The sequence below is a fragment of the Diplotaxodon limnothrissa genome, linkage group LG18 (genome assembly GCF_057381915.1).
Source record: "Diplotaxodon limnothrissa isolate DT_005_m linkage group LG18, D_limnothrissa_male_GT1.1, whole genome shotgun sequence".
Lineage (NCBI taxonomy): Eukaryota > Metazoa > Chordata > Actinopteri > Cichliformes > Cichlidae > Diplotaxodon > Diplotaxodon limnothrissa.
Window position 1 is genome coordinate 36824239 of NC_140613.1, and position 69441 is coordinate 36893679.

General features: G+C 44.3%; 5 protein-coding genes, 1 long non-coding RNA gene and 1 other non-coding gene across 9 annotated transcripts in view; 5 read left to right on the top strand and 2 right to left on the bottom strand.

Annotated features, from left to right (window-relative positions):
- Positions 1-4729: 4729 nt before the first annotated feature.
- sacm1la (SAC1 like phosphatidylinositide phosphatase a) lies at positions 4730-18897 on the bottom strand. The gene is made up of 20 exons (XM_085377963.1): positions 18829-18897; positions 16636-16733; positions 15370-15444; positions 15161-15288; positions 14373-14522; positions 13574-13633; positions 13460-13493; positions 13270-13371; positions 12740-12825; positions 12447-12533; positions 12291-12359; positions 12119-12198; positions 11100-11198; positions 10889-11027; positions 10609-10678; positions 10445-10517; positions 10261-10354; positions 8244-8336; positions 8110-8167; positions 4730-6779 (listed from the first exon to the last, which is right to left on the bottom strand). Exons 1-20 carry the CDS (start codon positions 18855-18857, stop codon positions 6643-6645), a joined length of 1761 nt encoding a protein of 586 aa, XP_085234089.1. The 5' UTR covers positions 18858-18897; the 3' UTR covers positions 4730-6642.
- A 713-nt stretch (positions 18898-19610) lies between these two features.
- On the top strand, positions 19611-21870 carry LOC146614116 (uncharacterized). Its single transcript, XR_014907057.1, has 6 exons — positions 19611-19879; positions 20398-20452; positions 20637-20678; positions 21179-21210; positions 21489-21537; positions 21685-21870. It is a non-coding gene; the product is annotated as an uncharacterized LOC146614116 (long non-coding RNA).
- Positions 20717-20783, top strand: LOC146614117 (small nucleolar RNA SNORD52). The gene has a single exon (XR_014907083.1). It is a non-coding gene; the product is annotated as a small nucleolar RNA SNORD52 (small nucleolar RNA).
- Positions 21871-22463: 593 nt separating the features above from the next.
- On the top strand, positions 22464-31072 carry lg18h6orf47 (linkage group 18 C6orf47 homolog). Of its 2 annotated transcripts, XR_014907059.1 has the most exons (3): positions 22464-24244; positions 28809-29701; positions 29796-31072. XR_014907059.1 is itself a non-coding variant. In XM_085378003.1 (2 exons), exon 1 carries the CDS (start codon positions 23340-23342, stop codon positions 24240-24242), a length of 903 nt encoding a protein of 300 aa, XP_085234129.1. In that variant the 5' UTR covers positions 22464-23339; the 3' UTR covers positions 24243-24244; positions 28809-31072. The 2 variants fall into 2 exon arrangements, 1 of the variants encoding a protein (XP_085234129.1); XM_085378003.1 differs by having other exon boundaries at positions 28809-31072.
- A 3676-nt stretch (positions 31073-34748) lies between these two features.
- ppp1r11 (protein phosphatase 1, regulatory (inhibitor) subunit 11) lies at positions 34749-39653 on the bottom strand. Its single transcript, XM_085377796.1, has 3 exons — positions 39370-39653; positions 38049-38157; positions 34749-36908 (listed from the first exon to the last, which is right to left on the bottom strand). The coding sequence occupies exons 1-3, from the start codon at positions 39445-39447 to the stop codon at positions 36724-36726; spliced, it is 372 nt and encodes a 123-aa protein (XP_085233922.1). The 5' UTR covers positions 39448-39653; the 3' UTR covers positions 34749-36723.
- Positions 39654-39933: 280 nt separating this feature from the next.
- Positions 39934-59582, top strand: vars2 (valyl-tRNA synthetase 2, mitochondrial). Of its 2 annotated transcripts, XM_085376977.1 has the most exons (30): positions 39934-40289; positions 41452-41533; positions 41615-41715; positions 42799-42920; positions 42994-43060; positions 43193-43290; positions 43373-43454; positions 43910-44029; positions 44476-44584; positions 44658-44746; positions 45138-45228; positions 45328-45455; positions 45534-45637; positions 47481-47562; positions 47668-47744; positions 47863-47950; positions 48142-48235; positions 49740-49810; positions 49882-50007; positions 50100-50204; positions 50578-50646; positions 50725-50803; positions 51182-51312; positions 51725-51805; positions 52502-52654; positions 52935-53186; positions 55026-55137; positions 56321-56523; positions 57402-57551; positions 59292-59582. In XM_085376977.1, the coding sequence occupies exons 1-30, from the start codon at positions 40131-40133 to the stop codon at positions 59367-59369; spliced, it is 3303 nt and encodes a 1100-aa protein (XP_085233103.1). In that variant the 5' UTR covers positions 39934-40130; the 3' UTR covers positions 59370-59582. The 2 variants fall into 2 exon arrangements, with proteins under 2 accessions (XP_085233103.1, XP_085233102.1); XM_085376976.1 differs by lacking the exon at positions 51725-51805.
- Positions 59583-62081: 2499 nt separating this feature from the next.
- Positions 62082-69441, top strand: part of mgat1b (alpha-1,3-mannosyl-glycoprotein 2-beta-N-acetylglucosaminyltransferase b) — a 15768-nt gene continuing 8408 nt past the window's right edge. The window contains exons 1-2 of the mRNA XM_085378437.1: positions 62082-63116; positions 68999-69441. The exon at positions 68999-69441 is cut by the window's right edge and continues 775 nt beyond it. Coding sequence (XP_085234563.1) covers positions 69350-69441 — 92 coding nt within the window. The 5' untranslated portion in view covers positions 62082-63116; positions 68999-69349. The remainder of the gene's footprint in view (positions 63117-68998) is intronic.

Below are 69441 nucleotides of genomic sequence, written 5' to 3' on the forward strand. Positions count from 1 at the left end.
TCCTTTAAAAATTCAGCTCTTGAATAATTTCAGTTTCACTTCTCACCATTCAGTTTCAGTTCCAAAATTCAGTTTTTTGGAACTTACATCCGGTTCCGGTTCAAGCGCAGATTAATAGAACTACGTTTTACTAGCGGACCGAAAGTGTTACTGACGGGAATCTACAGCGTCTTGAGCTGAATTAAGACTTCAGAAGTCATTCGTCATGTCGAATGACCAGCGGATAAACTCTCAGGTTGGTAAATGTATTACATGTATAAGAACAAGCGTCATGTTAACAAATGATAGCCATACGGTAACTTTTATGCTTATTGTAGCTGTTAGCTAAAAACGCTAATTTAGCGTAGTTTGCCCTGAATTCAGCTTTGACAACAAATATGATCGACTGTTTCTAGTAGAATTCCAAAGTTGTCATCTTGGACCCTCTCAGAGTACCCCCTCTGTATGCTTGCAGAGACCCCTACAGTAGGGAAACATGCAAAACGGTGTCCAAACCTTTGTGTTTTAGCTTTATTTATGTCTTACACAGCATCCCAACTCTTTAGCTAACTTAATAACTTTAGCTAAAGTGAATAGTTAGTCTGATTCATTAGTGCAGCATTACTGGATCACCTGTTTGAAGTGATATAGTATTGAGTATTGCACACCTTGTGCTTTTGGGCACTCCAGTGATGTTGCAGCTCTGAAATATGGCCAAACTGGTGGCAAGTGGCATCTTGGCAGCTGCACGCTTGACTTTTCTCAGTTCATGGGCAGTTATTTTGCGCCTTGGTTTTTCCACACGCTTCTTGCGACCCTGTTGACTATTTTGAATGAAACGCTTGATTGTTCGATGATCACGCTTCAGAAGCTTTGCAATTTTGAGACTGCTGCATCCCTCTGCAAGATATCTCACTATTTTTGACTTTTCTGAGCCTGTCAAGTCCTTCTTTTGACCCATTTTGCCAAAGGAAGGGACGTTGCCGAATAATTATGCACACCTGATATAGGGTGTTGATGTCATTAGACCACACCCCTTCTCATTACAGAGATGCACATCACCTAATATGCTTCATTGGTAGTAGGCTTTCGAGCCTATACAGCTTGGAGTAAGACAACATGCATGAAGAGGATGATGTGGACAAAATACTCATTTGCCTAATAATTCTGCACTCCCTGTAGTATAAATCCGCCTGTTCTCTGTCAGAAACCTGCCTGCAGAAAATGAACCTAAAGTATGTCATGGAAGGATGTCATCACTTTAGAGATGGAGAAAGCATAAAGTGACAATTATGAATCACTTAATATGATAATGAGATTCTGCAGGTCATTAATCGATGTATAAAACTAAAATAAAATGTATTTTTAGTGACACAGGACACAAACATGGAAGCAAGGTGTATAATTAGGATTATTTATAATAAACATTAATAAATTATTGCAATTTCTTTAACCATAGAGAATAACTAAATTGTCACAATTTAGTCACATCAATGCACTGAACTCACTATGTTATCCCTCTGACAGCCTCCACATGTTCTCACTGTAATTTCCCCTCATGAATGAATTTATGCTGCACTAATCTGAATGTTCGGGAGGAAGTCGAACGCATTTCACTCGCAGTACTCGAGCTGACTTACCTTTGTTGGAATGACGGCGTACTCACGACGTGGAGGCTTAAAAATAGCCAAATCTTGTACCCAACCATTGGTGAACTGGATGTGCGCCTCCAGAGATTTATAATTGCGAAATTGGTTCGCCGTGTACGCGCTGACTCCACAGGTACGAGAATAGATCACGCTACGTCAACGGCGGTTGGTCCTCAGGGTTTCTACTCCACTGCTGTTATTTCATACGGGTCCACATTTTCAATGCACGCTATTTTTTTGCAAGTACCGTCTCGTTGCATCCGGTCGCAGTCTGTCTCTGTACCGTCCTTTTTCTTTTGAGCTGCTTTTAAGTGCGGTTCGTAGCACTCTTCCTTCCAACACAGTGGCCGTGTCCCTGTCACCTGGACTCCTCTGTAACATTTATTTGACACTTGATTGAATTTTATTTTTCTGTAACTCAGAGTATTGACCACATTCTAACATTACACGTTCAAGTGTTTCACACTTCCCCGTCTCATGCTTATTCATCTTTTTTACAGTGTTATTTAAACCTGTATGACCAAATCTTACTTTTGAGATTATATCGTCTTCTCTCTTACTGTTATGACTTCTTCTACAGTGTCCAGCTGCTCTCTGTATACCATAATAATATCTACCTTTTCCTTCTCTGTCCCATTGTGCCTGACACGCGACCTTTAACCTAATTTTTACTATATTTTATATCCATATCTACATGACTTCTTCTCGTTGCACCTTTTGCAAACTTACCGGCCTCTTCCTTTCCATCTACACCGATATGTTCAGGAATCCATAAAAATGTATTTCTATTCCTGTTTGATTCTACAGATTAAACGAATTATATTAAAAAACAATATCGTGTCTAGAATCCAAACACGTAAGACATATCCTCAATAGTGCGCTACCAGAGTCCGAGCACATCAAACACTTCCTACTGGTGCCTCCTCCACCCAGTTTGCAGTGATTAACACTGCTACAGTTCTCCAGTATAAACATCAGTAATTCTTTTATTCATCACAAAGCTTGTTTCTGGAATAACAAACACAACACTTTATTATCTAACAATTATGCTGCATCAGTTTACATGTTCTGTCCACATGTTCTGAATACTCTCCCCTTATGTGATCATATACCTGGCTCTTCCTTTGTGTGATGAATGAAATCAGTTGTCTGGTCATATATCCATGGCAGTAAATTTGAAAATGGTTCTGCTGGACTAATATGTTCGTTACTAATTCCTGTCTCATTTATTTTTCCCCTATAATCCAACCAAAACGTCTTATTCGTTCACTTTTTTACTTTTTCTTAAACAAGGTTTAATTATATTCTGAGCTTTATGATTTTCACTGTGTCCCTTTAACTTTGCCCAGTAAGTTACAGCTATTTCATGTCTTCTGATTTCTAATGGTTGTTCACCCACTCCAACGTGCAGTGTGGACACTGGTGTAGTTTTAATGGCCCCACAACAAAACCTCAGCGCTTGACACTGAATTTTATCCAAGTTATTTAACAATGTTTTAGCCGCTGAACCATAAAGCAGAACTGAGCTAATGAAGTCTTTATAAAGCTTTTGATGCTGTCCTATCTGCACCCCACGCGCTGCCTTTTAAACATCTTCAAATATCCAAAACCTTTTTACATTTCTCAGTTATTCCCCAATATGTGTTTTCCATGTAAGCCTTTTATCAAACCACATACCTAAATGTTTAAAGCAATCAACCTGCTCCGTCTCATTCCCATACAATTTGAGATTAAACAGCTAATCTACTCTCTGTAAAAATAATCCAAATGCCTCCATCATCAGCAAATAATGATTGATCTATATTATTAAATACCTCGTTAGGGTTCAGGGTTAGCCTAACCCCTGAGCAGCATTGCCCCCCCCCCCCCTGCTGAAGGACCCGTCCCATCCTGGCAACAATCTGTTCCAACTTCTGCGATCCGGCAGAAAGTTCCACATCATCCGGGCAAGGACAGAGACTCAAGAGGAGCTTCTATCCCCAAGCCACCCGAGCCCTAAACCATAACATGAATACACGTGTGCATATAATGTTCTTCTCTCGCCCTTTGCACAGTCGAGGAGCGTGTCAGGATACATTTCACTGCGTGTTGTACTTGTAGAACTGTGCATGTGACAAATAAGGAATCTTGAATGCTAACGCCTACCTTCCTGCCATTTCCAACTTTCCAGCCCCTGAATTTGGACACAGCCATGATAAAAATGCCTCCCCATCATTGACTGGTTCATCTAGAGGCCCTATATTGAGAAACATTCCTTAAACCGGTGTAAACAGATTCCTGGTCAGTGACTGCACCCAGGAGCTTTAGCTCGCCGAGCCTCAGGTGATCTCAGGACGTCACATGAGAGGGTGAGGCCTTGTCTCGCTGTGACTTCATCCCCTTTCCCCAGTGACATAATGACCCACGCCCTTTTTTCCACACCATGGCTCATGTGATGACTCACATGATCAATAGTGTGTCAGTGATCCCTCAGAACCAAAGATATCAGTCATCATATCAGTGGAATAATCTAACGCAGTCAGCCATGACCTTATTCCTGTTTAATAATGTTTTCATTTTGATCTTTGCTCCATAACAGAAATAAAAACAGCTGTGAGGACAAACATGGTGCACTTTATTCACCCTTTATTTTTAATAAGTATTATAGAGATGACGTTCCTCCATCACTGGCACATCTGTATTCTAACCTATTTTTTGACTTTTATTTTTATCAGATTGTGTGAAACTGGCCTGATATCGTTTATAAAGAGATCCAAGAAAAGTCACAGTACCTCCACACTAGATGTAATTCTGCTCCAACACAGCGTTCCCACAGAGGCATCGGCCTTCAAGCCCCGTGAACTACATTTCTGTTGCTGCTGCTTACAAACGTAGAACCTTTTTACAGGCTGCTGCTTTCATCTTCAATCATTTGTGTGCTCCATTTTTAAACGATGAAGCCCCAACAAACGTAAACGGAGCCTGTAAATGAACCATAAAGGTTGTTTTTTTAAACGGACACTGAGCGAGTCTGTTCCTAAAACCCTTAGTAAGAAGTACTTTCACCTGATCTGACGTTAATGTCCCGTACAAAGCCTCCCATGTGTCCGTCCCTGCTTTCCTTTCTATTTCACAAAGAAAAGAAACGATAAATGAAACTCCAGAAGCTCAAAGGTGCTGTAACATCTGCGTGTTCAGTTTATTAACAAAGTCTGGTCCTGGAAGGAGAGTGCTGAAGAAGCACGAGATCATTTTCCACCACAAAACAGAGACAGGACGTGTTGTTTAGTCGTACACTCCCAGTGTTCCTAATATGTGACGATTATCAGCAACAGTCAGACATAAAAACACCAAAGTCAGCTGTACTTCACAGAGATCATCGTCTGTGTGGAGAGACGATGTGCGTACTACTCAGAGAGCTTACAGAGTATTAAAGATCAGAAAAGAGAGAATCTTGTTATTATGTCCTAACATGACAAATGTTTCTGAAATGTGTTTGTCGCATTTCTCTAAAACCACAACATGAAATAAAGAAAACGAGCGTGACTCGCTGCCGAGCCGTGAAAACACACGAACCACATATTGAGCCCCTGTCACTGAGTCCACTGTTGGACAGAAGACAGTACGGACCCGTCAGATCGCTGCAGGTGCAGGAAAGACCGAGAGCTGCAGCGTCCAGATCAAACCATCGCTCAGTCTACTCTAATACAAATGTCCTGTTCAAAATACACAAGGATGTGTCCAGAGTTCACAGCTGATTGCATACTGTATAAGCTGGTGAAGAAGTAGCTAGACCGAACATTTGAGCTCACTGGCAGCTCCACGGGAACGAGTGATCTCGGGTCGTGGACACGTGATGAGGTGTGACCCTGTGCCTCATCTCGAACGAACGAGGACCATAACCAAGGTAACGACTGGTTTAAGATGGTGTCCTGGGTTAATGACCAAGAAAGCTGCACCTTAAGAATAAATCCACAGAATGTTTTAGCAACTAAATCATTTGGTATTCTCAAACTACAGTAAGAACCTTACTCTGTCACACCTGACAGTATTTGGGAAAAGGTTATCATTTTTCCGCTACATCCAGCACCAGCTCTGAAAACCTGCAACAGCGATGCAGACATGCTGCTGCAGGTCAACCTGAAACCACTGCAGGTGAAGAGGACAACATGACCGCCTGGATACTGTCGAACTTTTGCCAGAAACTTTGGTTCCTGGCATTCATTTAAGCTAGCGAAACATGCACAAAGACCGAGGGCACGTTTGATCACCAAGGCAAGCCTCAGCCATGGAGGCCCAAACCCAATGATGATATCGTGCCATCACACATAAAGCAGTACGCTGTAGTGCGCTGTGGTCACCTGCAGGTGGCTCAGATGGTCTCATTCTTGACCCTGTATAAAGCTGAAATGGAGCAAATCAAGCCTGTAACCCTGAAGCCAAACGTTTACCACTGACGGCTCTGTCACAGGTGTGTGCGGCCACAGTTTGTGCTTCTACAAAGAACAAGGTCACCGGCGCTTTTCTAAGGTCGCTTCATAGGAAGACAGATTGGCCACATAGTTATATAATTAATACACAAGTAAGGCTCATTACATTCAAAACTTCCAGAGTGCATACTTTTCATTGCAATACAACATAGGTTTTAATATCTGCATGTTTCATCGCCACGACTGCTGAAGCTAACGTACGGGGAAAGAAAGCACAAACAAGCCCAAACAAAGGGAAACACAGTGGTAGTGTAGTCATGGAAACAACCAACACCAACGAAACCCAGCTAGCTAAACCAACGGCAAACTAAAGCCTGGGGACCAAGGGAAACGAAATTAGATGAAAAGCACGTGTGTGCAGTACAACTGAAGGTGGTCACATGTGCTGCAGACAGAAGACAGACACTGTTTTGTATGAGAAAGTCCAGAGGGCAACACGGAGGCGGCAGGTCAGCCTGGACTCCAGACCTGCCGAAGGTGAAGATGATGAGGTATACGAGCCCGCCGGACCCAGCTCATCCTCACACACACACACAAGCGCACACTTAGTCCATCTTCTCCTTGTGAACCAACTTGGGGGCGTCCACAAAGTCTTGGCCATTAAACAGGATGATAGTGGCTGTAATTGCACTTGCAGCACCCCAGAACATCACATAAGCCAGGGTCTCTGTCCATGTATCACCTGGAAGGCAGACAGCAGACATCTCATCATCATCAGGAACACTTTTAGGCTGTTACTCTGTAAACCAAGCAGCTTCTAACGAGCTGCTTTCACGACACAGCTTTGATCCCTTCGGCCAAGTGTGCGGTTGGATTCTCACCCTGAAATGTTTTGCAGAACAAATTCAAAGCAAAGAATAAGATTATATTAATTATTAACAAATATCAGGAATATTCTTTAAGCTCGCCTTTAAAAGTACGATGCAATTAGTGCAATCTAGAAAAAGAAAGGAGGCAGCGAGAGACTTTATCCAGACAGAAATGGAACCTGAAGCTGCAGAAGTCTGGACCATATTTTACATGAAGACTGTAACTGTTGCTTCAACGTGTAGTTTGGTGACTACTTTTACTAAACAACAGCAACAAAGCTTGTGAAGCTGTTCTGGTTGAACTTAAAAAGATCTGAGATAAAGTTACCAAAATCCTGAAGATGTTCACACGAGGCCTGTTTGATACTCATATTACACAGTGGAGGGCTGACAAACACTTTCCTAAACAAGCACGACGGCTGTCTCTGATGCATAAAACTATTTGATAAGAACTGGATGTTGCACCATCAACATGCATGTTTCAGTGCTGACTGGTTGTGCTTCTTTCCAGTTGTATCGAGACACGTTGGTCCTTTAATACTGACCTATTTAAGCTCAGTATCTCTGATAAATCCACAGGCAGTAAAAAGATGGATGTAGCTAGTGTGACGTCAGCGGAGTATCATTTTGATGGTGAGTGTTTACATTGTTGCAAGCAGCTGTGACTGAGGCTGACACCAGCATGATGATGGTGTCCTTAGATCATTGGACTTTCTGTTTGTCAGGGTGCTGTTTTCCAAAAGAAGTCTTTTTGCAACCACGGGCCAGCTGTGGCTCAGGATGTGGACGACCAATCAGAGCATGAGCAGCTCAATCTCCAGCAGCTTTTGCCTGCATGTCAAAGTATGCTTGGGCATCCATGGGGGTGCCTCAGTGTCAGGTTAGAAGTGAAGGGCTTGTTGTTAAAGTGCTGCGAGTGCTTCAAAACGCCCATGCATTTACCAGAGCACACACACATCACCCCTTGATAGCCATTAAAATAATGCAAGTTTGGGTCAAGCTGCATGATGAGCTGAAAACTACGTCCATCATTTATACCATCTATAGTTAAACCCTGGATTCATCTCTATAGCCTGGGAATTACACCAAGTGCTCAATGAGCTCAGTCACTCACTTCATACTGAATAAAACAAGTGCTTTAGAACTGGACAGTGCTCGTCTGTACCAAACTAAACAGGATTAAGGATCAGCAGTTGTACATACCAGCCATGAGAAGACAGACAATGCACATGGAAAATGCCACCAGCATAATGATGGGCAGCTGCAAAAATAAAAACACGAGTTAGTCACAACGTCCTGCTGCTGGTGACGACAGGACACGGTGCTGATATACTGACTGTGAGGAACTTCCAGTCCTTTTGCACACGAAGCGGAGTGGGTCCGTCCGACTCATCGACGGCAAAGTTACCCAGGAACAGGTCGATGGAGTCCTGAAACCAGCAACAACGCACATGCATAAATCTGAACGTGGCTGCATCACAGCTCATTTCTGCAACAAATAAGCCAAAGCAGAGCCGGTGAATGTGGACCCGGTTGTATTTAAGAAGGCAAGTCTGTCGTTAACCAGTGCCACCCTCCATCCACAGGGGGTGGGGCTATCTCAGCAGTCTCATGGGCGCCGTTACCAGTCTGTCACAGGGCTAACAGATAACCATTCAGACCTATGGGCAACTTAGAGTTACCAGTTAACCTGTCCCCACTAACTGCATGTCTGTGGACTGTGGGAGGAAGCTGGAGAGAACATGCTCCACACAGAAAGACCTGCTGGAGGAACTGAACTCAGGACCATCCTGCTGTGAGGCAACAGTCATTTATGTGTTTCCATAGAGAACGTTCTGCTCGTCTCCTCTGAACTTCGGCTTCAGAGTAGAGATGGACCGATCCGATATTACGTATCGGTATCGGTCTGATACTGACGTAAATGACTGGATCGGATATCGGAGAGAAATAAAAAATGTAATCCGATCCATTAAATATCAAAAAAGCACCTCACAAAACTACACGGCGTAACTCTGCTCATAACCGTATGAGCGTCGTCGCAGCAGTGTGGTCACGTGATAGAGCGGCTGTGTGTTTGTAGCCTCACTACCAAACCGGCATTTCATCTCTGAGGAAGTGATCCCAGAGAGAAGTAAAGCAAGTGTGTAAGTTCATCTCTGAATGTTTGTAAAGCATTCCAGCGTTAAGCTTAACAACCTATATATGGAGCGACTGCCTCTCGCTCTCTCCTGCTGCTACTTCAATCATGAAACTGATCAATGATCAGCTGATCGTCTCTCTTCTTTGTTTTTGCGCCAGAAAGAGGAAACCAGCGGCTGAACAACAGCAGCACGTTTAAGCTTGACTGTTGTTAGAATTTATTTAATATTACTTTCTACACCAGGATCTTTTTCTACACAGCTGACGTAACTGTGCAGGGGCGGATCTAGCAAAGTTTAGCCAGGGGGGCCGATAGGGCATTAACAGGGAAAGGGGGGCACAAAGACATACTTTTCTTTCTTATTCTCATTTACAATGTCGAGCTTTTAATAAATAATTATCTGAATCTGACACCCAAAGTTTTAATCTGATGTAAAATATATAGAAGTCCATTACTGTATATAGTAACTGTTAAGTCTAATATACCCTAGTAAGCTGTAGTACTTTTTCCTTTGGGAACCATCTGTGCAGTCTGCAGTTCTGTTGAAGAAAGATGTTGAATCTGTTTAATTATTCTTGAAAAATAACTGATTTCTGTGCATTTTTTTTTTACATGTGCATTAAATTAAAGTTGATTACATCGATTAAGCATCATGAGGTGGAGGGCGGGGGGTGGTTCCCTATTTTTTTCTTTTTGCTGGGAGTTTGCAGCCCTGTTAGTTAGGTTGTTTAATATTTCTGGTAAGTACTCTTTAAAATACCAGAGTAGGGAGGATGGAGCAGGTTTAAGTTTATTAGATTGATCAGTTTTGCTGAACTATGAAATATTTTGGGTGCAGTGTGTGTTTTTACATACAGGTATAACAGAATAGCTTTAGTGTTGTTGTTTATTTAAACTTGAGTATGAACTTCTACAAAATGCAGCAAGATATTAAAAAACAGTTTTATTGATTTAAAAAAAAAACCAAAAAAAAAACCACTATATCGGATTCATATCGGTATCGGCCGATATCCAAATTTATGATATTGTGTCGGACATAAAAAAGTGGTATCGTGCCATCTCTAAGTTCAGAGTTAGCGATGTCTCAGATGATGCCTTAGACCGTTAATATTCTACACAGAGTCCAAACTTTTTCAGAATCAAGACTCCAATGATCTGTTGTTCTGACACTAAACTTGTTTCTTAAGTGACAAAGTGTGTAATAGCTTTCACACCTGTCTGAATCCATCAGAGAAGTTGTTTTTGTAATAACGGATCATCGAGTTCCAGCCGTCCATCAGCAGCCCCCACCTGGTCCGCTTCCCTGTCCTGAAAGAGATGAACTCTGGTTAAACAGCAGTCATCAGAGCAGCAGAACCAAGGCTGAGTACATGCTAGTCAGTGTGGATGCTACGGTACCTTGTGAAGTCTGTTTTTAAGGCTCCAGTTCCTGCGTACTGTACAGCGCATGCATTGGCATTGTCAGCCCATGCTGGTTAGAGAGCACACACACAAAAACAACATGAGGCTACAGTTTCTACCAATCACACTGCACATGCAGCTGTGCTAACAGAGTATCCTACCGTTCTTGTAGATCTTTTCAAACTCGGCCTGCTCTTCAATGCGCTGCCCCACATTCAGAACCCCCATCCTCTGTGGAGACACAGCAACAACACCTGTGCGACTCTTCTGAAACTGCACCTTCCCAAACTGGCCAAGTCCACCAGCTTATTTCATGTACATACAGTCTGCTCTCTACGCTAAAACCATTACAAACCAACGGGGCAGACGTGCGAGCGTAGCACCGTCCTGCACTGCAGCATTACACCACACAGTACGACTGGCAGCTGTGACCTTAAATACCTGGAGCTGAGACTGCAGCGAGCGGCGAGCCAGCAGGCTCTGGATGACGTTGGTCCTGTCCAGGCAGTCCATGCAGTTACTGCGGAATACGCCTTTCTGCTGGGCCACCGTCTTTCCCTCCGAGTTCACCATGAAGTACCTACACACGCACACGCACGTCATCACAGCGAACTGCTCGACATTAGCAAAGAGCAGCTGCTCATTTTGTTACCCGTATTCCTCTTGCTTGTCAGCAACAGCATCCACTAGGATCTGGAGACGGTCCCACCTCATGTGGCTGCACTCTTTGTGGAAGTCGAAGGCTATGTATCTGTGGACAGGAGTGGGTCACACTGTAGATTATAAAGGAGACAACTGGAGGGCAGACTGCTACAAAACAAAACGAAGACTAAATCTTTGAAAGCTTGTCACAGCACACCGACTGAAAAGTAGGGGTGGGGAAAAAAAAATGATACTGTGTAGTATCGTGATATTTTGTTTGCTAATAATGTATCGATACAGGGACAGCAGAAATTGATATTTTGTTACAAAAAAAAGTTTTTGTGCTCTGACTTCAGAGCATGTTGATCCTTTTTCTGAGCAAGAATCCTGACATTCCTTCACTGTCCAAATGTGTTTAACTTGTTTTTGGCAGCAATAAACATGACAGTTTACTTATTTTAATTTATGTTTTATTTTAATTAAGTTTAAAACTTTTTTATTTAATGTAAAATTATATTTTGTTTTAATTTACTTTCAAATTCTTCAGTTGCTGAATGGGCTGCATAGTTTTCATATTGCATAGTTCAGAATAGCTATAATTGTACCAGATGGTTGCATTCAGTTAAGTTGGACTAGACTGTAATACAAACCGTTCAGTTTGTCAACAATAAAACTGAAATGAGAGAAAGACTGAGTGTGAGACTTTGATATTAGATAAAATTAATATTGATAAAGTTTACCTTTATGTACAGAATCTGAATATCGCAAAATATTTAAAAAAAAAAAAATCTCAATAATGTCGTATCGTGCGTTAAGTATTGTGATAATATCGTATCGTGGGATGTATGGTGATTCCCACCTCTACTGAAAAGGTTTGTAGAACAACTAAAACTGATGCAGCACCAGTGTCGTTAATCAATAAAACAATAGTTTATCAAACACTTTTGATGAGGAAGGTCAAACTGCTGAACCTGGTTGATTAAGCTAACGGCGACTCAGTGACCAGTAAAAACACAGGGTGACACTTACTTGAGCATATCATTATTCATGCCAGACACCATCCTATCAAAGGCCTGCTCCAGTGGCTTCTCTGAGCCCTTCTGATTCACCTGAGCAGGAAGAAGACGAACAGACTGGTCAGACTGGTCTCCTGAGTGCTTCTGTTTACCAGTAAGAGACTAAGGAAAGGAGGACGGCTCACCAGGTTCAGAATCGTTTGCTTCCCATAGATGAGGAGCTGAGAGTCGAAATGCCTCTGGAAGCCGTCCATCTGTACAACATTTCCATTACGTTAGCATAAGATTTCCATTTCACGTGATTGAAACGAACACGTGGATGTGCAGAAAGATCAGCTTACATGATTTGTGGTTTTGCTGATTATAGGTTTGGGTTTGTATCTGAGGTTGGGTCTCTGACTCCAGTAAAAGGGCATCGAGCCTCGTGTCTGGTTGTTTCAAAGAAAAAGAAAAAACGCTGTGAAATACCATCCGTTCTCATCAGCTGGTCCTCAGCAGGGTCGCAGGGGGCGGGACTCTGCCCCAGCCGCCATAGGAGGCAGCACAGAGTGTGACGCAGGGCTAACACATCTAATAAATGATCCTCGATGCAAACAGTAAAAACATCGCTGATATGATGAACCCTGAAACTTACCTGCACAAATGAAGCCTTTGCTCCCTCATACAAAACGATCTGCTCACTCTCCACAAAGTTGGCAGCATGGCCTTCAGAGTCGATGCCTGTGGACACACACACCGTCGGTCAGCAGCCACACTCAGGAGCACCGTCTGCTGCTGCACGGTGCAGCATGGTGATACTGCCACACAGCAGGGCACACAGGGTGCCCTTCATTACTGTCCGCCGCTCAGTACAGACTGTTACACTGGTCACATTAGTTTGAAACAATGAGGTCAGGAGGTATGTGCAAGTAATCCCTATGAGCTCAAGCCCAGGGTTTAGGCTGGACAAAGGTTCCATTCTTCATACTGACAGTTTATAAGGAACAGCCAAGCAGCTAACATTAGACAGAGGATGATGCGCCAGTGCTCAGTACGTGACAAAGAAGGATTAGTTTGAACTGGTTATGCAAAGCCCCTCTAGGTCACCCAGCGAATAAAATGATGGGTGTGAAAATTAGCAGAACAGCTGCTCTTTAAGAAAAGTCTCAGCTCCGAGGCTTTTACCTCTCACGTAGTATCTGACGCCAGCCCGGAAGCAGCTTCTCCTCGATATGAGGATCCACTCAAAGATCTTCCCGTTTATACGGCACGGTTTCATGACGATGACTGAACCGGGTCGGTCAAAGAAAAAAGGCTTCGCTTACGATTTTATGAAGAAAGAAAAAAAAACTTTCACATTCAGTGCAAAGGATACATCCATGGATGACGGGAAGGGCAAACTTGTGAAGCTATGGAGAGACAGTGAAGGTCAGTAATTAAGCACAACAAGTACAAACACATGCATCAGTGTAAGTGAGGCTCAGGTCACCTCGGGCTGCCCAGCCAGCTCCCTCAGCAGGTTCCCGTTCCACACAAACCTCTGATCAGCCTGAAAATAACCACAAGCATCAACACATGACACTGAGGAAGACTTTACACTAATGTTGCATTTAAGTTGGACACAAATGTCAAATTAAGGATGTGCGATTTAAAAATAACTAAAATGCTACTGTGAACACTTGACCGATAAATAAAAACCTCGAGCAATAAATACAGCAAAACACAAAAGATTTTATTTTGAGAAGTATTCTTTCAGCTGCTCCCTTTAGCTCCTCCCATCCCAGCACGCTCCTGTCACTCCACCCTTCACTGCATCCACGAACCTCCTCTGAGGTCTTCCTCTGTTCCTCCTGCCTGGCAGCTGCATCTTCATCCTCCTTCGTCCCATATATCCGCCATCACAGCAGGTTGTAAACCTTCCCTTTCACACACCACCCCGACACCAGACTTCAGCCGCTCCACCCTGCCTGCACCCTGTTCTTCACCTCTCTTGTGCACCACCTGTTACAGTGGATAGTGTCACAGGTATTTAAACTCACCTGCCTTCACTACCACTGCTCCTTGCATGTTCACTCACACACTGTCACGCTCATTTTATCTCCACCTCACCTGCTCGCTCAGAGCAAACGCCACGTCTGCAGAGCTGCGTCTCAGCTTGAAGCTGCACTTACCTCTCTTATTAACCATACCAGAGCCTTCATATTGTCCACTAGACCAGTTCAAAGTCACCTGTCTGTGTTACACTGAGTGCATCGGCTGCTAACAGCTATTAAGACCACATGTTTCACCCTCTCAAGCAGACTCATCTCCTGGAAGTCAGGGCTGGTGTTGGCGAGCCGCTGCAGCGTGTGCGTCAGGTCGAAGTCGGTGCAGAAGTAGAAGCCGTCCGTGGTCAGCACATTGTTCAGCATAGAGAGGAAGGTCTTATTCTCCTGAGACTAGGAAAGGAAAGACGTTTAGATGGCAGGAAAGCTCATGACAGGTCACTTTGCTGCATGTCACAAATTCTACATTGTTAGGCGATTCACCAGCCAAACGCGACAGTCTGTCAGGTACGGACATTTCAGCTCTGTTTTAAAAACAGCACGCACATCTGTCTCTTACAGGTCGGGTCATCGAATCAGGCTCTGCTTTAGCCTGACGGCGTTCGGGGCGCCTCCAGTTTAGCTTTTCTGAATCGCTGCATCACAGCTGGGCTGATGTCAGAGCAAAACTACTTACGGAAACAAAGAGTGTTACTGGCTTACCACCGTCTGTCCCTGTTGCTATTCCTACACTGACTAACAAAGTTTATTGGTGTCGTTTCAGAACACGGTGTCCTATTAAAATGAGCAGACTACGGCGACAGCAGCACGGGCTGCGCTACCAGCCGTGTGTGTGGATTAATCTCACACAGAGCGAGTGAGCACGCACCGAAGAAAAACACAACAAAAGAAACACAGAACATGCTAAATGTTTGCTGCACACGAGCGTACAGCGTATGCTTTTTAATGAGCTTTTCTCTTTTTTCCATAAATGTTTTCTTGCCACAGCACGTTTGAATTTCCTTCGGGATCAGTGATCCATTCTTACCGACCTGTATCTCAGACAGATGCAGCACCGTCTTCTTATAAGAGATCACGTCAAAGTCCGCAGCCTTCCACACAGCGTGGCCCAGAAGGCTGCCGACATTTCTCTTCCTGGTGATGACAACGAGGTACATCCCTGCGGTGGAAGCAGAAGCGTTTTACTGCACAGCTTCAAAGAGCAGCTCGGACAGCAGTGATGCGCGTGTGTGCTACATACCTGCTACCAGGCGGATAGTTCCCATGATGCCACAGATAGGCCTGGTAACTGCAGAGGGAGGAACGTCCTTTTTACCTGTGACAGGAACAAAGGTTTGATTTTATTCCTCTGAATCCTCCGTCTCAGTGTCTGACATGGGCCTGCACACAAGGCTTCAGCTCACTGCAACATATTGTTCGTATTTGTGGACGAGTACACAGAAGGGCCAGCTGCTTTTGTCTGAAGAGAAAACCTCTTCATCACAAAGAAGTGACGGCCATTCGTGAAGCATCAGAGGCCTTTAAATTCACACAGAGTACACCTGTGCTGGATGCTGTACTCGAGTCACCACAACATACAAGTCCAGAGGGGTTCTACAAAGTTGACCTCAACCTTTAGAAGCAGTGTGTGTGTGTCTGTGTGCGCGTGCGTGTGTGTCTGTGTGCGCGTGTGTGTGTGTGTCTGTGTGTCTGTGTGCGCGTGTGTGTGTGTCTGTGTGTCTGTGTGCGCGTGTGTGTGTGTCTGTGTGTCTGTGTGCGCGTGTGTGTGTGTCTGTGTGTGTGTGTCTGTGTGCGCGTGTGTGCGCGTGTGTGCGCGTGTCTGTGTGCGCGTGTGTGCGCGTGTGTGTGTCTGTGTGCGCGTGTCTGTGTGTGCGTGTGTGCGTGTGTGTGTGTGCGTGTGTGTGTGTGCCTGTGTGTATGCGTGTGTCTGTGTGCGTCTGTGTGCGTCTGTGTGCCTGTGTGTCTGTGTGCGCGCGCGCGTGTGTGTCTGTGTGCGCGCGCGCGTGTGTGTCTGTGTGCGCGCGCGTGTGTGTGTCTGTGTGCGCGCGTGTGTGTGTGTCTGTGTGCGCGCGTGTGTGTCTGTCTGTGTGCGCGCGTGTGTGTCTGTGTGCGCGCGTGTGTGTCTGTGTGCGCGCGTGTGTCACAGTAGACGTCTACTTCCTCTGAGGACGGGCTCAGGAGTGTGACTGAGCTTAGCTTGGACAGCAGTCCTGATGTACACATGCATGCACACACAGGGCAGTAAGGCTCACCGTCTAAGCCTCTTATATCCCTGTAACAGTGACATGTAGTTACTGCATGCAGGCTAACACTCTTGAATCGTGTAAATCAGGTTGTAAACATGTATATCATGTGTCAGGACACCCAGTTTGTTATTCTCATACAGTCTGAGAATGTCAGAAAGTTCTTTAGATGTGATTAGCAAACAACGTCCAAACTGAGGCACGTCTCAACGACAGCGTCTTTGGATCATAAGCGATGCTCAGCACTTTCGAACACAGCCTACCTGTGAGGGTCATCTCGTTCGAGACCCTGTCGATTGCCAGCACAGCATCGGCACCCTCATCGCAGGCCTCGATGAAGAACTTCTCAGGGGTCGTGTGCCTGGGAGAGGGAAACGGGAGGAAAGAGGAAATTTTCAGTCGCGCATGAAAATATAGCCAGGAGGTGTTTAGTCAACAATGTCAATTATTCAACAGCATGAACGGTTAATGCTGATTATACTTCAAACAATCACTCAACTACAACCAAAGATCATTGAAATGTCAAAAACGGCCCCTTTGGTCCTTTAGTGCTAGTTTTCTTAGTCACATGTCCCTGGAAACACAATATTTCTGCCGTTGTCAGCTGAGAACAAACAACTTGTCTGACGTCATCTTTCACTCTACAAAGCTCCGCTGCTCGTTTTCTGTGACGGACACTTTCCTTGTCTTTAATTAAATAATGACAAACACGTTGGCAGAGGAACTCCAGCCATCTTCCTCTTAAACAAAAGCTCAACTGATACCAAAACCTACGATGCCAGGAGCACGATGTTGTGATAAACCAGTATTAAATACAAATATCAAAACTAAAGATTGATTTCATGCTGTGTATTAGGAAATGTTTCAGTGAACTTTCTAAATTGAGGCTTTTATTTAAAGCGCAGACTGTCAGAACCCACACTCTGTACGATGGAAATCTGAGAGAAGAGCACATCTGCAGTCATGTTTGCTTTGTGACCCCAGGTAGCCTCCAGAGCAGCACACAGGTTCAGACTGGACGCTGCTCCGGTTTGTTCTGAGGACAGAACAGGCCACGGTTTAAACACAGCATCTACACCTACGCACATTTAACAAAGTTTCAGGGTCACTTAATGCTGCCATAAGCAGAGATATGCTTTGTGACTGACAGTCAGTGTAAAACCAAGAACAAAGAGAAGAGACCGAATAAGGTCCCACAGCCAGGAGCCGCAGCGTGGACAACAGGCAAGTGTGAATCAGGACATGTTTGATCTGTAGTCCTTGAAAACTATGCCATCAGAAGCACAATAAGACACACACACAATAATCAGGTGGTGAACGTGACCCCCATGGTGGAAAACACAGAAAATAGACAGAGTTTAACTGTGGGGGGGTGAACTCTGACCCCCCACCACAGTGTGGACCAAACAGGAAACGAGTTTTCAAACAGACGGTTTTGTTCTGAGGCAACTTTTTCATTTGTCAGTGTTAGAATGAGCAGTCGTGCGATGAGTAACACATGACTGCAGACTGGTCTAAATCACACTTCCAGGCCCGCAGTGCTGGGATGCATCAGGTTAAGGTGCACCCAGCAACTCTTTGTACACAGAGGCACTCCAGGGTTAAATGAAAAACTGGCATTATTGTCAATAACTGGACAATTATGTACAAATTACCGAGAAATGTTAGGTCTTTACTTTATTTGAAAAGATGCTTTGTCAAAGTTTTTGTTTGTTTTGCATTTCCCCAGTTAGATTATGCCAGTGCTCACTGTACTGGCCCAAACTCAGAGGGTCCATTTGTCTAACATGTGTGACGTACTACAGAGCTGTGCCTCATTACCTGCTCCGTGTTGGGAAAGGCTGAGGAACACCCAACACCTTCACTCGTGTAAGTAAAACACGCTGCAGGCAGAGGCAGGACCGGTAGGGCTGGGTACTTGAAATAAAGGGCTTGATCGAGGGTGTGCCGGGGCTGAGCTGTCAGCTGCCGCACGGCTAACGTCACATGTCCGCGGTTATCAGTGTTAGGCTCACTTACAGCTGAGTGACATTCACAAGTAAATATAAACCCTGCACGTCTAAAAACGCGTCGAGGAGCTGCCAGCCGTGGAGTGCCACTAAAGCCGGAGGGAGCAGCTGTGCAGCAGCTCGTTGGGTGAATGAAGCCTCCCTGAATACCAAAGGCGCCCGTCGGCGCTCTCACCCACACTCGCTGCTGCCGGCTCCACACAGCGACACTGGCTAAGTGTTCATTATGAATGAGAGTGGAGAGAAACCTGGCTGGTTCCTGCTCCGCCGGCCGAGCCTGTCAGCAAACTTCAGCCGCTGTGTCATCTACCCCACCAGCACCGCTGAGCCCCCGCAGCTGCTTCACCTCTCACGGACAGCCACTCGTCTTATGTGTCTTTAACCGGAGCTGTGAGCAGAAAAGCCGCAGACAGAAACACTACGCTGTTCCGTATGAACACTACTTACAAATTGTATCTCTCGTAGCAAGTCGCCATCTTCGCTCCTTCTACCCGACCTCAGTGACGACAGCAATGCGAGGACCTGCAGGCGTTGCCAGATACGAGGTGTAAAACACAGAGCAGGCGCGGGGCCTGAAGTGCACGTTTTTCCCGCCAAACCCAGCGAACCTGGCACCCTGAGACAGACGTGGTGATGGGTGGTACTTGTAGTTTAATCCGGTTCGGTCGCTGCAACTGTCACTGGCTGTGTGAACAATAGCCGCACGTCACATGGTTAAGGGTTAGTGGGACTTTTACACCTGAGTCTTTTTCTTCTTCGGTAAAAGTCTGCATTATGGACTACATGAATAACTTGTTTCTACTTCACGGTTTAGATTTAAGTGCACCCAGCGTGGACTAACCCACCCAGCGTGGACTAACCCACCCATCGTGATTATTTATTTGTTCGTTTTTAAGTTTATTTATTGTGTGTGTGTGTGTGTGTGTGTGTGTGTGTGTGTGTGTGTGTGTGAGAGAGAGAGAGAGAGAGAGAGAGATTTGGTGTATTGTTTTAATCTCGTTGCTCTCTTGTGTATGGTATTTTAAATATATCGTATCTGTGTATCATAGCTTGTTTGCACAAACTGACAGCGTTATGAAGTGTTCACATTTTCTTTGGAGCCTGACTTCCAAACAGGCATTATTCAGGCCGAAACGGGCATTTTTCGGGCCACCAAAAGTCCGGTAGCGGTGAAGGACCCGGATATATAAGCCCTGGGCGCGCTCGTGCTCAGCCTTTGGGTTCTGGCTGTGGAAGGAGGAGGAGCTGATCTTCAAGGCTTTAGCATTTAGACAGATTAACCTCTGAATTGATAATGGAGGGTTTATTCGGAGAGCTCTGTGGTCAGTCATGCTGCAGAGCGCGAGGGACGAGCGGCACGCGATCCGCGGGTCAGGTGCCCAGCACGTGGCCAGGAGCCTGGCCTCGTTGCGGTCCTGTTCGTTTCTGTGCAGAAAAAGTGGGGTTAGGGTAGTGAATCTGCAGAGTCTACCTCCGGAGAAGCTGTTAGGGGAAGAGTGTGAGTATTACATCAAAGGTTCTGTTTTCAGTGTCGATTTTAATTTAAATTATTAGTAGGAACGAGTAATCTTCTATTATTAATCAGATACTTTACCGTAGTTTTAGGCTATGCTGGAGTAAAGCCTTATAATCGGGCAGTATTAAAATGCTAAATTGTCCAGCTAACAGCTCATGTCCGCATCGACACAACGTGGTGCGCAGCAGGTGAAATACGCGTTTTTTCCATCTAAATTGTAATCAGTGCAAATATGTAGCAGTTAACTGGGGTAAGGTAATACCATTTTACAAAGCAAGCAAATTAGAGCAGTACATAGCAATTCTGCTGGTGAGATGCGGTTACCTGCCCTAGCACAGTGAAGCTGGTATATTTAAAAATGTATTAAAGCCTTGGAAATAAATATCGTAGGGCTCTAAGGCCTCGCTGTGAAGTAGATCTTTCTGAAGATGGACTATGGCTCTAGAACGTTTACCATATAAAAACTAAACTGACTGGAAATTGCATCCTCTGCTTTCCAGAAAGCTGCAAAGAGCAGATGCAGAACAGTGTGGAGTCTGCAGCTGCGAGCTGATGGTGAGTGTTAGAAAGATCCTCTAATGTGATGGAGGAAGTAGTATGCTGATATGATGATTCATAAGACTAGAGTCTCTGAATACACAATGAAGCTCTTTCACAGTGCACTGAACAGCATTTTACTTCTTAACATGTGAATGCTACAATCAGAGTTAGTTCTAAAACTCTCCTTTGTACTCTGCAGGCACCTCAGCATGGTTTTATCTGCTGGACATGGCTCTTCTGGGTAAGCCTGGACTCTAAACATTGTTCTGTGCCTTAATGTGGGATGATGATTGCATAGACTAGAGTCTCTGAGAAGCATGAAGTTGTTTTCACAGTGCACTGACCACAAAACCCACAGCAGCCCATTTACTGCACATTACAGACATTAAATCATGGCTGGGCTTTCTTCAGGTCTGTCCAACAAAGAACACTTAAAGCTTGTGTTTCATTGCTTTGAGTAAAGGTAGTCATACTCAAGTATGCACTTGGTTAACCGTCTCTGAACTTTAGCACATGTAAAACATAAAAACATATTTACCATTTTAATACTTCAGATGTTTGAAACAAGTGTCCCAGTCATCTGGGACCTTACTGATAGTTTCTCACAGGGAGAAGTTGTACAGTCATGTAACAAGTCTGAAGTGTTTGCAGTAAATGGGTAAAGCATCCATACACATGGTTTCCCTGAATGTGTTCACTGGTATAAGTCAGGTGCTAATAGTGCTTTCTTTTGTCTTGTAGCTCGTCTGCACACAGCTGCTCTCTCCATGTCTGTAAGTAAGCAATGTGTTCATTTTGGGTCACCTGTGACCATACTTCATCATGAGCAGATTATACTAAGATATCGCAGCTAAGCCTGTGTATTCAAATGATCCAAGCTTGTTGAAATGGAGCTGCTGTTTCCTGAGTCTGGTCGATGATGATTCAGTTATTCGGTTCTACTGATGTTAACTGAAGTCTACTCGCAGCGCACTGAGACACTCAGACTGGAGCGCTTCCTGAATATATGGATGAGAAAGAGCTTGTGATTTCATCACTGTTATCTTGTCAGGCATGACTGTAGCAGCCCCAGCTGGATGACCTTCATGAAGAGAAAGCAGGTTGGTGTGAGTAGGTGGATTATTCAAATGATCATTGCTGCAGTATGAGATGCAGTGTGTGTGCTGTAAGTTGGAGATGTACTACACTCTGTGACAATGAGTTCCCCCACCCCCTTACATGTCTCACTCATTTTTGTCCTTTGACAGGTGTAACTGCAGAGGTGGCACTCCCAACACTGAAGAGCCTCGTCTGTCATCTGATGGAAGCATCAAGCTGGAGCAGTGCACGTCTTCCATTGCTTTAAGCAACGTGTCTTCATCTGTGTGAATGTTGAATGTGGTTTTTGTTTTGTTTTTAAACCACTGTATTTAAGGACAATAAAGGTTGACCACACAGGACCAATGGCTATTTTCTTCAGTGGGTTGATCACAGTAAACTCAGAGCAATGTGCTTTGGAAGCTAATATCAGTGGGTGACAGTTTTGCCATAAGTTCTTCTCATGCACTGATCAGATGGTTGTAACTATAATCCCCAAGCAGCTTTTGGGTTTACTGTCTTACACATCAGTGCAACATTTTACTTGTATAAATGTGTGAAACCTTACTGATGGGTGACTGAATGCTGTATTAAAGTGCTGCACATGGCTAAACTGGAATTAAATGTTAGTGATGTGGCAAAATTATCCAACATCATTAAACGATCTCATGCAAAGGAATAAAAGGCTGAGCTGAAAGCGGCTTGGTCACGTATTTCTACGCTGAACTGATATAAAATCGGGTGTGTCCAGAACCTGAGAAATTGTGTAGTTTGATAGGTTTTACAAACATCTGCCTCCGTGAAATTGACTGACGTGCAAAGCTAATTTACACGTTGGCAACATCACTGAAGAGGACGAGTCTCCCGTGATGCTGACCTTCTGACGGTAACCATGGTTTTATTTTGAAGGCTGAAAGCGACCCGGTAGTTCGTCGTCTTTGTTCTCGTAATGAGCGGGGAAACCGTTCAGGCGACCTTTTTGTGCTTGCTAGGAGTGCTCTTAGTGGTACCTGCCTTCCCTTAGCTTTGAGTGGACACGGACCTTTCTCTCCACAGTGGACATTTGAGCCACGACGTGCTGAAGCAGAGCAACTAGTCTGTTTATCGAGTTACCTCATGCTAACGAGTAGCGCTAGCTGGGTTCTGACAAAGCAGCTAACAGCGGCGAAGGTGAGCTTTTAGCTACTGACTTTTATCACTGACAGGTTTATTCACACCGAAAAATCATATGTGAGGTAAACTTTAAACAGCTCGCTCAGTGGTGAGTAACCTGTAGGGCAGCTGACCGCTGTGTTAGCAAAGCTGCACGATGTTGACGTGGAGCTGGATACCAAACTGCACGCGTAAACCAACCTTTCTACTTGTTTGAGGAGTTAACAAATGCGTTTCGAGAGGCTGAAAAAAGTTTGTTTTGTTTTTTTGTTGGGAAGGGCTGGCCAAAGAATAAGCTAACTGTTGGCTAACGCTGAGCTGAAGCTTTCGTCAACTTTCCCAGTTCCTCTGTGCTAAGGTGTCGCTGAAACCAAACATGTAGACTGTTCTTCTGGACTTTAAATGGTGGAGTCTCGTTAAGAGCAGAGCCCTGTAAGTAATGTAGGGTGGGGGCGAGTGTAACCTTTTGTCTGCTGAACTGCTCGAACACACCCACAGGTGTGGCGATGACCCGAGGACGTCACGTTGCCCAGGCCTGAGGCCTCCTGAACAAGTATTTCAACTTCATAACTGCACCGACAGCGAGTGCATGCTTTTCTCTGAAGCTCGGGAAGCCAACAGGACGTGAGAACTGACGATTTTAACCGAGGTCTAACAAGCTCCGCGAGCAGACATGGCAGCTGTGGTGGGCAAAGCGTGGGGGTGGGTCCGCTCATGGGGCAGCAGCGGTGCCAGGTCAAAGGACACTAACGTTTTGACAGCTGAGCGCCAAAAGCTGCGTGGCAGTGGTGGTTGGGGCATCAAGGCTTGGATCTGGGGCTCATGGGGACGTCAGCATGAACTAAGCAGTCCAGTAGAGGAGTACTGGGAGGCACAGGAGAAGCTTCAGCCCATTAAAATTGAAGATCTGGCGGCAGGGAAGCCAGAGGCTGAAACTGTACTGGTGCCTAGGTGGTGGGATAGATATCTTCCAACTTCTTATCTGTGGCCAAGGAAAACTGAGCTAAGTGGACTACGACACAGGAAACGTGACGGTGGGACTGGAGATCCACGGGAACGTGATACTGATGGAGACTTTTCTGATTATGGAACCCCCCCTCCGTCCCCCACCCCTTCTCCCTCTCAGCTGACTTCTCCTTTTCGACTGTTTGCACACAGCTGGAACGTGGAGATTGTACCAGAGCACTACGAGATCTGCTTTAACTTCCTACGCCACTTGTTTGACCTGTTTGTTGTTGGCTTCCTGTGGACTGTGTCACCTCCTGCCAAGCTTATCCTGGAGGTGCTGGGTGTCCAGGGAGCACTGAGACTGTGGTTTCATGGTATGGCTATGTTTTTTGTCGCCACAGTTGGAATGGCAGGATTACTCTGGTTGATCCAGGAGTATCTCCTGCAGTTTGCCCTGATCTATGGCATCATTCAGGCGTTGGTGATCTCTGTCAGTGTTCGACAGAGTGTGATGCTAGGTGTTGAGGAAGAGAATGACCAGACAGGAAAGGACACTGATGACACGAGAGACACTAAGGAACACAAAGACAAGCCTGTGTCTGTCAAAGACAAGGTAAAGACAAATTAAAGGTGAGTCCATTTATTCTTGTTATATTTGTCAAAGTTATCAGATTTAATTTTATTCTGTAACATTGTGTTGTTTTTTTGTCCAGGCTTCAGAATAATACAGCTGTTTACTGAAGGCGTTTTAGTGTAGGGGCTAGCAGTTGTTACACAGTTGAACACTACGAGTCTGTGTAAGTTGATCAACTACTGTAAGAAGAAGAGAAAAATGCTCAGTGCTGTCATTGGGCATCCAACACAAACACAGCAGGGACATCCTGGATCTATTTTAACCCTGTTACCAAGTGAAACACAAAAAAACATTCTCTGAGTGGTGTGAAACCAGCTCGAAGCTCAGACCTGCTCTGGGAGGAACCACTTATTTCCCTGTCAAGATTGAGTTATTGTGTGTTGTGAGTAAGACCCACTATCAGCTGTCTGCTAGGCTTCACACAGCTTTAACAAACTTCACTGAGCGTGAACTCTGCAGCTAAGTTAACACAGCCAGAGCTGTGGTTATTTGTATGGAGTTTATCTTCTGCAAACACCTGGAGGATCAAACTACATTCACTCTGTCAGCTCGAGCAAAATAGAAAAAGGGCGCCAACTTGTTTACTTTCACTGTTAGTTGAAATAACTAAAATATGTTTGAGGCATTCTGTGACCAGTGGTAAGAAAAGCTGCTGTTGGCTGTGCAACAAAGCCTCGACACATTCAGTACAAGTTTCTCTCCCAAATGTGACGGAGTATTAGGGCCCCGTTAAGAGTAAAAATATATGTATTATTCAAAAAGTGGAGATTAAAGTCGTTGCTGTCACAGGCACCAAAATAGCATTTCAAGATTAATCTCAAGCTTCTGACTTTATTCTCAATGTGACCCTAATGTTCCCTCATAGTTAAGTCTAACTGTGAAGCACCGATTAGCTGAGATAGTTAGTGCTGGAAAACTAACTTTAACAAACATTAGATGATGTCAGCTGTGCATTGTGTCACACACTTATTACAAGCTTAAAAAAAAAAGTTCAAATCCAGCATTGAGGCTCTTTATGTTTTTTAGGGGCCGATCGTGGCTCAAGAGTTGGGAGTTCGCCTTGTAATTGGAAGGTTGCCGGTGCGAGCCCCGGCTCCGACAGTCTCGGTCGTTGTGTCCTTGGGCGAGACGCTTCACCCGTTGCCTACTGGTGGTGGTCAGAGGGCCCGGTGGCGCCAGTGTCCGGCAGCCTCGCCTCTGTCAGTGCGCCCCAGGGTGGCTGTGGCTACAATGTAGCTTGCCATCATCAGTGTGTGGATGTGTGGATGACTGGATGTAGTGTAAAGCGCTTTGGGGTCCTTAGGGACTAGTAAAGCGCTATATAAATACAGGCTATTTACCATTTTATGCTGCACTGAGGGGTTTCTGTCTTCTACTCTGAGATCAACATTGGGCCTGAATTGGGCTACTGCACATGCTCACATCCAAGCATTTCAATCCAAGTCGGGAAAGCTGACGGAGTTTACAATGTGTGAAGATAATGAATAACTCGAGACTACGTGAAAAAATGATGGAACTGAAGTTTGCTTTACTTAATAATTTTACATTGGTTATGTCCTCATGTTGGGAGCTGCCTTTAGGATGATTGTTGATTAAATGATTGAATTGGGATTAGTGGATGTTCTACTTCCTGAGTGTATCTGCCAGTCTGTGCTGTGTGTGACCAGCCAAAACAAACCTCCGAGCTGCAGCAGTAATCAGGAGGAGACGTACAACAAGCTGAAGAGGCTTTTCTAAAATAAGCCCGTGCTACCTCCACAGTCTAGCCCTGAAAACATACATGGGCAAATGCTCAGTGGAGCAGTTATTACTGAGAGTTCATTCAGTGAGGAAGAGGTTGCATAACAGCGACTATGGATTGCATCCAAAGGGAAAAAAAAACTACTTTAATAAACTTTTCAGTTTATTAAAAAAATGAATATTAGTTAAAGAACATGAGATGAAATCGAATAAATACTGGGAGTGCATTCTTTGATCAGAACAGACCAAGATGAACTTACTGATGTTAACAATGAATGTGTCGTCTCCACAGTCGAAGTACTCAGGGGGAGATGACAGATATAAATTACACCAGTGGATGTACCAAAATAATCTGACAAAAGCTCTCCCGGGAATACTCCAGCGTGATGATCCAAAGCACACTGACAAAATCATAGCGTTTCTAAAGGAGAAAGTGGCCTCAAATTCATTACTACACATTTGGATCATTTTAAAGAGTTAAAGCAACACAAAGCCCTGCGTTAAAGAGCACGCAGACATTTTTGTTGCATAGATTGATTCATGTAGAAAAGGTTTACATTCCACAAAAGAACAACTACCCGTCTGCATAGAGCTGTTTTTCTGTCTCTTGTATGGAATTCAGTAAGTAATTGACTTGTTCATGGACACTGAATTACCCTCAAAAGGCAGGTGTGCAAGCGCCTGCTGAAAGTGACTCTGAAGGCCTGCGTTAGCAGCTGGGCCTGAGAATCCTCACTGATTTTATAACTGATTCCATTTGATTACATTTTGACACAGTCGGAAATATTAAAATTCTGCTCATCAGTACATATCTACATTTTTATATCTATGTATAAAAACAAAGACTTGATCAGAGGTGTGAGCATCACAGCAGATGCCTTTCTGTCAAAGTAACTGAGGATAAAACACAGTCGGGTGAACGATCCACGCTGCGTGTTTCTTTGTGTGGAGTCCGTTTACCTGCTCTCATTTACTGTTTTAGCTGTTTGCTGGTTGTTTAAATACTTTAATGAGCTTTAAGCTGAGATTCTGTCGTTTGTAATTAAACATTTATATTTAAAAATTGATTCAGGATTTAATGAATCAATATCACTTTATTCAAGCTGAAATCGTTAAACCCTGCCCTACTTGCAGCCTATTGGTGATTTAACTACATGTTTTTATGTGAACCAAAAGTGTGTTACTCTGTATTTAATGTGCCTTATGTATTGTATCTTTATTTCAGACATATACAGAAAAAAAAACAATATATACACACACAAGTACACATACTTACATTTACAAAAATGAATATATATGTAAATACACACACGTATGTGCTCAGATAAAACAAAATAAATAAAATAAGTCTAAATGACATGAAATGACAATTATTAAGTCTGAAATGGAAGAAGTATAACATACCTATTAATCCCTACCCCATGCTCAACCTTCTATTGAATCCCACACACAATAAACAAGGAGAACATGTATAAACATAGCTACAGTGATAGATACAATTTAGCATAGTTATATACACACAATGGGTGATCAACTTGACCAGTTTCATATTCTTCCAAATGTTATGTTGTTTTGTGTGAGACATACGTTTAAACATTTGCTATTGAGACCATGTATCCCCCCCAAGTAGGAAGGCCTCCAAAGGGAGGAATAAACTCCAACAAAGGAAGAACATCATCAGCTTATGTTTACTGTGAGATGGCAAAGTACATGCGCCTGTTTCACAAAGCAGGTTTAGCAAACTTTCATGTTTGACGAGATACGGATCTTTGACATGTTTGGCTCATGCCCGGTCTTGAATAAAGCAAAGTAAAATAAAAGCATGCACTATAAGAAGCATTTTAAATCTTACTTTGGGGAAAAGACATCTAACTTTTTAAGTGTCTTTATCAGATTTGACTGTACTTCTCAACATGTCGTTTTTATGTCCCACTGACAGAAGTAAAAGTACCAGCATTCTTCTCATTCATGTAGATTGGAACTTCAAATTAAATTCCCAAATAACTGCCAACATTATGCAACAGTGATAAGCAGTGGTAGCATTGACAAGGCCTTTGGTTTAACTTTCACCTCTGAGATGGAAACATGTTCAGTTGTAGAAGAGCTGAACAGGACACTGGTGAGACTGTCACTAGCAGTTCCACCAAATGTGCCTCTGCTGGTGAAAACTGCATCGGGTCTTTTGTTTTTCATGGAAGCCACGTCAGGCTGCACAGAGCACATGAGGAGAGTATGAGTTAGACACTGGAACAACAAAGAGAAGCTCTTAACTTTTCAAAATAAAAGACCCATACAGACTAAAGACTATGCTTCCTAAACACTGCTGGCTTGATTTTTGTTTTGGGGGATCTGACTGACAGTATAACAGTGTCTCCAGTGTCCACAGAGCCAGTGTTGGAAAGAAATGTTGCACGCTATGAAGAAATCTTAGTTGTCACTGTCCTGCATTTGTAGGCTGAAAACACTTGTTGTGTATCAGACTGATTGTTTTAGATTTCATTATTTCTAAAGACGTGAACTGAGAGCTCGGAAAAGGAAGTTGTTTTAACCAAACTGACAGCAGGGTGGTTTCAGAGGCAGTTTCCTTAGGTTGGCTCTGTTTTTGGGACAAATCTCACGTGTTTTCTTCACAGTTAACAGGATTTTATTAAACCTGTGCTCTTGAACAGAGTTTAGTTTTTGGTAGTTTTAAAACAGAGGCAACAACCACCGTGTTACAGTTAACTCTAATTGTTGAGCTATACCAGGCAGCATGCACACACGTGCAGTGATCGCTGTAGTCTCCTGATCGTCTGTTTATTTGGTGTGTGTCTTCCACAGGTGGAGAGAATTTGCTGGCACCACCAGTACTCCAGCTGTATCACACCTCCTCCAGCCCTCTGACGTCACAGCGGTGGGACTGAGACTGTGGACTGCAGCGTGTGTTCTGCAGCGTAACTTAAGAATTGTATTGCACATTAATTTCATATTCAGAGAAATGATACTTGTGGCACTTTATGTCCAGCACTACAGATCTGCATCTGTGTTCAGTTGATCTCACTGATAACTGTTGTAATCTACACCAGAAGAGCTCATGAATGTTCAGAGAATGCTTAAGTGAAAGGGGAAATCGCCAGCAGGTACCCGTTTCTGTTTTCTTCTTGTTTGTGGGACTACTCTTCCCATGAGACAGTCACTTGATTTGAGACCAGCCGATTGCCTCCAGTGCGTTGTGTTGGTGAGTAGAACAGCAAATCTTAGAGAGGACAGATGCAGCATTTATGAAGAGAGCCTCACTGAGACACTTTAGGTGAAGCAGAAATATCTTTGGGTCTCTTAAACACAGCGAGGAGCAGGAATAAACTCTGAACAGAAGTCTTACTGAACAGCACCACCGACAGTTTGCGCCTGCATCCACTGGCCAGTTTTAGTGTGCCTCCTAATGTTTAGCTCTTCTGACCGTGTTCATTGTGTGGGGGGCAAATTTAAATCTGCCGTATGGCCCCGCTCAGTTTGAACTCAATTGAAGCTTGGCCATGTACATTTGCTTGACTTTAACCTTTGTTCCAACACAGCTGATTTAAATGACCTCAACATGTCTTGAAGTTCTTCAGAGGCTGGTAATGAACCAATCATCTGACTCAGGTGTGCTGACCCAGGGTGAGATCTAAAACCTGCAGGACACCAGCTCTCAAGGCCTGGAGGTCCCCACCCCTGGTTTAGACTCTGTGATGGTACTGACCTGTGACTTTGAGCTTGTATCCAGGACACCGTACCGGCTCACTCAGTGGAACAGGGAGCTAATGTGAATGTTTGTGTCGCCTGCAGGAGATCCGAGCTAGTAGCAAACACCACTGGTGAGCTATAGCTACTCAAGACACGCACACTACAGCATAGACCACAGGTGTTGAACTCCAGGCCTCGAGGGCCGGTGTCCTGCAGCTTTCAGATGTCTCCTTGATCCAACACAGCCGATTCAAACGGCTAAATGACCTCCTCAACGTGTCCTGAAGTTCTCCAGATGCCTGCTAATGAAGTAATCATGTGATTCAGGTGTGTTGACCCAGGGTGAGATCTAAAACCTGCAGGACCCCGGCCCTCGAGGCCTGGAGTTCGACACCCCTGGCATAGACTGTATTAAAGCCAAGAGTAGTCTGCAGTTTAAATTTCTTTTTTTAGACAAAGAGCAAAAGACTAATGAAATCTAATTCAGATCTTTCCTTTCAAGTCATAAAGGAAGTAGCTTCAGCATGGAGATGGTTGCTGTTCGTTTATAAGTGATCAGATGTTCGGTGAATCAAACAGCAGGTCTACCTGAGCTGTGGAAGCTTCTGCAACCTTGGCATGCATTTGCAGCCGATGCTACATTCAAACTATGAACTGGTTGAAGGAGCAGTACACTCATTGTTGCTTTCTGTGAGAGATATGTGAGATTCTGGGAACCGGCACAATACCAGCAGCTGACTTTAAAGTATTTTGTGTGTACACTTAGATTCTGCCTTTTGTTGTTTTCTGTGCCATGATATATACTCACAACGTAGGGCGCACTTTCCCTCCACAGAAATGTCACGGAGGGCTTTTCCATTTACCACTACTCTCGTATATATTACTGTGTTTAAGTATGTGCCGCTGAACCGTTTATTCCAGTAACACTTATGGACTTCAGCTCCATCAGCCTGTGCGATGATGAAGCCTTTGGGCAAAATTAACTGAAGTATTTGTGTCTTATTTGTGCATGACGTATAACAAAACTACAGAATTCTTATTGATGAAAATATAGCGTAAAATCAAACCCTTACTGACACTGCACTTCACAGCACAACAGGGTTCAGAGTCTGCTGATAGTTTAAGGTAGGAGATGCAAATCTGCTGCTTTTCCTCGTCTTACTGTAACATAGGAGAGTCCTCAGAGGATGCAGCTTTAAAGGGCATCATTGGATCCTTTGGCCATGCTATATTTGTCCATCACAATTCAAATAATGATATGGTATTTTTTCCTTAATCTTACAATCTTAATCTTGCTTTTTTCCAGTTTTTGGCCACATAATGAAATATTTAAGTGTTTGAAAATGTTTGATTTTATAATATTGTTCAAGTAAACAGGTTACACCAAATCTTTACAAGTCTATGTGTATACTTCTTTGTTATTGTATTAATCACTTGCCTGATGCTGATCCCTTGTGTCAACCTGGAAGGAACAAAGCAGGGAAGGATTTCTAGCTGCCATCCTTCTCAGCTGAAATCTTGAAACTCTGGTGGTTGGTTATGTGGATTGTGCTGGAACGACCGTTTGTAGCCAGAGTGCAGGACCACACTGGTCTTTGCATGTAATAGCCAGCTAAACCTGATTGTTTTAAATGATTGATGCATTTGTTTCCATTCATGCTGGGAAATGTACTTGCACAGAGCTGATGACCTTTTTTAACTGCCAGAATTAATTAAGTGGTCAGTGCGTTCTTCAAATCAGATGTGTAACACTGATGCTACTCTGACAAGTGACCTAAAAGCACCCTAGGCTGCGTGAACCTCTGTAGCCTGTAGTTAGTTTCTACAGATGATTGATACCTGCCACATCACGCTGTAAAGTCACCAGGAGCCATCATATGAAATTAAATCTGCATTAAAAAAGACTCTTGGGTAGATTCAAACAATAAATTCTAAGGTATTTTTTTACTGTGGGATGTTGATGATGTAATAGTCTGTAGGCCAAAGTTAGCTGTGTTTAGTAGATCATGAAGAATGAAAAGCATCAGTTTTAAATCTCGGCTTGATTGTGACTCGAGTCTGACAAACTACTTTAAGGCAGGGCTCACATGAAGGAGCAATCTTTATTTGTCCTATTTCCTGCGAAACACGTCTTACTCTTTATCTGGTTAGTATTACACACACGTGAGTTTGGGTTTTTTTACACACTTTTACGAGTCCCATTTCTGTCTCTAGGCTCTAGACCTAGGAAAGGAACTCCCCTGTACTGTGATTGGTCAAAATACATAAATACTGCAGAGAGAGGGCCATTCAGAAACCTTTCATTAACATTTCAAATGTTAGTGCACACATCTCACCCTTCAAATGGAACAAATCATGGAGTCGTGAACAAAGACTTTACAGTGAAAGTTTGGCTTTTCCACCGACCACTAGATGGCACTGGTGTCACTTGAGCGTTCACAATCATTGGGCCTTTAAAGGCTAAAAAACAAAGCAGCCAGGAAGCAGCTGCTTGCTTGGAAAGAAATAATGATAGCAACAGAACAGTGAAGCAATGTAGGAAGTCACAGTACTGAAAGTGCAAAGTTGCAAATAACTTTAAGCTGTAATGTTTTTGTCAGTTGATGTTGGACGTGTCTCCACCATTCACCAACAGGAAACTCGAATCAGCTGTCAGCACACTGGCCAACCTTTAAACCTTAAGCCAGTTCAAGGTGAGGCTGAGGAAGTGACTGAGAAGCATGACAACCATGTGTTTCCACAGTGGAAGCTACAATTGAGGTGTTTTTATCTTTGTCAGGTCTGTTACTGTGGGGTCTTTACTGAAAGTGGATTTTACACACAGATTTGTCCTTTAGTCCACTGGGGAGACCTGATGGGACATGACTAAACATTTATTCCTGTGTCACACATCAGTACGACATTTTTAATCACAGTTCAAAACTTTAATTCACATTAAATCTGATCTCAGTGTATTCATTGTGTATGTACAGAAAGCTGCAATACTGTTACAAGAACAATGTACATATGTAACAATGTGTGTGGGCAGTACAGGAAATGTTGGTGGAGATGATGTGAATATAACCCACGGTCTGAACCCATCCTGGATGAGGACGATGATGATGGAGTGTCACAGCAGAGACGTCAGAAAAATAAGCCTGGGCCAGTAGTCACGCAGCTTCACCCCCGTTCTCTGTGCCACGTTAGGCAGTTACATGTGTACTCTGGTCAGCAACGAACCTCAAATCATGTAAAGCTCTGTCTTTATTTACCTCACAGCGAGGAAACCAGCGAGCACAGCAGGAAAAGCACAAACACCCCTCGCCCTCACCGAGGCTTTGTTTTCTGGCTGACATGCAGCTCAGGAACGTGAACACTGTAGTGAATCAGTGCACACACACAACTTCTTACTTTTCCATGCTGCTGCTCACAACCACTGCTGAGCCTGTGAACGCCACGCCTACCAAAGGAAAAGAAAAATGAAAAAGCAGTTGTACTCAAATCTCAAGTGGGCAGACTGGTTTTATCCAGTGGACACGAAGGATTTAAACAACCAAACAAAACTAAACCCATGAAAGTGTTTAAAGGTAAAACAGACCCCGCCTCCTCCTTCTGAGTTAATGAGCTTTGGTCAGAATACAGAGTGATTGTAAATAAGAGGCGGAGAGCTAAAGTTTTGAAGTAAGGCGACCGTGTATCTCCTCCAGGTCTCCATTCTTCAGATCTAGTCTGACTAATCCAGGCTTACATGATCCTGACCAAATCAGCTTACTTCAGTTCATCCAACATTAACATCCTCATCACACATGAAACTGTCTTCAAGAATTCAACTAGCTAAAACAATACCGATTTTGAAAGTGACTCCCAATGACATTAAAAGTTTTTTAAAAAGAAAACAAGCCTATAATCAGTAAATTCTGAAATATATAAGCTTAGTTAATATTTGTATTTATAACCAGCTCACTGCCAAAGTCTCTGATAAAAATCATGGGACACAAAACAAGATGGACTTGTGTGACTAATCTGCAAACTCTAGTTATACAACAGTAGTTAGAAACTCATTTAAAGCAGTTTTGTATGTAAATTGAAACATTTTAGCATGCGTATGTACTCATGATTAAACTGTGTTTATTTACTATATTTCAATAATCTAAATGTTTGACTTTATTTTTCCCTCACTTTGTTTTTGTAGCGCTACTTCCTAATACAGTAAAAGGTGGTACTGATTATGGGGAACACTTTACAGAAAGGCACTAATCCTGCAAAATACTTTTGAATATGGGTCCATTTGAATGGGATACACTAATTCGTATCTGCTGCCTCTATTAGTTAGTTTGTGTTATTGTGAGCATGCCTTCCATAGCCTAATGATATGGAGAGAGATTTACCTGATAAGGGTTGCCAATGTGTACAATATGATCCACAAGAGAAAACTAACACTTACAAATCTGTGCAGTAATTTGTGTGCAACTTTTCATTAGCACACACTTCAATCCACACACAAATACAAGCAATCTGACCACATGTAAAACTATTCTAAAAATTCATGCATCAGAACCTGAATACATTCTGATCATTTACACACAGTTCATTAAGATCAGCTTCACAAATCCTATAATCCCACCTTTCAAAAACCTTTCTGTGTGTGTCAAAAACTACACGTAACATTTCTCTCACTGATACACACAGATCACATCGCATGCCCATGTGGGGTAAGCCTGCATCGGCTTCCCTTCATTGGCTTCCTGTTAAATCCAGAATTCAAAATCCTGCTCCTCACATACAAGGTCTTAAATAATCAGGCCCCATCTTATCTTAATGACCTTGTAGTACCATATCACCCTATTAGAGCACTTCGCTCTCGCTCTGCAGGCCTACTTGTTGTTCCTAGAGTATTTAAAAGTAGAATGGGAGGCAGAGCCTTCAGTTTTCAGGCCCCTCTTCTGTGGAACCAGCTTCCAGTTTGGATTCAGGAGACAGACACTATCTCTACTTTCAAGATTAGGCTTCAAACTTTAGAGCTGGACCAGGTGACCCTGAATCCTCCCTTAGTTATGCTGCAATAGATGTAGGCTGCCGGGGGATTCCCATGATGCACTGGGTGTTTCTACCTCACTCACTATGTATTAACAGACCTCTCTGCATTGAATCATATCTGTTATTAACCTCTGTCTCTCTTCCACAGCATGTCTTTATCCTGTCTTCCTTCTCTCACATCAACCAATCACAGCGGATGGCCCCGCCCCTCCCTGAGCCTGGTTCTGCCAGAGGTTTCTTCCTGTTAAAAGGGAGTTTTTCCTTCCCACTGTCGCCAAAGTGCTGCTCACAGGGGGTCATATGATTGTTGGGTTTTTCTCTGCATGTAGTATTGTAGGGTCGACCTTACCATATAAAGAACCTTGAGGCGACTGTTGTTGTGATTTGGGGCTGTGTAAATAAAACTGAACAGAACTGAATGAGCTGTTCTGTTTATTTAGAAAAAGACACGCAGGTCTACACTTGAAGCAGTTTTACACTGGGAGCTTGGTGCATCTCATATTTGTGGATCTGTGCCAAGCTGGCACGGCTAAATTCGTCTCAAAACCCCACGTTGGCGTGCGAGGTGATCTGTGCACATCAGGCGATTCCACACATATGTAATGTTTTTAAATGAGTGAGAGAGATGTTACGTGTAGACATTTGTACACACAAAGGTTTTTGAAAAGTAAAATTATTGGATTCGTAAAGCTGAACTTAATAAACTGTGCATAAATAATCGTATTTATTCAGGTCTGGGTATACGCATTTGTAAAATGGTTTTCATGTGGTCAGATCGCTTCATATTTGTCTGTGGTGCCCCTGAAAAGTTGCACACAAATTATTGTACACATTTGTAAATGTTAGTTTACGCTTGTGGATCGTATTGTACACAGAAGCAAATTTCTCTCCATACAGTGAAGATATAGAAAAGCAGCTCACACAAGCCCACCTCAGTGAACCAAACTATATTCAGAGCCTTGGCTCATATGTTCAGCATTCGCTGTAAATCTGGTGAACAGCTCAGAAAAGACAAATATGAAGCTAATCTAAATGTCCAGTATTTAACCCGCTGGGCTCAGGTACATGTCAAATATGGACGAGTTCAGAATTAAGAGCAGCAAATAAATTAGAAAACTACATTTTAAAAAAACAATATGCTGTATTATATACATTTAACTCTGCGAGCAGACAGCATTTAATGGCCCCTTTCTGCTGTCACCTTTTCCAAACTGATGCCTTGCAGTCAGAAAGTCCCACATGCTGCTGGGGAGAGTCAGCACTCCTCTGATGTATTCAGAACCAATCACATTGCTACTAATGACTACTTTTGGAAAGATTTAAAGTTCTACGAAGTAACAGGAAGTAATGCGACTGTTATAGAGCTGTGAAGCTCTTCTGGGTGCACTGTGGAATCTGCAGACATAACTTTTCTGGAAAAAGGAAAATCGATTTTACAAGTTTTATTTTTCTTTTCTAAATAATCCTTTCAAACCTCCACATCATGGGGTTGATGCGCATCACCTAGATGATGACCATAAAGGAGCCCAACCTGCCAGCACAACTCAATAAAACCAAACAAAGGAAAGAATAAAGTTCAAAGCTCAGAGCTTATTTTCCTAGTGTGTTAGGTCGGCAGATAAGGCTGAGCAGTGATGTCATGCACACCGAGTGGAGCTGATTGGAAAAACGCTGAAACTGTCATTTGATTTCAGTTAGAATCACAATTTGAACGTGTTGCCAGTCTATGCTTCATATTTAAGTTGGCACAATAGCAAACACGCTTTGAGGTCGGCAAAGTATTTTCCACGAGCCCGTGACGTGGCCATGACTTTCCCCGAGAGGAGCAGCAGCACAGAGGCTGCCGTCGTGCGGCAGCAGCTGGGACTTTCAGACTCGGGCTGAAGCCCGGTTGTCAGGCCTGAACCTCAGTGATGAAACTAAACTAAAACAAGAGTGCAGTTTGTTTGTTTTTAATGTGTCATTGTCGTGGCGCCAAAGAGCCCTCAGACCACACAATCAGCCCTGCTTTTTGTTAGTGTGAGTGCGACCCCCCAGAGTTTGGGGGTACTGTAGTCCCCCCACCCCCCGTCTGTCCATGGCCTCTCCTGCCGTGGCCCAGGATACAGTGAGCGCTGCCGCAGCCTTCGTCGTCGTCGTCTCCCTCGCTCTCGGAGGAAGATTCTCCAAACTGTCGGGGCTTCTCGTAAATGCAGCAGCCTGAAACACAACAAGCAGTTCATGATGCCACAGGCTCAGATGAAGCTGAAGTTCGTCATTTCAAAATTAAAAATACTTTCACTTCAGAAACAGTAACTGCAGGAGCGTGTGATTAAACACATACTGTGTCTTTGATGTAGTAAGTGTGCAGAAGGCGGATGCTGAGGCAGGAGTCCGTGGTCTACTCAGGGCTTTAGCTGCATTTTAGTGCATGTTACACATGTGCACGGTACTGAGAAAGATTAAGGCTATTAAAATTAATTAGCTGAGCCTCGATTATGTCATGGGGAAAGTAATGAGATGCAATGCACCGTGACACGCTGAAGCACGTTCGGTACAGCTACTACTTGTTGTAATTACTTCATGCGTGTCATATACTGCAGTTAAACAGGAAAACCACGTGTACTGTACAGTCACTCGTGGTGCGCAGGTGTATATGGTCCAGGCTTTATAAATAAGTGTGCATCATTTGACTGAGTACAGTCTCTGCTGTGGACACACAGTTTCAACCATGCTGAGGGGAAATTAATGATACAAAAATAAATAAATAAAAAGAATCATATGGAAAGCAGGGGTGCAGCGCGGCAGTACTAACGGTGCTGGGCAGCATAGCCAGTGTACTTTGTTGTCATTTCAAACTGGTTTTTCTTTTTCTTGCTTTCTTTCCTGATAATAAAACCACACAGTTCAGAGGAAAACGTCCAAATCGAGTTTCTTTCCAGGACAAACTTCATGAAACAGCTTTTTCAGGACTGACTCTGCAGCCCGGTGCCAAATATTCCATTGTTCCACACTCAGCATAAGAGTAAAATATCAGCTGTGTTGTTTTTGTGATTTAGTTTTAATTGTTTTATGATGACTTTCAATTATTTCATATTCTGCAGAATCCCAACAGACGAGCCACTGGACGCCCACAGAAAATCCCACTGATAACAACAACCCCACTGTGAAACATAAAATATACCACAGTGCAAGTTTTGGCACTGAACCTAAACAGTAAAAGAAAAAGTGCATCCAATACGTTTGCATTTGTTCCTCCTAAAATGTGACAGAGCAAAACACTGAAAACTGGTGGCAGACATATTTGAAATGCTTAATTACATTTCTCAGCCTGTGTGCTACGGAGAAAGATAAACTCACACTTTGAAGACCTTCTTCCCAAATGCTCGTTGTCGACAGTGTCACTGGACCACTCTACCTTCTTCTCAGTCTTCCTCTTCCTCAACTTGATTGTCAAGCTTCTTCCCTCCTGTAACATGTAAGAGGTCTACTGTGAGACATCGCAAACAAACCACAGTGTGAACTGTGAATCCTGCAGTCACACTCAATGACATCTATCATTTGTAGGACCTTCTTGTTGTCTCTATGGCGTCATGGGCATGCTATTGTTTCCTGCTCTCTGAAAAGTAAAACATGTCCTTGCTCAGGTGATGGAGCAGGTCACCTACTAATCAGAGGGTTGGTGGTCTGATCCCTGTCTGCTGCAGATACTAACCCCAAGGACTTATTCCTCTGATGTATCAGACTCTAAATGTGTATGGATGTTAGACAGATACAAGTGCTAATTGGCTAAGTTGTGGAAAGTGCTTTGAATGCTCAGAGCAGAAGCGTCTATATAAGAACCAGTCTATGTACCATGACCATCAGTTAGGCAAATTCTGACAATATAAGGAATAAATTGCAACTATTGAAATACTTCTAATTATGACAACATCTGCAGTAAACAGTCTGCATCAGTAGGACTACGAAGATTTGTGTAAAATGATACACAAAGTATGTTGTAGCCAAACACGAGTATGCCTCTTAATATCCTTTAAGACTTCTTCTTATTTAAAAGTCAAACATGACTATGCACATATTTAAAAAGAAATAAAAAATGCGCAACAAATTTTAAAAAAAGTCAAGCCGTGAGGGTTGGGAGGGGTTAATAACAAACTATTAAAGAGCACCTGCCTCAGAAATGACACAAAGCTGGGGTTACCGGGCATGTATGCTAGCAGAGACCATCCCTTTGCCCCGTGGTGCCTGCAGATGGGCCTGTCTGCGCTGCATCTAAACCCATTCTAACCGACTATGGGGATTTCAGTTAATGGAGGTCTGACTGTTTATCTGAGCAGGACAACTTGAAATATGATTTGAACAGAGTGTATTTAACATGTAAACCGGATGCTCCTGCTGCTTTAGACATTATGCAACAATACTACAGATTCGGGTTGTTAATTGAAAGCTGTTTAACTTTCACACAGCAACGCGGAGCTATTCAGCACTTAGCCCGCTATCGGCTTTCCCTAATGCTACCGCGCTACTAGCAGCCCTGTCATTTAAATAAGCCTAACGTAACTAACATATCAGGCCTCACGACGCTTCCCCCGTAATAACATAAACGCTGTATCTTTAATGTACACTGTCACTGGCTGCCAGAGCGGTCCAACTGTCTCAGGAACAGCTGTCCATCGTTTACCTGCTGGGGCGGCGGCGGCGTGCTCGTCTGAACGGTCTCCGTTATGGTCTCACTGGATGTTCCTGGAACCTCCGCCATCCCTGCAGCTGCTTTGCTAACGCTACCGTTAACTAGCTTAAAGATCCAAAAGAAACGAAGCAGAGCGTCAACAATGAGCGACACCGCGTTAGTCGACAGCTAACCGACTAACCTTCCGCTCTTTAACTCCAAAAATCGCACTGAATGGAAAAATGTCAACCCACAGTTACAAGGTGTGGGACAGCGGTGGCTACAGTCAAAGCACAAAACGCGTTAGCCAGGGTCGGAACGGAAACGTACGGCTCCTCGTTACAACTATCAGCTATGGGAACCATCATCACCCACAAAAAATAATCACATGACAGTAGTCGCTGGGCTACATCATTATATTATGTGTGGAATTTAAATGGTTTAGATAGTTAACTGGATAGAAAACTCTGTTTCCACAATTTATTTTATTTTTAAACTCGGGAAGGATGTTCCGGTTCCTCTTAGCTTTAACTTGAAACGCTGTGGGGAAGATATTTCCAGACGGACCAAGTGCGTTTCCTGTTGTCCGTGAAGATATAATATCCCGTCAACAAACAGCACCAAACCATACTGGAACATCGTTTTGTCACGGATTTAATTTTGTGTAAAGCTTCCATACAAACGTCTCTCCTCAGGTTGGCAGGGACAAAGTAGTGACGTTACACGGCTGTGGCTGGCATGCGTGGGCATTCTAGCGTGTAAAGTTACCGAGGATGTGGAGGACAGGTCCTGGTCCGAGTCTGAGGAGGGCAGCCAGACTCTGTTCCAGCACCCCACCTAAAGCTTCTCACACAAACAAACTTCGACCCCACGCCGAGAAGCAGAGGCGCAGACGAGTGCGGGAGGAGGGCATCCTATCGAGTCAGCATGGTGTAAGTTAGAGGGAGGCAAAGCACTAAGGCTAAAGCTCTCTGCCAAATCCCCCAAGGAAAGAGTACTAGTGCGTTTGTGTGTATTTTTACAGATATACTGGCATCGTTGTATCGATGATAATAATAATGTAATAGTTTAATGCTGCACTCATTAGTTACCTCTGCCTCCCATTCTACTTTTAAATACTCTAGGAACAACAAGTAGGCCTGCAGAGCGAGAGCGAAGTGCTCTAATAGGGTGATATGGTACTACAAGGTCATTAAGATAAGATGGGGCCTGATTATTTAAGACCTTGTATGTGAGGAGCAGGATTTTGAATCCTGGATTTAACAGGAAGCCAAAACAGGAGAAATCTGCTCTCTCTTTCTAGTCCCTGTCAGGACTCTTGCTGCAGCATTTTGGATTAGCTGAAGGCTTTTCAGGGAGTTTTTAGGACTTCCTGATAATAATGAATTACAGTCGTCCAGCCTGGAAGTAATAAATGCATGAACTAGTTTTTCAGCGTCACTCTGAGACAGGATATTTCTAACTTTAGAGATGTTGCACAAATGGAAGAAAGCAGTCTTACATATTTGTTTAATATGTGCGTTGAAGGACATGTCCTGGTCAAAAATGACTCCAAGGTTCCTCACAGCGTTACTGGAGGCCAAGGTAATGCCATCCAGAGTAAGAATCTGATTAGATACCATATTTCTAAGCTTTTCAGGGCCGAGTACAATAACCTCAGTTTGATCTGAATTAAGAAGCAGAAAGTTAGCGGCCATCCAGGTCTTTATGTCTTTAAATGATGCTTTCATTTATTAAAGTTATTCAAACCTGCACAGCCATGTGTGAAATCAGTGGCTGCTTGTGCTGGAAAATCTGTCCAATGTGTCTGAATGGAAACAATCATGCAAAGCAGAGTGGGCTAAAATTCCTCCACAGTGATGTGAAAGAGTCCTTGGCTGTTAACTCAAACACTCGATTGGACGTCTTGAGGGTAGCACTACCAGTTATTGGGTTTAGGGGACAATTACTTTACACACTTTTGTGTTTCAACCGTGTTGACTTGTGACTTGTTCAGTGCTGTGCTAATGCACTCCATGATGTCATAAATATAGTTATGAGAGATACGATAGCTGAAGCTGCCAGTCAGACACGCTCTGATGTTTCTGTTTGCAGAGTGCTGAAGGTAAAGCAGTAAAGTGGAGTGAGAAGCAGAAGATTGCTTACACTGCTCCTACACCTCCTGGGGCAAAGAAAGGTGACTCTCCTGTAACCTCTGCTGGCTCGGCTGTCTCTTCTCCTCACAGGCTCTGAAAGTCCTTCTTCTTTTTCCCTGCAGACACTAGCTTACCGTTCCCATCGTGTTACAGTCCAGAGTATGTGGAGTCCAGCTGGTATCAGTGGTGGGAGAAAGAGGGATTCTTCAGTCCTGAGCAACATGTAAACATGTGAACTTGTTAAATCATTACTGTTGCAGTTAAAATGAATTCACTTTAATGCAGTTTTTTTGCAGTTTCTATGAAACAAACTGAGTAAGTGGTTAATCAGCTAAGCTTTAATACTAATGCTAATAATAGCAAATAAATACTTTTTATTTAGTGATGCAGAAAATGGATGAACTGTTTGAGAGCACTGATCAGAAAACATACATTTGTATTTGTCACAGACAGTTACTTCTACTTTGGTCATATTTTCAGGCGTCCAAAGTGACCTTTATGTCCTTTCTGACCTTGTCCTGCCAGCAGTGCGCTCTTTATTTGCTGTAAAGCAGTTTGTTTTTTCTACAATAATTATTTTTATTGTAGAAAAAATATTGCTTTGCTTCTTCTGTTCCTTTGACAGGAGAAGGCAGGTTGCTGTGATGTCCTCCTGTGTTGTTTTTGTTTTTCTCTCGGCAGGTGATGAAGCAGATTTTCAGTGGGTTTTTTTTCTCCCTCCCTCTTCATCTCGAGTTTTTCCTCCTCTTCTCCCCAACTTCTCTGTCCCTCATCTTTCCCGTCCCTCAGTCCTGTCCGTTCTAATTGCAATAACTTAAAATAAATAAATAATAATAATAAAGGTCGAATAAAATATGACAATCATGTGGTAAAAGCCATAACGATCTATTTGGGAAAATAAATCTGTTGTGCATTTTTCTGGGCCTTCAGAGGATCATTGTGATTGTGAAAACAGAAAAGTGCGTCTTCCTGAGATGTGATCACACTGCAAGCCTGACCACCTCAGATTTGGTCAGAGTGATCTGATTGTATTCAAGTTATCCAGGTAAAGGTGGCACGACGAGGAGCAAAAGAGACTTCACTCAGTCTCAAAGGTCCACCTTAATGTTCAGTTTCATTTGAATCTGAACATGTTTTTTTAATCCTTAGAAGTCAAGTCAATATTTTCAATAATTACAAAGTATACGTTACTAAAGCACGAGCAACAGCACTACGAGATATTTGATTACAGCAAAGGAAAAAGTTGTTCTGTAGAGCGAGTGTGCACACATGCACGCCAGTAACGTGTTTCCCTTCCTGCTCTCAGGAACGGCTGCCCCACGCTGGGGATCGGACCTTCTCTCTGTGTATTCCTCCACCAAACGTGACTGGTACTCTGCACCTGGGCCACGCTCTGACAGTAGCTGTAGAGGATGCGCTGGTTCGATGGTAACTATCAACAGCAGAGCAGCATGTTGTCTTTGTTCTCTGAGCTCACGTGTTGATGGTTTGTATCCATCAGGAGACGGATGCAGGGCTGCAGAGTGCTGTGGGTGCCTGGATGTGACCATGCAGGTATCGCAACGCAGGTACGCGTGATGACGGTTTGGCTCACATGTTCTCAGGTGTCCCTCAGAGTAACATCAAAATATGGAAACACATTTGTATCATGATTGTGGCACATGCTCAGTGCTGAGAGTGTCGATGTGCTCGTGTTTTAGACGGTGGTGGAGAGGAGACTGCTGAGGCAAACAGGGAAGCACAGACGAGACTTTACGAGGGACGAGTTTCTGGAGGAGGTGTGGAAGTGGAAGAATGAGTGAGTCTTCACATCTGGACTTCTGAGCACATCTGCTGTGTGGCCTGCACGGTGTTTGCTGAGTTTTGAGCCTCTGTTGCAGGAAAGGAGATGAGATCTACCACCAGCTGAGGAAGCTTGGAGCTTCTCTGGACTGGAGCAGAGCCTGTTTCACCATGGACCCAGTAAGAGTGGAGTCACACATGTTCCTTACTCTGCGATTCAACGTGTTGATGGAGTTTTACGTATGAAACCATCCCAGAAAGATGATCTCAACCATCCTAACGAGCTGATTTATGAAACTGTACAAATAACTGCAGCAGCGGTACAAAGAGAGACGAATATGAAACTGTGGTGCGATGTAAGCACATACACACGATGGGTAGAGATGATAAGTCATTCCCAGCGTCCCTGTTTCCAGTAAGGCAGATTTATTTATTTGTAGCCATCTCTGCCTCCTCACCACGGCACACGCAGGCTCGTCTAAACGAGAAATCGCACCATCCTGTGGCCTCTCCAGGAAAATGAAAGTGCCGTAAGAATTGCAGAGTGAAACACTGAAGCTGAGCTGTAAAGCTGCAGTGGTGAATGGGGCAAAGCACCTTCAACTGTTTATCCTGCTTTTGTGATTTGATTTCAGGGTTTTAGCAGAGCTGTAACTGCAGCGTTTGTCCGACTGTGTGACTCTGGTCTAATTTATCGCTCAGAGGGTTTGGTCAGCTGGAGCTGTGCCCTGGAATCTGCCATCTCTGACATAGAGGTGAGACAGCTTTACATAAATGGATAGCAAATGCAACAAGTGGACAGAATAATAGAGACAGTAATGTGTCTTCTCCCCAACCTAAAGTTACTCGTATCCAGGGGTCCAGACAGCTTTCAGATTGATTAACAACTTGTATATAAGTGGCTTTTTTATATAAGAACGTGTACAAGGTTTGACTTTGCTTGTTCCTTAGCACATGGACGTTAATGTCATATCTAAAACTAAAGGTTATGGGAAGAACTCAGAGACCATGTGTGTGCTGAAAACGGTACCAAACCTGCTCTTTGCCTCCACGTGAACAATAAAACCTTCAGCATGTGTTTGCATGTCTAATGCTACAGTCTGATAATGTGGAGCTCACATGAGCACTCGCTGTACGCTTTTTAGATGAGCTACAGAGCAGAGTGTGCCTCTGATATAATATCACTTGAACTCATCATCAGGTGGACTCGAAGGAGCTCTCCGGCCGGACCATGTTGTCTGTTCCTGGCTATGAACACAAGGTGGAGTTTGGATCGATGCTGAGCTTTGCGTACCCCGTAGAAGGCCACGGTGCGTGTCGGGACCATCCTGGGACATGGTGTGTCCTGTGTTTTGTACATTGATCCTCTTCTCTGTATTTTAGACACCGAGGTGGTGGTGTCCACCACCCGTCCAGAGACTATGCTGGGAGACGTGGCCATAGCTGTTCACCCTGATGATCCTCGATACCAGGCCAGTTGTTTATGTTAGATACTCTGGGAGTGTCTCAGTGGGAGTGTTTGACAATATTTCAGGACAATAAACAGTACAGATCTCCTACACCGCTCAGTGTGTTGTAACATCAGTGAGCTGAAAACACGACGACTGATTTAAATGACCTCCTCAACATGTCCTGAAGGTCTCCAGAGGCCTGCTAATGAACTAATCGTGTGATTCAGGTGTGTTGACCCAGGGTGAGATCTAAACCTGCAGGACGCCGGCCCTCGAGGCCTGGGGTTGGACACCCCTGCACTACAGCATCAGGAAGCCTGGAGGCCAAATGGATGAACTGCAGGCTGGAAGAGTGGATACCACGTGAGCAGCGTGACGCTTGTTTAACGGAGTGTGTCTTTGCTTCTTCCAGACTGTTCATGGGAAGCACTGCAGACATCCTTTCACCGACAGACTGTTACCCATCATCACTGATTCTATGGTGGACGTGGAGCTTGGAACTGGTGACGACCACACCTGACACCTGACGTGACACTGTTCCTGTGGATGTGTTCAGCCCTCTGACCCGTGGTATCCGCCCACTTGCTGTTTGTCTTTTGCAGGTGCAGTGAAGGTGACTCCTGCTCATGACCACACAGACTTTGTCCTCTCACAGAGACACTCACTTCCACGCCTGACTGTGATTGCTGGCGATGGGACGATGACAGGGTCCTGTGGACAGTGGCTGGAGGTGCTGTGTTACCTGTTTGTATACGTGTGTGAGTTTGTTGTGTGTCTTTGGGTTTCACTGTTCTTTTTCTTTGTGAAGGGAGTGAAGCGTTTTGATGCCAGACAGCTGGTTGTGGATGCTCTGGTTGAGAAAAGACTGTTCAGAGGAAGAAAAGCTCATGCCATGAGTTTACCCGTCTGCAGGTACAGCAGCGCATGCACGCTCAACGTCTGAGTGTTTGCTCTAAAGGAACTGGATGGACCGTGTTGTGTGCAGAGTCTTTTCATTAGAGCGTTTTGTGCCAGCTGACACCATAGTACAGAGTTTGAACTGGTTTTTGTGTCGGTGCATCGATTAAAGGGAAAGCCTGAATGCTTGATCCCTCGCAGTGACCAGCTCAGAGGGCTCGGTTTTGCTTTTGGGGAATTTTGCCGTCGTGGGTTAGCTCCACTTGTCCCCTCGGAGCAGAGGTCGGTAATTAATTTCCCACAAAGCCACATGAGAAGCTGGGACTGCTGTGAGGGGCGCACGAATATATCCTGATCTCTTTATATGAAGCTTATTAGCCCTCAGTCTCTCACGTGGTCCCGGACCCCAAATCAGTACAAAGCTGTCTATATGAGAACCTTATGATCACAGTTAATTCATCCATAGGACAGCAGGGGGCACTGCAGGACTTGATGCAGAGTAAACAGTAGAAATTGTAATGGTCTACATCAGGGGTGTCCAACTCCAGGCCTCGTGTCCTGCAGGTTGAGATGTGTCCTTGATCCAACTCGGCTGATTTAAATGACCTCCTCAACATGTCCTGCAGTTCTCCAGAGGCCTGCTAATGAACTAATCGTGTGATTCAGGTGTGTTGACCCAGGGTGAGATCTAAAACCTGCAGGGTGCCGGCCCTCGAGGCCTGAAGGTCCCACCTCTTGTCAATATAGTCTCCAGATCTCGCCTATCAGGGATTTTGGACCAGTATAATAGCCACTACTCTTCATCACCATCATCAAAACACCAAATCAGAGAATTTGTTTAATTTTTTTAAAGGAGCGCTTCCACAGCTTTCCCATGACTTGAAATAATGCCAATGCGCACTGAAGTAGTTCTTTTTATGCCTTTCTTTCCTTTAATTTGTCACCTGTCTATAGCTTTGCTCGATCAGCCAAGAAAAACATTCAGTCCTCTTCAGAATAAATTGTTTAATTGTTTAAACAAGTGAAGAGCACAGCTGTCTGCCTCTTTACTTTATATCCATCACCAGATTTTTGAATGCTTCGCTTGTTTCCATGTACAAAGTCTTCAGTTTTATTTATACAGTCGCCTCAAGGTGTTTTATATGGTAAGGTCGACCCTACAATACTACATGCAGAGAAAAACCCAACAATCATATGACCCCCTATGAGCAGCACTTTGGCGACAGTGGGAAGGAAAAACTCCCTTTTAACAGGAAGAAACCTCCGACAGAACCAGGCTCAGGGAGGGGCGGGGCCATCTGCTGTGATTGGTTGGGGTGAGAGAAGGAAGACAGGATAAAGACATGCTGTGGAAGAGAGACAGAGGTTAATAACAGATATGATTCAATGCAGAGAGGTCTGTTAACACATAGTGAGTGAGAAAGGTGACTGGAAAGGAAAAACTCAATGCATCATGGGAATCCCCGGCAGCCTACGTCTATTGCAGCATAACTAAGGCAGGATTCAGGGTCACCTGGTCCAGCCCTAACTATATGCTTTAGCAAAAAGGAAAGTTTGAAGCCTAATCTTGAAAGTAGAGATAGTGTCTGTCTCCTGAATCCAAACTGGAAGCTGGTTCCACAGAAGAGGGGCCTGAAAACTGAAGGCTCTGCCTCCCATTCTACTTTTAAATACTCTAGGAACAACAAGTAGGCCTGCAGAGCGAGAGCGAAGTGCTCTAGTAGGGTGATATGGTACTACAAGGTCATTGAGATAAGATGGGGCCTGATTATTATTTATTTTTCCTGCTCATTTGCAGATGTTCTTCTTTGTGGTTTCTCTTTCCTGATTCTTTTTTCCACTCTCCTCTCTGTTTTAGCCGCTCAGGAGACATCATTGAACCTCTTCTAAGAAACCAATGGTTTGTCCGGTGTGATGTAATGGCAAAAAAAGCTGTGCAGGTCAGTTTACAGCTGTATCGATTCCATGACTTGCTTTCAAAAGTAAAATTTGTGAAAAAGTTCCCGGGTCACTATCGTCACGGAGGTGTGGTCTTTCCCGGTCAGGCTGTCGAGGAAAGACGGCTGGAAATCATTCCTGAGTACTACACAAAGACGTGGAAGAACTGGCTGTCCAACATCAGGTTGTGTGGCAGCGTGTGTCGTCAGTGACATGTGTGAAATGACACCACTCTCACAATAATGCAGCTCTTGTCACAGAACATGTGGGTTGTGAACAATGTGCCTCTGTTTGCTGTGCAGTGACTGGTGCATATCCAGGCAGCTCTGGTGGGGTCATCAGATCCCTGCCTACAAAGTGATGCTTCCGAGTTATGAGGGACAACAAGAGGTTAGTGTGTGGGAAAACTTCCAAAAACAGCACGCTTGTGTCGCCTGTGATTGACAGTTTCATGCAGAGGAACCAAAAGGACTGCACAGAGTTTGTAGATTATTTTGTGAATTATCTGATAATCCCTACATTGTACACCAGTGTCAGTCTGTTCCAGTCTGCAGTGTGTGTGTGTGTGTGTGTGCGTGCAGGAGCAGTGGGTTTGGGGACGCAGCGAGGACGAGGCCCGTCAGAGAGCTGCTGTCAAATATGGATTGAAGCCAGATGCCGTCACATTGACTCGGGGTGACTCACCTCCCTCCTGACCTTTAACCTGCTGCTGTATCTACACATTGTTACCTTATTGTGTGAATGCCGTGAGGCCGTGTTCCTGTTTCTCTTTAAACTTTATTATTATTCTAAAATTTATCAATTTTTTGCTGCTGAACTAGTCCCTCAGTTTTCAGCCGATTTTCACCAATCAAACTTTAAATTGTTCTGCTCTTTCTGCTGAAGCGTGATATATCTTTTGGTGCTCATAACTCTTATACTTTTTGAGATATTAAGCTTTTTACACATTATCAGTGTGATCACCAGTTTGGTTTGCCGGGCTGAGCCGTGTTTTAGCTCAGTGAGATGAGCAGCTGTTCTCCGAGCGAGAGGCCCGGGTTCGAATCCCGCTTATGACATAAGAAGCTTCAGTTAACACTTCAATTTTTTAAACTCTTTTCAACACAAATTTCAGCTTCTTCACCTCTTTTCAGCAGACAGTTCTCCTTCTGCTGTTTTCAGATTCCACTACATGCCATTTACGCTGCATTTTTGCAGGAAATGCAACTTTTTCTAGTTATTTGTTGCTGTTGTTTTTTCTGTAAACCACTAATATGACTGTGCTACTGCCGGCTAAATGACGAGGACAAGGATTCGCTGATCTAATGAGACGGGTCTGAACATGTTCATGATTATTACACACTGCTGTGTAAAAGTATTAGTTGCCTACTTGATAGTTTGGTAGGTTTTTTGGTGCATGTCTGTCACACGTTTCAGGTTGTGAAGCAGGTTTTATGTCAGGCTAAGATAACCAGCAGGCTTCAGACTCCAAACGCCTGCTGCCACCCTCGCTGTAGGAACTTGAGTGTTGTGTTGCTAATGAGTCGTTCACACTGAGCCAGTCTTCTTTGTAGAATTATTTCAAGTCGGCTACATTGAGGGTGTTTTTGTGAGGCGACCCTTCCTGTTCTTGTCAGCAGTGGTTTCCTCCTCGAACTCTCCCGTGGAGGCCATGTTTGCCTGCTCTCATTCAGGTTGTTGAATCGCGAGCTCTGACCTTAACTGAGACGACCGAGGTCTTCTTTTGATGTTCTAGCTTCTTCTGTGACCTCCCGGATGAGTCGTCGGTGCACTCTGAGTAATTTTGTCAGACTGGTCGCTCCTGTGAAGGTTCGCACTGCTTTCTCCATGTGTGGATGACTGATGGTAAATGCCTCTGTACTCGTGTCGGAGTTACAGATGTCAGTGGTTGGATCTCAGTGTGCTGGTTTTTGACATCTTCTGGCTTACTTCACTTTGTCTGCCTTTCTTAGTTGAACAGCTGGGTTTGGATAGCTTTTTCTCCTGTATAAATTTAAAAACAGTCTTTTTTTAAGTTTACTTATTTTTGTCTAATATAAAACTGTTTGATGATCTGAAACGTGTGACAAAAATGGTAATGGGTCCAGTTAGTGGTTTACTGAGCTGGACTGTTGATGTTGAGATAAACTGAAAGGATGTGAGGTGTGTCAGAATTCAGCTACATTGTTCCCTGTTTCAGACCCAGATGTCTTGGATACATGGTTTTCCTCTGCGCTCTTTCCCTTTGCCATGCTTGGCTGGCCAGATCAGGTACTGGACTTCCTCTGACTGAATGTAAAAAGAAGCAACCCTCATCCCTAACCCACCCACTCTTTCCACAGACCGCTGACCTGCAGCAGTTTTACCCTAACTCTGTCCTGGAGACGGGCAGTGACCTCATCTTTTTCTGGGTTGCCAGGATGGTGATGCTTGGAACAGAGCTGACCGGGCAGCTACCCTTTAAACAGGTTACTTATAATAATGAGAAAATGGACTACAGCCTCAGCATATCCTGTTATTTTATTTTTGTCTCTCATCCCGTTTCCTTCCTGTCTCTTAGGTCCTGTTTCATTCACTAGTGAGAGATAAATATGGCAGAAAAATGAGTAAATCTCTGGGAAATGTCATCGACCCCTTAGACGTTATACACGGAGTCTCTTTGGAGGTAAAAAGGCCGTAATGACTGTCTGACATCCGTCTCACTCAGTGAAGAGCCCCGGCATCTTTAAACTAGTGTCAGAAACATCATGTTAGCGTCTGTTTTGTTGTTACGCTCTATTTTAAGGAAATGGTTACATTTATTCACTTTTTTGCTCATTCTAGACGTCTTAAAGAAAAGCAGTTATTGATTTGTCTTTACTGCTACAGCGCGGTGTAGAGAGCTAACAACAGCTGGCGAAAGATTGCATTTTTATTTTGTCTCACAGCCTCTGAGTTGCTGAGAAGATGCATAGCAGAGTTGTAAGCAGTACAGCTGTCACCGCGGCACAGCCGTCTGCTCTTCACTTTAAACGATGTGGTTTCCTCCGTCCTCTTAGAGACTTCAAGCAAAAGTGAAGGAGGGGAACCTGGATCCGAGGGAGCAGCTGGTTGCAATGGAAGCACAGGTCAGCTCCCCTCCCTCCCGACTCGTTCTTTCTCTTTATTCCCACTCTTATCTGTCTGCTACATCTGCTTCCCCACAGAGGAAGGACTTCCCCGCGGGGATCCCAGAGTGTGGGACTGATGCTCTGCGCTTTGCCCTTTGCTCTCACAAAATGCAGGGTGAGTGAGTCCCTCCTCTGACGGGAAGCAATTTGTCAGAGCGAATGAATGTGGAAGACAGCGTCACGGGAAAGAAGATGTGATGCATATGTTCACTAGAGTTAAAAGTGACTGCATAACATATTATTGATCCCTGTTTCACATAAAAGCCAGCCGTCATTACAACACAGAAGGTTAAAACCATCTCGGGTACCTTCAAGTAGCTTATGAGATGTTATCAGGGTGATAACATCTCATCTTTCATCACAGTCAGAGGTTCCTAACTTGTAACTAACTGCTGGGGAGCAGAACAATCAAACAAGTGATCCATGTTAGACCGGTGGGCTGCTGCTTTGTCTTTTTACTGTGTGTAACGTTTTCACTTTTGCCTGTTGTCAGGAGAAGACATCAGTCTGTCTGTCGCTCAGGTTCTGAGCTGCAGACACTTCTGTAATAAGATGTGGCAGACCTTAAGGTTCACATTGGGAGTGCTGAGTGAGAACGGAGCAACACTGGAAACTATAGCAAAGGTACAGCAAGAACGATGTCAGACGATTTGGAACGCTTCTTCTTACCTTATAGACTTGTTGTTGTTTGAAAAAGGCTGTGTGTGGCGTTTTGTTTTTTGAAGGACTGAGCCTACATATCAGAGTATGAGCACTGAGCTGTGTTGAATGTAACACAAGTGTAAAAAGAGAGGAAAGTGTTTTTGTACAAAGGCTGTCAGAGGTTCTCTATAGCAAGGGAAAGAAGTTTGTCCCTCATAAACACAGTCCTGGGCGTCTCCACGGTCCTGTCAAAACATAGAAGCAGACTAATACAACAACACTGGCTGCCTCGCACAGAGTGATCAGGTCAGCTGACCAGTTACCATGGAGCTCTCTGACTCAATTATCTATCTGCTGATCCTAAAAGATCTTTTTTTGGGTTTTTTTCGTTGAGTCGGATCCAAAGCTGGAGGAAACTCGTTGTTGTTCTTCACAACACAGGGACCAAACATGCACACCAAGAGAAATACACCAGGTTAAAATGAACTACAGTTCTTCTCAAATATCAAAATGCATCATGACAGCTTTGTTTTAACGGCGTGGACACTGAGGCTACGTCCACACTAATGCCTTTGAAAACTCAGTTTTCTCTACGGTTTGGCCTCCCGTCCACACTGAGACGCGGCGCAGTGTGGACACTCGAAAACGATGACGCATGTTGGTCATGTGATGCAGTCATGTGACCAATTCAACAAAGATAGCGGAGGGCATTATACAGCAGTTGTTTTGATTGCTCTCAATTTTGACAGCCCTAAAAAAAGATGAATATCAGATAGCTTTTCTTCAAATTCTTTAGTTCTCACTCGTTTTTGCGCAGGACTGCACGTAAGCGTTTTGGGCCGTTTCAATGTGGACGCACAACTGTGAAAACGGCTGAAAACGAGTGTTTTCAGACAAAAACGCCGTTTTCAAATCTATCCGGGCGAGTGTGGACGTAGTCTGAGCACGACACGCTGACTCCCCACTCCCACTTTACAAACAGCTGTGCCGTCTCTCAGAGGTTTGAGGTGTGGGAAATCTTGTCTGTTTGTGCCTGTTTCACACACTGTTTGACAGCGTGGAGGAAAAGACATCTGAAAAATGTTTACTTTTATCATCTTCTTCTAATCTGGCATCATAAACTTGACTGTGTACACTGGAAGCGCCTCGTTCACAGTGTTTGCCTCTGCAGACAGCTCCTCTGAGCAGCATGGACCGCTGGATCTGCTCCAGACTACACAGCACGGTTGGGCAGTGTGAGCAGGCCTTTGAAGCTTATGAGCTCCACAGCGTCACGTCTGCCCTGTACTCCTTCTGGGTCCACAGCCTGTGTGATATTTACATGGTGAGGAGCACAACTGTCCCAGGACATGCGTAGACTTTGATCATCCCAACAGACCAGATAAGAGGGTTTCCTTTGTATCTCCACTGATCTTCTTACTGCTCTGTCTAAAAAAAAAAAAGAGAGAAGGTGATATATTTATCTGGTTTCTCCATGGAAACGTGGAGGCTCAAAGCTTAATGCAAAGAGATTAACCTAATTAAGACTAAAGTGTTAGCGCTAAGCCAGCAGTTAGCCCAGCACTGAATGAGCTGCTGTCACTTTGCTCTGTGTGTATTTGCAGGAGTATATAAAGCCTCTGCTGACCCAGCAGGACCAGGAAGTCGTCCTCACAACCGACGCAGAGCACAGTGGTGACGCGAGGCAGGCGGCCATCGCTGTTCTCTATCACTGTGTGTCTGTGTCCTTGGCCCTGCTCTCCCCCTTCATGCCGTTCATCACTGAGGAGCTGTGGCAGAGACTTCAGCCGTTTGCACCCGAAGCTGCTGCACAAACCAGCCTGTGTTTACAGCCGTACCCCCGCTCCGCTCAGTTGGTAGGGCTTTCTGAGGTTTTCAAGTGTTTGTAGCCCCCAGGAAAGCACCTTCTTGTCTTAAATAACGCTAAAAACAACCCTGCTAATGTGCATTGATATCTGGATTTAGGAAAATTCCAAATTTCTACCAATCTCAAGTTATTCCAGTCAGAGTAAACCAAGTACCAGCTTGGCAGAAACCTCTCCTGTCAGAGATGACGAGCAGAGACGGATCCAAACATGTTCAGGCAAACTTGAGACACTAAAACTCACAGCAAGCAGAAGGAAACAGAACACGACTGTTGTTGCTTATTAGGTGAGCTTCACCCAGAGACATTTACTGTAATTATAGTGTAATTCAAGATTTTAATAATATTTCAGTGACAGATATCACTGGAGAAGCAGATAATATTGATCACACTGCCCAGTTTGTACGCCCACAGACTGAGGGACAGTAAATAAGGTCCAGCTGACAACAGCCATAATCTTGAGGCTGTAAGATCAACTCTCCACAATAACATAGATTAGATGATCTTATATTGATAGCAGGAAATAAACTCTCTGAACGTTTGGGAAAGAGAGAGTTCACCAGTAATTACTCCTGAAGGTTTAAATGTCTGTCCATCCCTCTACTGTCACTAATCTAATCAGCTACTGAGCCTCCTCCCAGAACACCCAAGCCTGGTGTGGCCAAATACTTCATCTGGCTCTTTTGGATTTGGAAGAGGAGCAGCTCGACTCTGAGCCCCTCACCAAGATCCTCACCCTCTCCTTAAGGCTGAACCCAGGATTGCTCTCATCTCATTATTTTGGTCATTACCCAAAGCTCCTGATCATAGGTGAGGGTATGAATGTAGATGGACCAGCAACACCTTTGCTTTCACAGTTGGCTCTTTCTGAATGTGAGTGTGTCACCACAATACAACAGACCAGTTCAGAGTGCACTGTCACTCCTGCTCTCCTTACTTAAATCGTCACAGTGAGCACTCCGCCCTTCTCTAAGGACCGTGGTCTTGGACTTGTAGCTAATTTTCAGCCAAGCTGCTTCAATTTCAGCTGCAAACTCTGAGAAGAAAAATTCAGCAAATAAAAATGATGAACAGAAAGAATAAATCTGATATTTTACCAACAATGTGGACCAAGCTCTAGCAACACTTGTACAGAGCCTGGATAAGCCCAATACAACGTATTCCCCTGCAATTCCCCACAGGATACCCAGAGGGATGCGGTTGAATGCCTTCTCCAAATCCACAAAGCACATGTAAACTAGTTCGGCAAACTCCCATGAAACCTCGAATATCCATGCGAGGAGGAAGAGTTGGTCCAGCAATCCACAACCACAATGAAAAGACAGACTCACACCTCCAGTACCCTGGCACAGGCCTTCCCAAAGCCTGAGGAGAGTGAATGTTGCAGAGGCGTGTCAACCAAGACAGTCCTACAACATGACCTGAAAAAGAAAAGATGAAAAAACCTATTTGTGGGACGAGCAAACGCAACTCAGTGGAGTCAGACATGCCTGCAGAGAGAAAGAGCCAAAGAGGAGGAAGCACAAACCGGGGAAAGAGAAGGTGCAAACTTGGTAACATCCAGCAGCTGCAAGTGAATGCGTGGTGATAAAAGAGAGAAAATGCTCTACTGTGGCATAACGAAGGTCACATGATCCAGCCAGAATAACAAGCTTCTAAACTTTTACTTTTTACCGAGGGTTTTCTCCACACTAACCTGGACACTGAGATGCTTTCTTAGTCCAGGACTGAAAACTGTCCCAGAGTTATTAAAAGACTCTTTACAACACTGTCCGTGGACTTCAGCTGATGTGTTAGTTCTCTAACCTCCCGGTCCTTTCCATTCTCACAGGCACACTGGCATTTTGCCGAAGAGGAAAGAGATTTCCTGCTGGTACAGGAAGTGATCCGAGTGGCCCGTTCTTTACGAGCACAGTGTGGCATAACCAAAGCAAAACCTGACAGTAAGTCAGCACAAGAAGGCATAACCATTATCACACCGACTCTTCCACTGGCAAATGCTTGAAAGCAAATATAGCAACAAAGTTACGTTTTATTACTATGCAAAAGTCTTGAGTCACCCGCGATTTCTTCACTTTTTGCCAGGAAAATGGGTGCAGCGTTTTTTCTTTTTAATATTGCACAAACTCTGACTTTATGGAGATACAGCACAGAAGTTAAAGGTTTGCAGATATTTAAAAAAAATCGCTGCACCCATTTCCCGTTTTCCCATAGGACCAGCTTTATTCTTCACAGCCTGAGCTCTCTGAGACAGCTCTCCTTAAAAGTATCTTCAGGAATAGTTCTCCAGGCTTCTTGGAGGACATTCAGAATTTTTCCTTGGATATTTCTGCCTCTTGTTCTGTTATCTGTCAGGATGATCCCACACTGCTTTGGGATCTGAGCAGGCTAGACACGCACTGTTCTGATGTGCTCTGAACAATTCAATGATTTGAACCAAAAGTTTCAGATTTGGATTTCTCTCCATCAGACACGTTTTGATCATCAGTGCACGTCTTGCATAATTTTCATGCCTCAGTTTGTTTTTTCTCGGCTTCATTAAGAACGGCTTCTTGACAGCTGCACTTCCACTGGGACCATTTCTGACAGTAGATGGACCAGTAAATAGCTGATTGTTCAGGTTTTGTTTCAGCTCTTTGCTAGTGCAGTATGTTTTGCATGCTAATATATGCCAAATTTTTAACTTGCAGCTTTTTTGGAATCGTCTTGTTTGTGTAAAAATACCATTTAATGCTTGTCAAACTGGTATCTTTGGTATTTTTCTTGGTATTCAAAAATGGGAACAAACTGTGTTTTTGACACTTGTAACAAAGTGCCAAAGGCTTCACTTAAAATTGGTTCTTTGCTAAGTTGCTAAGTTATGTGTAGACACAACACTGGTTCTTCACTTTTCTCTCTTTTTTTTTTTTTTAAATGCGTGAATTATTCAGAGGTTCAACAAACAAACATAAAACATTCCTTTGAAAATGGTCAGGTATGAGCACTGGCCTGAATATGTGTAACAAAGTAGCCAAAACTCTGAAAGCTCCTTGAGAGCCACACTCAGCTGTGGCAGGACCTTTATTCTTTAAGAAAAGAACAAAAATGATTTCATGCTTTAATTTCTTTAAATCTCGATGGTTTCAGTGTGGGCAGTGTGTTCGCCCAGCCAGGCCGAGGTCCTCCTTCGCTTCGGGTCAGCGATTAGCACTTTAAGCCGAATCTCCGACCTTCACATCTGCTGTTCTGACAGAGGCAGTATCCCCCCGTCTGTACACTCCACTTCTCCACCCAAAACAAGCCTCGTTGGTGTGGTGGACCACACATGTCAGCTACATCTTCACGTTCAAGTACGTATCGGGCTTCTTCTGCATGAAGCAATGAACTTCATTGTTAATGAATTAACTTTGTGTGTTGGACTGACTGACAGTTTAGTCTTTCAGCATTGGGATTATCATCTGACATACTGCGAATGAAATTATTTACTCTAGGATATGAACCCAATCTGTAATGCGCAGGGTTTAATAAGTAAGGAGCAGTCAGGTTACGCTAATAACTTGATTGGTTGATCATCGCCAAGTGTGCAGTTTTGGCAGTTTGCTGGCACGAACACCATGAGCCAAGGAGATAAACATCTTGTGTGAATAGGCACATGATCAGTAGTGGGTCAACTACCCTCTTACACAGTACAGATTATAATATTAATATCTGGGAGCCGCCACCTTTGGCCTTAGAGCTGAAGAAGCTTCTCAGACGACAGGTGAAACGTCTTCAAGAAACTTAGAGAAGTCCAGTCGTTTTTCTCTCCAAGCTTCTTAGATCATCAGCAGCGCTTTCAGGTGAAGCCACTGAAGACCACGAGCTCCTCTGTACACAGACGAGTCAGAGGTGAGGGCATCTGTCCCACAGCCAAAACTGGAGTCGTGCATCGGGACAATGTACCCAAACACAGTCAAGGTGCTGCAATATCCCAGTCACAGTGTGGACCTGAACTCCATTGAAATGCTGTGACCTTATGAGAGTAGTGTATAAATAAATGCACGTAATCGACGAATATTAAATGTCATGTGACCTTCGCTTAAGCAAATCTAATAACTCTTCAGAGAAGCACACATTGTTCACGTCATGTTTGCACTGTGATGAGAATCCCATCCTGTTCCTGTTGGATGTTTTTGCAGTGGTGATGAGGATGCTGGTCATGTCTAATGTACTGTGTTGTGTCTCTCAGAGTGGAATGAACATTGAGAAACAGATCGTGCAGCTCTCTCAGCGCAGAGACAGGCTCGTCCCAAAGCTGGATCAAATCCTTGCCAGAGTCCAGTCTCCAAGCTACCTCACCAAGGTTCCTTCTCATGTCCGGGAGCAGATGGACAGTAAGGTGAAGGAGACCTGCAGCAGCTTTGTTTGTAACTGCTTCACTGTATCTGAGTCAGCTTCATGGTTTGGAGAGAGAGAATCAAAGCTCAGGGAATGGCACTGCTGTTATCGCTCTCTAACCAACAGATGGTTGTAGAGTGGTGCACTGAACATTTCAAAGACTGATGCTGAGATTTTGCTGATAAATAAAAATTACAATTTAAAATAGGAGATTATATGAAACCTCGTACATATACGTACATTCTTCCACTCAAAAACCTCGAATCCTGCTGTGGCAGAATGAGGAGCCACACACCAGCTTTGCACATTCTGGTGCTTTTTATTTGTTGCTGTTCAGCTGCCCTGCATACACCTCCACCCTCCTGTCCCAGCACCGTCCTTAAAGGGGAGGCGTGGTTTGGTGTTGGAGATCAGGTGCGTATGACACCACACTATGAACCAACTGCTCCACCTGCCCCCTGCAGCTGAGCCACACCCCCTGACAAAACAGCCCCCAAGCCCCTTTTTGAGCCATCAGTCTGCAGAACAAAAGGTAGAAAAAGGCTAGGCGTGTAGAGCAGGGGTTTCCCACAGAGACCCTTCTTTACCTGCAATAAACACCGCCTGGCACTGCTCCGTCCATTAGACCAATCTGGGGTACCCTTTTGGATGAGGTCAGTCAGTCTGGCGGTTGTACCCAGCCAGCCCCAAGAACCGCCTCAGCTCTGTTTCAGTCTTAGGCCGTGGGCAGGATGCGATGGCTGCCGTTTATCCACCTGCCCCCCAAGTGGTTCCTACTGTACCTCCCGCCGTCCAACTTCACACACATCTAAATTTTTGTGTGGGCTTAGACCAGTTTTCTTGAATCCTGTCCAACGCCTCCCACAGCTTTCTCCCAAACAGTAAATCAAAGGGAGAAAGTGGAAGAAGTTGTTCACGGCCAAACCAACAGCCGCATCCAGACTGGTTGGGTGGTGCAGACCCACTCCGCGGCTTCTGCGGAAAGCCCCGCGATGAACTGTACCACCAGCTCTACGATGCAGGCCTCAACGGGTAACCAAGCAGCTCCCAGGTTCTCCAGTATTTTTGTCCAGGACTAAGACTGGCCCCGTAGCTTCTCCCGCTGGTGGTAAAACACTGCCGCTGGCTCCTTCTGCTCTCTCTAGCCATGATCTTAGCCATCATCTGGGCCAGCATCTCAGTTGGTTGGGCTGGTTGTGGTTCCGTCGTGCTGCGGCTGGGTTTCAGCACCACTGTGACAGAATGAGGACACCAGCTTTGCACATTCTGGTACCTTTGATGTCTTAGATGTTTTTCCTCATTCACAAAGCACCAGCAGGTATTCATCTGCTCTGCACACACCGACATACACACCTCTCCCCTCCGGTCCAGGCACCATCCTTACATGGGAGGCTGGTTCACTGATGGAGATCAGGTGCACGTCAACCTCCCCTGACACCACTCCTCCACCCCTCCCCTGCAACTGAGCCGCACCCCGCCACACGTACACGGTGGATCTCCTCCTAAGCCTAGGCCACACTCAATTTTAAAATGCACAGTCATCTTAAGCTAATATGTGGCTTCCTGCTGTCGTTATGCAATCCTGTGAGATTTTGCACAGTGAAAGCAAGGAAACGCATGTAAATGCTAATGGTGTCATCAGTTGTTGTTGTGTCATTGTGCAGAGAACATTCACTCTGTGAGTTCATACTAGCACTGTATCCATCTCTGTATTTTCATATGTTCTACTCTGTGTGTGCAGGTGTCTGCTTTGGAGCAGGAACTGAAAACTGTTGAGGATCAACTGAAATTGCTGCAAGAGATGCAAACAGCAGAGTAACTGAAGCCTTCGCAGTAGCTGTGTGGACTGCTGTAGGAAAAAAGCTGCTGTTTCATTATTTATAATATTATAGTCAAAAATATGAACTTTATATTATGTAATGGAGTTATACACTGTATAAGTAGCAGTCCTGTCTGGCTCCAGGTGTTTTGAGCATAGTGGAAGCATCTGCATTTGATCTGTTGCTCTTATTCCAAAAATATTGTCTTCTGTTCTGGCCTTTTAAAAACTCTGATTTTAAAATAATTTTTATGATCAACTTTTCATTTTCATTGTTTTACCATGAATGCATTTCAAATCTGAATATTGCTGTGGGAAAGCACTTTTTGAGTATATCATAATTTAGACCCCAGAAGAATCATGGAGCGAATAAAGGAGGCTAAATAACTAACATGCGAACTAAAACAGCAGTTAATCTATTGATAGAAAATAAATACATCATAGAAATTCAATTTTTATTTTTTTTTAAATACATCGATTAGAGACTAAATGTAGAAAGATAACTTAGAGTGTTCATACAGAAATTCATCCTCTTACTTTGCTATAAACAGCAGGAAGTCAGCACTCGTATCTAATGACAGAATGAAGGTTTTCCTGCACAGCTTCACCTTCTCCCAAAGAGCATGGACAAGAAGAGCGGTCTGAGTTCAAAGCTCAAGCAACACTTGGCATAAAGATCAGCTTTATTACTTCACCAACATGTTTCAGCCTGTGAGTTTCATCGGGGTCGTCAAGAACTGCCCAGATTTCACAGCCATGTTTTCCACAGGTTAACAGTCCTAGTTATGGTGGTTTTGTGTGGCTGCAGACGTTCCCTGTTTGTCTGTCATGCAGGCGGTCAGTAGCTGTGACAGTTTGCCAGAAAACAGCTTTTACCCAAATTCTGAAAACTGCCTATCCAGAAGTTATTAACCTCAACTCCTCAGAACTTCTCTGCGCCCCCAGCGGTACATCCTTAATTAGATCACATAAGCAAAGAAAAGTAAAAACACTCCCAGGGATTCTACCTATTCATGAGCAGGTTGCACCGTTCTTAAGAAGTGCTCAGCCAAACACCCTGAGTGAGTGTAGGAAGACCTTTCCAAGCTTCTTCCCCAGTTGCAGCTGGGACAGGCTGCGCACACTCAGATGTACATACTTCCTGGCACATTTGTGATTGTGCCGAGCAGCGAGCGTTAATTTTAGCTGGAAAGTATCAGCTTTCCTAGAAATAAAGAAAGAACCTCGAGATTATGCCACAGTCCTCGTTCCAAACATGTGCTGTTGAGTATTTGGTTATCTTGTTTAACCACTGAAGTGAGGAAACCTTTTTTTGTCACATTTATTCAAACTGTGTTTTAACTTCAAAGCTTTAGGGTTACATCTAGGTTACAGTTTGGTGCAGTTGTGATGATTTAGCTTTGGAGTTGGAGTACTGGAATAATTGCAGTCGGTGGAAGTTAATAACAAAAGGAAACAGCTGTTAGCCAAAGAGAAGTCAAGACGGTAACTGGAGGTCCATGACTTCCTGGATGAACACCACTGCCAGTACATAAAGTGGGTAAGTCTCCTTGTGCCCAAGATCTTGCATAAACCCAGTCTTGTTTTGGATTTGAAGGCTACACTGTAACTACCATGTGATGGCCTACGTTCAGCTCTCCAATCTAGTAAACAGCTTCAAAGTTACTGACATGAGTTAAACTCATCCACCTGATTTGTAACTTTAGTTCATTACCTGCTGACTATCAGTGTAGTAAACAAATGTAATGACTCACACAAGCATGAGGAACACCAAACTACTGAACTAGCCAGTTCCCGGACCGCTGACAGTGTGGGTCCACGTTAGGGCAGTACAACCTTGCAGCTGTGCTATGTCCCATTGGACAGATGTACTATAGTGACAGTCCCGTCACCATGGCCTGGATGTCACTACACCCTTTACAGAATTACAAAAAAACCTTCTGATAGGGCAAGACTTGTGTTTTTGTGTCTGTGGAGGTGAACCATTCTCCTGGAGTGATAAAGCTTTTCTCCTTTCTCTTAATTTGTGTGCCCAGAAAATGCCACTAAACCATTCATATTAAAAACACATATACATAAAAACACAAAAACTGTAAGAAAAACAGTGCAATGATTTACTGTGGCAGTATGTCATGCCTCCACTTCTAAAATACATCTTCAGGAGAGAGGAGGCCTGCCAGACGAGTTAGAGGATGCACGTTTTTAGTTTCTGTGTATAACAGAGGTACAGCACAGCTGGAAAAATACAAACCGTGGTTGGATGACTTACAAACTACTACTATTTTATCTTTAAGGTGATGCCCCTGTGTTTGTGTGTGATCATTTTTTTAAGTTTTAAGTATATCTTGTAACATTTGCTCAAGTTGTGAATTTATTTAACTAACTACTATCCTAACCTTCCCTTGCAAACCACGCAGACGTTAGATGTAACAACTGAATTTCACATTCCCAGTAACACATTGAAGCCTACAAAGCAGTAGGTCCGACCTCTATGGAGTGTCTAAGAAAACCTGCGGCAACAAGTGAAGACTGGAATGATCAGAGAAAAGTGATTTTGTGAGCTGGAAAGATGTGAGTTTGTCAGGGATTAGACTTCGGCTCGGTTCGGGTCAACTCGGTTCTAAGCCAGTCGACAATCCGGAAGTGTAGTTTTGTGCACTCAAAAGAAAAATGCCATCAACACACATGGGAGGTAGTGGTCTGTGGAGTAAGTGAAGCCCCTGGCTGCAGGGACACAGAGAAGCGCTTCCCTCTGCAAAGTTTCTCCGTGGAGCACAGACCGCTAGCAGTCTGCCCCCTGCTGCGGAGCAGACACTGTAGCCGGCTAACATAGACAGCTGCTGGCGCTGGATACGGGAACGAGGCCGGGAAGATGACTGAACAGGAGGCGGATAAGGTGCAGAAAGTGATACTGGGGCCTCTGTGAACCCACTCAGAAATGTGCTGCTTAATGTCACACCATAAGAAATAAGAGGGTCTCGACTAGCTAACGTCAGCTAGCTCGCCAGCTAGCCGGTTAGTGCTGCAGCTCGATGAGCCTCAGTTCATTTGGAAATGCAAGCCTCGTTTAGCGGGCCAGCACGGCATGAGAGAGGTGAGTGACCCTGGATCCTGCCGCTGCATCCTGTCGTTGACTGGGGCGGCTGTTCAGCTAAAAAGCTGTCATTGTGGCTATTTGGCGTTAGCCGGCTTGCTAACAGCACGTCAGCGCAAGTGAACTGGTTAGCTGGCCGTGAGGATGATCGGTATGTGTGTGATGCTCAGAGACCGCTGTAGAGGGGACAGACACTGGGCACGGCCCTGCCGCATTTAACACGCACCGTGTCCTGTGCTTGAACTCAGCTTCAGCGACACTGGGCATATGAAGCGAACAGTTCAGCGACACAGACGGCTGCTGTGTGCAGAGTGGACGAGTCAGCTGAAAGCAGAACAACAAGTTTGTAGTGTTGGCAAACTAAGAGGCGTCGGCCGCCCTCCCAGTCCTTCCCTGCCAGCCCCCAGTTCACAGGAATCATGTGAGCCGAACACCGGTAAGCCCGGTCCGTGTCCGTTACTTCAGTAGGTTCGTGCCGCAGGCTGCTCTCTGTCATCCTACCAGTCAGCTCCACGTCGGCTGGCGGAGGGAGGAGGGGATTCACCGAGACTTTCAGCTGGTACACTTTGTGACAGGAGCAACAGTTTCTTCTTCTGCTCGGCTCCTCTTGTCGGCTTGAAGCCCTGCATGGCTGAACAGGACCACGACTTCAGGTACAGTTGGCAGTGAGTTTAACTTGCTGGGCTTAGTCTCTCTGACCAGTTTGTGTCTGTCTGTTCTCTCAAATTTGAGGCATTTTTTAATTTCAGTTGAGCTGATGATGTCTGACACTGTCCGGGACTCTTGACCCTTTCTTTAATAAGCTGTCTTTTGCAAATAATCAAGCTGCTTGATATATTAAACAGAGAGAGAGAGAGTCATCTGAGAAGTAGTCTCATGGATATTTAGCATAGGTAAACTTACAGAGATCATTATTATAGGAATCAAAAATACTCATAGCTATCTAATGTCACAGTGCTGTTAAAAGTACCTAGTACATGATTGAAAGCTTCAGATTGCAATGGTGAAGAGTTAGAGAGACAAGCCTTACCTTTAACCCCATTCTCAAGTCCACACAGCATTGAACTCTAAATTGGTTTGTTTTGCATATAGGTGGGCGTCTTTGATCGAGTTTTCCTTAGCAAACTGTTTTCATACACAGGTTCTTGACAGTATTGCAAGAATGAGGCAGAGACATGTCTTGATGCATGTTCAAATCCCCAAAAATGCATTCTGTTCATCTGGACTTAGGAGAAACGTTTCGTCACTCATCCAAGAAGACTGGTGGTTCAGTCCCGGGCGACTCTAGTCTTCAGTCTGCATGTCAAATGTCCCGGGCAAGATACTGAACCCCAAGTTGCTCTCTGATGAAGTATGAATGTTTGTAAAAATATAAATTAGAAAGTGCTTGTGTGAATAGGTGAATAAGAACCGTTGTATAAAGTACTTTGGCTGCTCGAGTGTAGTAGAAAAGCACTATATTAGAACCAGTCTACTCCATTACAGGCTGGTTTTCAGCTCTAGTCCCAGGCAGATGGACAATTTTTAAAAAGCTATAAACACAAATGTATTTAACAATGGCTTAATCACTGTTACAGATAATCACAACTAATATATATTGCTGTACAATGTTAAAATTTAAGAGATTAAAATGCAGTTTGAAAGAGAATTAGTACTAACTAGCTGGCAGCCAAAATCAACTTTTAATCTTGATCCAGCTGTCTCCAGCTGTTGTGTTCTCACGCTTACCTCGGTCATAAAAAGTTAGGGTTGCTGTGCATGTTTGAAAATTGTTGTATTGCTTTATACAGTTAAAGCAAAACTAAATTGAAATGAAATAAATATAAATGTTACTGAAGGAAATAAGATAAGTGAAACATGAGAGAAGTTTACATTAGTCAATTAATATACTCATTTTCCAATTTCATGAGAGATTTGCATGAATAGTTTATATATTTCCAGAACACGTTTTACATCAAGTATTGCACAGTTTGATATTACACCTCTCATTTTATTGTCACTACAATATAATCTAACATTCATCTTTTTCCATTTAAAGTTGCCATACATATAAGACCAAGCGCCTCAAGGTGCTTTACGTTGTAGTGCAAAAACCTACAGTACTGTAAAGTATAATCCCCAAATATTGTGAGAGTATTTTAAGCTCTATAGAGGGCTGTCACTGCATTCTGTCATGTTTTTATATGCCACGTAGCTGACATCTATCACTATAGCCGTCTTACTCTGCTTGTTCATCGCTACTATTTCTGGTTGGTTAGCCACCACCAATTTTTCCGTCTGTATCTGGAAGTCCCACAGGATCTTAGCTCAGTCATTCTCGACCACCCTAGGGGGCGTCTCCCATTTTGACCTCGGGACCTCCAGGGGTTTCCATGCTTCTGACACTCACTAGTTCCCAGCCTCCTTCCTTCCGCCTAGCACACAGTCTCAGGGTTCTGGACTTGGGGTGAAACCCTGTATGGAGGAGGAGCTTTCTTGTCTTGATGTTAGTAGCTTCTATCTCCTCCTTTGGCCAGGATATTATCCCAGCAGGGGTACCTGATCATGGGCAGGGCGTAGGTGTTGATAGCCCAGATTTTGTCCTTCCCATTCAGCTGACTCCTCAGGACTTGCCTTACTCTCTGCCTGTGGGATTCACAGGTACTTGTAGCTGTCCTCAACGTCTGCAATGTTGCCTTCTGGTAGGGCTGTCCCCTTACTTCTGACTACCTTCCCTCTCTTTGTTACCATCTTCTCCAGTCTGAATGACATTCCGATGTCATTGCTGGTAGATCCTGGTGGTGTGGATCAGTGATCATTCACTCCTGGCATACATCTTGATGTCAACCATATAGACGAGGTGGCTGATGATGGTGGCTTGCTCCATTCCGTAGTCGGTATCCGTAGCCAGTCTTGTCAGTTATCTCACTGAGAGGGTTCAGGCCTAGGATTTGACAGGACAAAGCATTTGATGGTTACTTGTGCTATTGGCTTGAAGTTGGCTTCTAGTGTTGTTCGCAACATCCCCATTGAGTTCCTGATGAAGCATCCTGTCATAGACTTTCCCGGGGAGGCTAATGAGCGTGATCCCCATCATAGTTGGAGCACACCCTCAGGTCCCCCTTCTTGAAGATGGGAACCACTACCCCGGTCTGCCAATTCAGAGGTACCACCCCAGATCTCAACGCAACATTGCAAAGACATGTCAACCGAAACCTTACAACATCCAGAGCCATGAGGACCTCAGGGTGAACCTTATCCACCCCATGGGCCATGCCACCATGGTGTTGTTTAACTGCCTCAGTGACCTTACCCCGAGTAATGCTTAGGTCATCCCCAGACTCTGCTTCCCTAACCCTATCCCACTGAGACGTCTTAATCCTACGGAAGACGTCCTCCGAGTATTCCAACCCCCGACAATATCATCAGTTGAAGTCAGCAGCACTTCACCCGCGCTGTACACATTGTCGGTAGAGCACCGCTTTCCAAAGTTGTTTTTCCATGGCTTCACCAAACTCCCACCTGAATTTTTGTTTCAGCCATTGTGTGGCTTGGTCTGCCAGTGTCACGGTCTGCGGGGCAGACCATAGAGGTGTGGGGAAGATAGGACCCAAAACGCAGGACTCTTCACCGCAATGGTGCGTTTATTGACAGTGTAGGAGAAATAACAATAAATCCCCGTGTGCTCCCTTGACTCCCGTGCAGTGTCTTCTCCCAAAATCCGTGTCTTGGTGCTCTCCGCTCCCGTGTTTTCGCAATCTCCGTGCTCACTACCCTCCTGTTTCCACGCTCCTCCTGGGGGAAAGAATACCAGAGGCAGCCGTCAAGAAACATGCTCTTGCAGGTATGCACACACTGATTTAAACCTTAGTCAAGACACTGACGTGGAGTCTTATGCAACAATCCAGCGTCGAGGAGCGCTCAGCCAAACTGTTAAATAGCTCCCCGACGAGGCTTGATCGACTTCAGGTGTGTGCGCTTCTCCTCAGGTGTGGCCAGGCTCCTGACTGCCACGCCCAACAGGGCTGAAGAACAGGTGCTTTGCCACACCCACCTACACACAAACATAAGGAAACAGAGGACAGAAGCACCAAAAATACACATGTCCATGCTTATTCACAGACTGTGGGTCCTTCAGACCCAGGTCCGTGACAGTCAGTACCCATCGGCTGCCTCCAATGTCCCAAAGGCTAATCAAGCTCAATAGGAGTCCTTTTTCAGCCTGATGCCTCCTTTCACCTCCAGTGTCCAGCAGCTGGTTCGGGGGTTACTACCACGACAAGCACCAACCACCTTGCAGCCACAGTTCAGTGCAGCAGTCTCAGTCCATTTGGACTCAATGTCCCCAGTCTCACTCGGAATATTGTTGAAGCTCTGCTAGAAGTGAGAGTTGTACACTGGGACCTCTGTTAGGTGTTCCCAGTGTACCCTCACTATACATTTTGGGGCACCAGGTCTGTCCAGCATACTCCCCCTGCCACCTGATCCCAAAGACAGGACTCCAAGAAGCCCGAGTACTCTGAACTGTTGTTTGGCGCATAAGTGCAGACGACAGTCAAGACCCGTTCCCTGATCCAGAGGCGCAGGGAACAAACCTTTTCGTTCTCTGGGAAAAACCCCCAATGTAAAGGCATCAAGCCGAGGGGATGCCAGGATACCCACCCCAGCTTGCTGCTTCTCACCAAGGGCAAGTCCATGCTGGGGCCGAGTTCAGCCCTGCTTCTGGAGACTGGTTCCAGAGCCTAAGCTGTGCATTGAAGTAAACTCGACTGTGTCTAGCCAGTACCTCTCAATGTCATGCACTAGCTCAGGCTCCTTCCCCATCAGACGGGTGACGTCCCCATTTCCAGCCTCGGTAGCCAGGAATCGATCCTCCAGGGTCCCTGCCCTTGGTTGCTGCTTGACACACACAATACACCCAACCTCTACGGGAACACCCAACCGTTCAATCATAAAGAATCAAACAATAAATGACAGTTTAAGAAACCGGTCTTCAGTAACTATAGTGTTTTTTTCATCTTGAAAATCAGTATTGCTCATCCAATCATCCAGTATAATATAAAGTGAATAGAAGAGTCTGTTGTGTTGTACTGTGGTAAGTTTGGATCTGTTGACAGAGTGCACATGGCCACTAACCATAACCATTTCTCACTCTGCAGGCATGACACTACACTTTAACTTGTTTGGCTGGAACAAATGTGGGGTAAACTGAGAATGTGACAGTAATGGGTAGCACCTTTATCTACCCACCTCTCTGCTACCTTAGAGAACTGGCTTCATCCTGTCAGAGCACAGGCTTATGTTTGTCAGTGCTAATTGGTTTAGGTGTTTCTAATGCTAAGAAGTGACCTTCATCCGCTCGCTCACTTACTAAATTTATTCCTCTGTTACTTTGAAATAACAGAGAAAGCTTGTCAACATTCAGGTTTATTGGACTGGACATTTAGTTTTAGATGTCTTTAATTTATGAATACTGTTGGTGTCCAGTTGAAGTTGTGTACAGGTCAGTTTCACATGTTGACTAAAACATCAGCCAGAACCTCGGTGTGACCACTCTGTCCTGCCAGAGGCCTTTACTATCAGTTCTTACCGGGGTATATCACCATGATAACGTGCTGCAATCCTCATCTTCCCTGGAGCAAGCTGTGTTCCAGGTTAGAGATCAACAGGCATGAAATCACTGCCTACTGACTAGTGAAGTCTACGGAAAATAGCATCACCATTCCTGGAAGATCCCTCACACCTCTGCAAACTGAGTAGTCTAAGGTTTTCTGATTTAAGTCACCTTAAAACTACATGATTGTGTCCTTTGCTCATATTGCAAGAATCTAAAAGAAGAGCTTGTTTTGAAGGGTTTTTTTCCCCACTAGGGCAGGGCAATATGGCCAAAAATATTTATCACGATATATTTGAAAATTTACCATAACAATATAATTGACGATATAATTGACACTAGACAAAATACTTTACAACTCCACTACTTTATTAGTGCAAAGAAACCCCATCAATGTATTTTCACTTAAACAAGCAGCTGTTTTTATGTGCATTACAAAAATTGTGCTTTGGTGTGTATCTGACGGACAAAAGCGGGGTCAGTTCCTCAACCCTGGAAGTTGCAGCATTTTTACAAACCAATTCTGGTTCATCTGTTTCATTCAAAGATCCACTTTCGCTCTTCTCATTCTCCGTCGCCGCCATGCTTTTTCCGCCATGTGCGTATGAAAGCAAAGGCACTGCGCATGCCCGTTTTACCCATATTCTATTGTGATATTTCATTTTCTTATCATTGCCTAACGTTATACCGGTATTACCGTGAACGATATGATATGACCCAACCCTATTTCCCACCATCTTCCTGTATCCTCAGCAGTGACACCAACCCTCTGCATGCCCTAGTTGACTCTTCCGCTGGGCGAGGAATGGTCTTGATCTTGTTGTGGGTTTAACTGACAGTATAGCTGCTTTTGTTTTACAGAGACACATATACAGTACACTTATGAAATTCTCAAATGACCTACAGTCACCAAGCTGAATGTTTCCCTTCTCTTTTTTTCAGGATGGTGGAAGGATAACATTCAAGGAGTTGCACTCCCTCCACCCAAAGTGACCTGTCTTCTCCTTTTGTCCACTTTCACCTGCAGTCCATTTTGCTAGCTGCAAGCTTGCTGACCTGACCTTATGGGATTTCATAGACTGCATGTATTCCACAGTAACATCATATAAATTCCTTTTAAATTAGACATTCCTATAGCAGACACCCTCCTGACTGAAGGACAGAATGAAATAAGTACAGAATGGTGGGATATTAACTCCCTGCACATCCAAAATAGTCACCTTGGTCTGTAGGATTCATACTGGTATCGCTTGTTCCTTATCAACCCCACCCCTTTTCTAGTGTTATTGGGCCATGGTTCGCAAGAAAAGCTCTTTTATACTATGCGGTGCTTTCCTGTTTGTCGCCTGGAATGCTTTGCTTCTACTTTACCTTTGGGGTCGCCC

What these genes read in the sequence shown, in the direction of transcription:
- sacm1la (XM_085377963.1), bottom strand. Translation starts at nt 18,857, where the DNA reads ATGGCGACTTGCTACGAGAGATACAATTT. An exon ending in TGAAAAGATCTACAAGAACG is followed by an intron (nt 10,518 to 10,608) that starts GTAGGATACTCT and finishes CTCTCTAACCAG; the next exon opens with CATGGGCTGACAATGCCAAT. An exon ending in TGTCTGTCTTCTCATGGCTG is followed by an intron (nt 6,780 to 8,109) that starts GTATGTACAACT and finishes TCTGCCTTCCAG; the next exon opens with GTGATACATGGACAGAGACC.
- lg18h6orf47 (XM_085378003.1), top strand. Translation starts at nt 23,340, where the DNA reads ATGGCAGCTGTGGTGGGCAAAGCGTGGGGGTGGGTCCGCTCATGGGGC.
- ppp1r11 (XM_085377796.1), bottom strand. Translation starts at nt 39,447, where the DNA reads ATGGCGGAGGTTCCAGGAACATCCAGTGAGACCATAACGGAGACCGTT. An exon ending in CGCCGCCGCCGCCCCAGCAG is followed by an intron (nt 38,158 to 39,369) that starts GTAAACGATGGA and finishes TACATGTTACAG; the next exon opens with GAGGGAAGAAGCTTGACAAT. An exon ending in GGGAAGAAGGTCTTCAAAGT is followed by an intron (nt 36,909 to 38,048) that starts GTGAGTTTATCT and finishes GTTGTGTTTCAG; the next exon opens with GCTGCTGCATTTACGAGAAG.
- vars2 (XM_085376977.1), top strand. Translation starts at nt 40,131, where the DNA reads ATGTGGAGGACAGGTCCTGGTCCGAGTCTGAGGAGGGCAGCCAGACTC. An exon ending in TGCTTGGCTGGCCAGATCAG is followed by an intron (nt 49,811 to 49,881) that starts GTACTGGACTTC and finishes CTCTTTCCACAG; the next exon opens with ACCGCTGACCTGCAGCAGTT. An exon ending in AACCAAAGCAAAACCTGACA is followed by an intron (nt 55,138 to 56,320) that starts GTAAGTCAGCAC and finishes CGATGGTTTCAG; the next exon opens with TGTGGGCAGTGTGTTCGCCC.